Source organism: Benincasa hispida, chromosome 8 (assembly GCF_027475165.1).
Source record: "Benincasa hispida cultivar pf3 chromosome 8, pf3_genome.v1.1, whole genome shotgun sequence".
In the NCBI taxonomy this organism is placed as follows: Eukaryota; Viridiplantae; Streptophyta; class Magnoliopsida; order Cucurbitales; family Cucurbitaceae; genus Benincasa; species Benincasa hispida.
In genome coordinates this window covers 24,630,538-24,695,065 of record NC_143485.1, presented here as the reverse complement: position 1 = coordinate 24,695,065, position 64,528 = coordinate 24,630,538, and the positions used below count along the sequence as shown (strand labels likewise).

At 32.1% G+C, this 64,528-nt stretch overlaps 1 protein-coding gene, 3 long non-coding RNA genes and 1 pseudogene across 8 annotated transcripts; 2 read left to right on the top strand and 3 right to left on the bottom strand.

Annotated features, from left to right (window-relative positions):
* Positions 1-8,107: 8,107 nt before the first annotated feature.
* On the top strand, positions 8,108-11,238 carry LOC150034447 (uncharacterized). Its single transcript, XR_016531264.1, has 3 exons — positions 8,108-8,673; positions 8,756-8,817; positions 8,908-11,238. It is a non-coding gene; the product is annotated as an uncharacterized LOC150034447 (long non-coding RNA).
* Positions 11,239-22,071: 10,833 nt separating this feature from the next.
* Positions 22,072-34,649, bottom strand: AACT1 (Thiolase family protein). Of its 4 annotated transcripts, none has more exons than XM_039038861.2 (15): positions 34,479-34,649; positions 34,302-34,371; positions 34,055-34,153; positions 33,799-33,972; positions 33,590-33,695; positions 32,409-32,547; positions 31,719-31,796; positions 31,571-31,636; positions 25,593-25,678; positions 25,136-25,235; positions 24,949-25,059; positions 24,818-24,859; positions 23,517-23,603; positions 23,181-23,266; positions 22,072-22,348 (listed from the first exon to the last, which is right to left on the bottom strand). In XM_039038861.2, exons 2-15 carry the CDS (start codon positions 34,336-34,338, stop codon positions 22,315-22,317), a joined length of 1,245 nt encoding a protein of 414 aa, XP_038894789.1. In that variant the 5' UTR covers positions 34,339-34,371; positions 34,479-34,649; the 3' UTR covers positions 22,072-22,314. The 4 variants fall into 4 exon arrangements, with proteins under 4 accessions (XP_038894789.1, XP_090172414.1, XP_038894788.1 ...); XM_039038860.2 differs by lacking the exon at positions 22,072-22,348 and adding an exon at positions 22,753-22,894 and having other exon boundaries at positions 34,479-34,612; XM_090316288.1 differs by lacking the exon at positions 34,479-34,649 and having other exon boundaries at positions 34,302-34,376.
* Positions 34,650-38,521: 3,872 nt separating this feature from the next.
* On the bottom strand, positions 38,522-39,471 carry LOC120083460 (protein C2-DOMAIN ABA-RELATED 11-like; annotated as a pseudogene). Its single transcript, XR_016531149.1, has 2 exons — positions 39,338-39,471; positions 38,522-39,233 (listed from the first exon to the last, which is right to left on the bottom strand). The product of XR_016531149.1 is annotated as a protein C2-DOMAIN ABA-RELATED 11-like (transcript).
* Positions 39,012-39,330, top strand: LOC150034446 (uncharacterized). Its single transcript, XR_016531150.1, has 2 exons — positions 39,012-39,150; positions 39,242-39,330. It is a non-coding gene; the product is annotated as an uncharacterized LOC150034446 (long non-coding RNA).
* A 17,794-nt stretch (positions 39,472-57,265) lies between the features above and the next one.
* On the bottom strand, positions 57,266-60,235 carry LOC120083625 (uncharacterized). The gene is made up of 3 exons (XR_016531087.1): positions 59,867-60,235; positions 59,727-59,787; positions 57,266-59,579 (listed from the first exon to the last, which is right to left on the bottom strand). It is a non-coding gene; the product is annotated as an uncharacterized LOC120083625 (long non-coding RNA).
* Positions 60,236-64,528: the final 4,293 nt, after the last annotated feature.

Here is a 64,528-nt window from a genome sequence, read left to right as displayed (position 1 = left end):
TGTTGTTGACTACTTTGGATAACACTTCTTGGATGGTAAGAGATGGGTTGATTTATTTTTCTATTATCAGAGCTGAATTCTATTATTGATTGTATTTTGTGTGTCATTTATTTTAGGTTAAATGACAAATCTGCTGATAATATTTACAAGTAATAGAAAAATATCAGAGTCTATATGCGCTAGATCACGATGGACCACTATCTGACAAATACTGGTCTATCACGATCTAACATAGATAGACAGTGAAATTTTGCTATATTCGTAAATACTTTGGTTGGTTTTTGTATATTTGAAAACAAAATTAATTATATTTATTTTTTAAAATCAAATGTAGAATTATGCTGAAAATATTAACAAATAATAGCAAAATATCACCGTCTATCTGTGATAGATCGCGATAGACTATTATCTGACAGATATTAGTGTATCGCGGTCTATCGCAGATAGACAGTGAAAATTTGTTATATTTGTAAATATTTTGTTTCTTTTTTCTATATTTGAAAACGCCATTTATTTTATTTATGTTTTAAATCAAATGTAGATTTTCTTTATAATTTGGGGTGAAAAAGTTATACCTTCTTTTTCTCTATCTATTTTGTGACGGTTTTAGTTCCCTCGTATTTGGTACATTAGATTTTGACGACTGCTTGTCCTATATGTTTTCTTTTTTCTTCGGTGTTTTGATTTTGTTTGACAGATTGTAGATTATTTTTCTGTCTTTAGTTCTAGTTTTGTTTTTTTGTGGTTTTTATTTTCCTTTTTTTATTTTATTTATTTATTTTGTTATATTTTAGAATTAATTTTTCTTTTTAATGGATGGTTCAATTATTTCTTCATCCTCTGCAGTCTAATTTAATTTGATTTTTACTTATTTTTTATTTTATAGGATTTATTTTGGTAAATTGTTTTTCTACTTCTGCACCATGGGTTTTTGTTTTTTTAGCTTATTTTTTTCTTTTCAATGAAATGTTCAATTTTTTCTTCTAGAATTTATTTTTATACATTGTTCTTCCTCTATTTGCACTATGGGTTCTAATTTTGTGACCCTTTCTCTATTAAATTCCACAAAAGTGTCAAAAATGATTATACTTATTTGGTCCTATTTTATTTCTTTTTGCACCAAATGTTGAATTATTTTCACGGTGGTTGGTTTAATTTGTTCTTTGTGAGACATTCTTTTAGTTTTATTTTATTTTGTACCCATTGTTAATTTTATTGCGCTCTCTCTCTTTATTGTCCCTCTTTTATCGACATTTATGTGATGTTGTTTTAGTTTATTTTGTTCGTTGTAGGTACATTACTTTTCTAATGTTGTGTGATTTGTTCATGTTTTATGTATTTTTTTCTCTTTTCTATTTCATCGACTTTATGTCTCTTTTAATTTATTACTCTTTAGTTTTAGTTTTTGTATATTATTTTTGTAAACAATATTAATTTGTTAGTTTTGTAGGGAATATTTAATGCATTTCTTGGTTGACTACTTTGGATAACACTTTTTGTAGGGTAAGAGAAGGGTGGTTATTTTGATTGTGTTACTGTTACATATGAGTTGGCACTTCTTTTTTCTGTATTCTGATCACACTATAGCACATTTCAATATGTGTGATAGATTGAAGTTTCATTAACATTTGGCCTTTCATATGATTATATAAATGTGGTTATGGTTATAATATTAATTTTTCTCCTTAGATCAGAGTCTGCCTAAGGTTAAATTCTTAATCTCAGGCACATTACTTGTTAAGTTGAAGTTAAATTCTAAATCTTTCCAATTCTCCTGTAGTTGCTGGATGAGCTGAAGAAGAAGAATCCTGAGAATGAAGTCCATCTCAACAACGTATATTACATCTCTTAATCTCTCAAACCCTCCCAAATTTGTAGACAAATAAAATTGTGTTGCCCTAACACGGAAGATTCTGTTGCCCTTGTAAAATCATAATCTTTGTATTACTTGTAATTTTTGTTTTCAAGGCTTGAATTATTGTACGCCTTTTAAATTATAATTCTATAGTAGAATTTATGGATTAAATGTCATAGCCATATTGTTCGATGATGATGTGTCATGTTATACTTTTTTACCCAAAAAATGGATTTGGCAAGGGAACTTTTAAAAAACGGACAATAATTGATAAAACGGATAGATTTGGGCTTCAATGTCAGAAGAGTGCTTCATGTTAAAGAATTCTCATGGAGTTGTTGGTGCATTACCTCCTCCATGCCGCTCTGAAAGATGATATCTTTCGCCACTTTATGGAGTCAAAAAACCCTTTGCATTTGGGTACCCGACATCACATAGATAATAATACCATATTGAATGTCCAATCGTTTTAAACCTTATATTAAAAATCTAATGAATAGGGGGAGATAGTATGTGTAGCTAGTTACCCTTCGAAACCTTCAGTCTATTAGGTCTGCATCTCTGAAACCTTAATGTCGGTTGCAACCGACAAGCTTTAATCACTAAAAACCTTTAATGTTGGTTGCAAATGACATTAAAGGTCTTTAATGTCGGTGGCAACCGACATTGGAGGCTATGTTATTGGTGTTATTGAAGTCCTTTAATGTCGGTTTAAAACCGACATTAAAGGAACCTGACATTAAAGGGCTCTAATAACACTATCTTTAATGTCGGTTGCCAATCGACATTAAAGCCCGAATTTCTTCTAGTGTATTATTATAAACTTTGTTTATGTAAACAGAATATGAGTTAACAACAACAACAACCACAAGAAGAAGTAATTATTATTATATAAATATAATTATATAATATATTCATTGGGGCGGGACAGGAAACCGGGGTGGGAACGAGGTCGGGGACGAGGACGAGGAATATCCCATCCCCGTCCCCGTTTAACCAACGGAAAAAAAATTATCCCATTCCCCGTCTAATCGGGGATTTTTCGTCCCGTTCAAGGCGAGGGCCCCACAGGGTAAATGGATATCCCTAAGGAAGAGCATTGAAAAATTCAAAATTTACTTCAAATTATCACGTTGAACTTTAAATTTCAAAGTCTTAAGTATGCATGTCGTAGCGGTCAGATCATAATGTGTAAGGATCCGGTCGTTACAAGGGGTGTTCAAAAAACTCGATGACCTGAAAAAACTGATCGACCCAACCCAACCCATGCGGTTTAGGTTGGGTTAGCAACTCATTTGGGTTAGGTTGGATTCAAATAAATGAAAATTTTATGGGTTGGGTTAGTTCATGATTTCACCTAATATAACCTAAACCAACCCGAATTTATTATTAATTGTAAAATATATTTTTTATTACTTATAACACAATTATTTATACATATATTGATTTTATTTTTATTTCATTCCAATATTTTTTTTAATAATTTGGTCTCTATGTTTTGGGTCTAGTTTCTATTTGGTTTCCATGTTTCAAAATGTTCCACATTTAGTCCTAAAAGTTTTGGGTCTGGTTTCAATTTAGTCTCTACGTTTCAAAATATAACAATTTTACCCTTGACATTTGATTTTGTTTCAATTTGGTTCCTAGATTTCAAGATTTTTACTTTTAACCTCGATCTTTTACTAAATACTCATTTTTTTTTTATCTATAATGTCTGTGTATAAAATAAATTTAAAACAGTTAATATAATTATTAATTAAGTTTCACTATTTTTCATCATATTTAAAATTTCACTTCATAGTTATTTCAAATTAATTAAGAGGAAGTGACCAATGATTGAGAGTGAGTATTTAATGAAATATTGAAATTGAACGTGTAAAAGCTTGAGAGCTAGGGACCAAATTGAAATAAAACTCAAATCTTAAGGGTAAAATTGTAACATTTTGACACGGATTAAATTGAAAGTAAATTCAAAATTTAAGAATTAAATATGTAACATTTTTAAACTTGAGAATCAAATAGAAATTAGATCCATAGGGACCAAAAAGATATTTTTTCCCAAATTTAAAAAAAAAAAGTTATTTCACTTCAATTTTTTCCTTTCAAAATCTCAAATTTAAAATATTATTCATCTTCGTTTATTTCTCTTTTTAAAATAAACATTCATAAACTATTTTAAAATAAACATTCATTATAAAGATAATACTATGTGTAAAAATATAGTTTATTCCTATAATTTCTAAAAGTTAAAATTTAAATATTATAATATCATAGTCAAACTTTTCATTTAAATACTACAACATTTATGGCTTAAGATAGAAAGTCTTAAATGTTAAAACAATTTAGAAATGTATTAAAGTACGAAAAGGTTGAAATGTTAGAAAATAACTAACTTTTAATACCAGAATTTTTGTAAAAACTATATAGATAAAATAATAATAATAATAACTAGTATAATATTTATAATAATAATTATTATTATAAACTCTATTTATGTAAACAGAATATGAGTTAACAACAACAAGAAGAAGAAGAAGTAATTATTATTATATAAATATAATTATATAATATATTCATTGGGATGGGGCAGGAAACCGGGGTGGGAACGAGGTCGGGGACGAGGACGGGGAATATCCCATCCCCGTCTCCGTTTAGCCAATGGGGAAATAATTATCCCATTCCTCATCTAATCGGGATTTTCCATCCCGTTCAGGGCGTGGACCTCGCGGGGTAAATGGACATCCCTAAGGAAGAGCATTGAAAAATTCAAAATTTATTCCAAATTATCACGTTGAACTTTAAATTTCATTAAGTTAGACTCATACGATATTTACCAAATCGTGATAAAATTTCATTGATGAATTAATTGTAATGAGTATGAATAGCAAATGTAATTGCATTTTTTTTTTATCTTGTTACTGTTATGGTTAGCTCTGAAGGTCAAACGGTAATGGTATCAGTAAAAGTGTCAAAATTCATATTTTTTCCTCTGGGACAATAATCATAACGATACAACATAATTTCTAGACACAATTGAATTGAGCACACTCCATTTGTAAATCAGTTTGCATTTTTTATTACAGATTTGAAAGTAGGCCCCATGTGTGAGTATAGATGCTTAACACAAGTAAACAAACACCAAAAGATCAAAATTTTACATTATCATTGATTTATTATCTTTTCTCTTAGTTAGACATGAACTAAGTTGTAATTAATTTATATAATTTATTTGTTGTTATTTCGTGTTCGTTACTAATTAAAAAGTTGTTAGGGTTTTTGAGGTGTCACATCCCATTACTTTCATTAAATTAGACCTAGTTTCTTAGGTTGTCCAATATTTGTACCATGTCTGCGGCATCTTTTCATTTCTTTTTTTTAATATCAATTTACCCATTATTTATTTATTTATTTCTTGATTTCCAGTTAAAAACATAATGCTCTTTTGATCTCATTTTCTATTTTTTTTTTCAATTCTTCTTTTTAATTGCATTTTAGTTTGTCAAAGTATTTGTATAATATTAAATTTACTTTTAAGAATTTGAACTTTTGGATCCATCGATGATTATTTAAAATGATATCAAAATAGAAAGTCATGTATTCAAACTCTTTAAATGTTATTTCCTCCCAAATTAATATTCAAATTTCTAGGAAGTGTTAACGTATTTTTATATTAAAATTAGTTTTACCTAGGAGCTTAAGCTTTTAGGTCAATCGGTCATCTAATAAAATTTTTCTTTTTACTTAATTTTTTAATATACATTTGCCTATTATTTTCATTTTAATTTTTTATAAAAATTAGGTAAATATATAATTTTAATTTTTTTTTTTTTATTTTTCCAGCACATATTTTTATATATTATTTTAATTTTTTGAAATTTGCTATATATATGTTCCATCTTTTACACACTTATCGTTTTGCCAATTGGCTAATGTTTGCCCTTACGTCATCATTCTTTGTTTGTATTCAATTTTAGGGTTTTTCCATGTATAATCTATAAGATCGTGGCCAAATTCAACGCATAATTCGCGCTTCTGTCCAAATCTCGCTCACTCTGCTCTTAAAATCTTGCTCTCTCCCGTTTTCTCGCTAGGAATTTACTCTGGAGCTTTTCTTGCTGAAAATCCCGCTCTCTCCACTCTCGCTCTCAAATTTTCTCTTCCGTCTCGCTCTCTCCAGCTCTCTCCAGCTTTCTCGCTCTCGCTCCCGCTCCCGCTCCCTCGCTCGCTCCCGCCCGCGCTCTCGCTCGCTCTCTCCCGCTCTCGCTCGGTCTCTCGCTCTCTCCCGCTCTAGCTCGCTCTCTCGCTCTCTCCCGCTCTCGCTAGCTCTCTCGCTCGCTCCCGCTCTCTCCCGCTCTCTTCCGCTCTCGCTCGCTCTCTCCCGCTCTCGCTCGCTCCCACTCTCGCTCTCTCCCGCTCTCTCCCGCTCTCGCTCGCTCCCGCTCCCGCTTCCGCTCTTTCCTACTGTCTCGCTAAGAATAGCTCTCTTTACTCTCGCTCTCTCCAGGGATCTCGCTCTCTCTACTCTCGCCAGCCTCAATCTCGCTAGCATCGCTCGCTGGGTTTCTCGCTCTCCGATTCTTTCTTCGATCGCGCAGCTCTCTTCTCATAATCTCGTTTTCTCCCGTTTTCTCGCTGGTGTGGCTCTCGCTCTCTCCCACTTTCTCGCTCCCGCTGGATAATGAATAAATTTCCAATTTCAAATTTATTTATTTATTATTATTATTTATGAAAGCTTAGAGATCAAATTGAACAAACTAAAAAATTTAAAGACTAAAATAAATATTTTGACTGTACATAGACCAAAATATTGTAAACTTGAAAAGTGACGAGGCTATTGTAAGGGAAATTTTTCATATTATTATTGATTTGAAAAGAAGTTTTGAAAACGGAACTGAAAAAAGAACAAGTTTTTGACCAAAGTCAATAATAATTAAAATTACTTGACCACCCGTTTTATTGGATCAAATTATTATTATTACATCACCACAGCACTACAGAAGAGTGCAACGGATATATGGCCGGCTTTATAAAAGGCAGAGAAGTTCCTCTTCTTCCTTCTTCGATTAAAGCAGGTAGCCGCCGACTCTTCTTCTTCTTCTTCTCCTCTTCTTCCTTCTTCAATTAAAGCAGGTAACCGACTCTTCTTCTTCTTCTTCTTCCCCTGGTTAATTTTCTTTTTTCTTGTGATTTAGGGTTTTTTCATATCATCATCTAATGTTGAACTAATTCTCTAATTAGGTATGCTTTCTCTTCTGTCCCTTTCCCTTTTTCAGAGATGAAATTTTCCTCTGTTTGGGGATTAGAAATTATCGAGAATGTGAAATAGTAGGGTTTTAAATTACGAACCCTAGTGTTTTCCCTTTCGGTCTTTTCTGAAATTAAATTTCCCCTATGCGTTCTGTTTCTAAGCTTTACACACCAGGATGATTTTCGCCTGAATGAAATAGTAGGGGTTTTTGTTCTGTGTTTGATTGAATGACAGATAACCGAGAAGAAACCCGGCCCCTACATGGGCCATATGCAGGTAGTGGTGGGTGGGTGGGGTTATGTTGAAGTTTCTTCCCACATTACAAACCATGTCGTAGGGATCTTAGTGAAATGGAAGTGTGTAACATGGGCCATATGCAGAGTGGAGCAGACATGCGATGACTTTAAGCCAATAATTAAAAAACAGTTTAATCAACTTGGAAGAGAGGTTTAGCAGTTGAAGAAGCCAAATCCCCCACATGACCATCGAGGTAGGCGGAAAAGTTTTCCACATGGTGTCATGATGTAAGGTTTGTGTCATAATACACAAATAACTTATAAATTCTTCAGTCATAACAGAGCACACAAAGCATGATGTAAGGTTGTTTATTTGTACCTTTACTTTTCTCCTTTTCTTTCTTTTTGATGGTTGGTTGAGTCTTTGGTTTTGAATATTAAGAATGTATGTAAAAGAATTAACAACTTGAGCCTTTTCAATTTAGTATTTACTGCTAGCTTAACATGGAATAATGTAGAAAATGTCATGTAAAGGATCAAACCAAATCAAATAGATAGGAAAAGTGGATGTTGTTGCTAACCTGGACAATTGATTCACTTTTGCTGATTTTGGATCTGAGGTTTAATGGGCAAAACAGATAGTAAGATGAAGCTTATTGCATGATCATTGGGCTTCCTACTTCCATTCTAAACTTTCTGACTTTGTTTTACCTGGGATTGAGATATAAAGATAGAGGGGGGTACCTAAGTTAATATGGCGAAAAGAATGCTATTAATTTGTTCTTTGTGAGACATTCTTTTAGTTTTATTTTATTTTGTACCCATTGTTAATTTTATTGCGCTCTCTCTCTTTATTGTCCCTCTTTTATCGACATTTATGTGATGTTGTTTTAGTTTATTTTGTTCGTTGTAGGTACATTACTTTTCTAATGTTGTGTTGTTTGTTCAAGTTTTATGTATTTTTTTCTCTTTTCTATTTCATCGACTTTATGTCTCTTTTAATTTATTACTCTTTAGTTTTAGTTTTTGTATATTATTTTTGTAAACAATATTAATTTGTTAGTTTTGTAGAGAATATTTAATGCATTTCTTGGTTGACTACTTTGGATAACACTTTTTGTATGGTAAGAGAAGGTGGTAATAGGTACCTAAGTTTTCTTATTCTTCTTCTTCTTCTTCTTCGTCAGTGTTAATTAATCGCTTTAATTACCTTCTTCTTCTTTGTTAATCTTCTGGTTAGTTTTATTCTTCCTTGTGGTTTAGGGTTTTTTCTATTGGCCTTTTTTACATCTGCATGATCATCATCTAGAAGCTAGCAATTTGAGTGAGAAATGGTTAGTTATTAATTTTATTCCTCAATTACTTTTTAATTATGGACTAATTAGTTTTCTAATGTCGAACTAATTCTCTAATTAGGCATACTTTGTGGAAGCCAAATTGCAGAACAAATTAAGGAACATCACATATATCTAATCTAGGTTTGTGTGAAGTGTGCCTAATTATGTGCACGAAATTACTAGACCTTGTTTATTATGATTCTAATTACTTTTAGGGTTTTCTAATTTCAGATTAAATATTATTGGGCTTTTTGGACCAAGGTGGGATTCATGCACAAACAAACCCCAATTCTCAACTTCTGCTACATCAGGTTTTTTTCTATTTCATTCTTCTTTTTTCAATATATTCTGGAATTTGCTCAAGTTTTGCAAGTTTTGTAAAAACTCTTAGTCAAAATATTTTCTCAAGTTTTGGAAGAAGTTGTTTCTTTAAAAGTTTCAAAATTTTCTTACCAAAACATTTTCTCAAACGTTTTTCTTCCTTTTATTTCAAAAAGTCCCCTTCAAATTATCTTTTCAAACTTTTTTCTCAAACCTTTTTCTCTTTAACTTCTCGTGTTAAAAAATTCTGCTAAAAATTTTAGGAAAAATATTCTTTTGGTCTCTATGTGTTGGGTCTAGTTTCTATTTGGTCCCCATGTTTCAAAATGTTCCACATTTCGTCATAAAGTTTTGGGTTTGGTTTCAATTGTGTCTCTAGGTTTCTAAATATAACAATTTTACCCTTGACATTTGAGTTTGTTTCGATTTGGTTTCTATATTTCAAGATCTTTACTTTTAACCACGATCTTTTACTAAATACTCATTTTGTTGTCCATAGTGTCTTTGTATAACATAAATTTAAAATTATTAATATAATTATAATCAATTAAGCTTCACTATTTTTCACCATATTTAAAATTTCACTCCATAGTTATTTCAAATTAATTAAGAGACAGTGACCAATGATTGGGAGTATTTAATGAAATATTGAAATTGAACGTGTAAAAGCTTGAGAGCTGGGGACCAAATTGAAATAAAGTTCAAACCTTACGGGTAAAATTGTAACATTTTGACACGGGATTAAATTGAAAATAAATTCAAAATTTAAGAATTAAATGTGTAACATCTTTTAAACTTGAGAGTCGAATAGAAATTAGATCCATAGGGACCAAAAAGATATTTTTCCCAAAATTTTAAAAAAAGTTATTTTCACTTCAATTTTTTCTTTCAAGATGCAAAATTTAAAATATTATTCCTCTTCGTTTATTTCTCATTTTAAAGAAAAAATTCCTCAACTATTTTCAAAATATTTTCTGACAAGTCTCTTCAAATTTGTTTTCAAAATATTTTGTTTCAAGATCACTTTCAATTCTTTTTTGTTTCGAGGGATTTTCAAAATGACGAGAGTGATTTTGAAAATGACGAAAGTGATTTGGACAATTTTAATCACTCCCTACTCTCTCTTAATCATCTCAGGTATGGATCAGTTTGCTAGTTTTGCACATAAATATTTAACACATTTCTTGTTCACTACTTTTCTTTTAGGGAAAAAAAAAAAAGTTGTAGATAACTTCCTCAACGTATGTTATGATATTTGATCCTATTATTATTTGGTACATGTTATATTCTAATGAACTATGGATTGTGTGTCATTCTTTAATTTCACTTTATACGATATATCGGTTTGTTACTTTTTTTTTTTTATACACTAACGTCATTTTTAGGTGAATGCTTTTATATATTGTCTTACATGTTTTATTTTTTTCTTTTGTACGTTTGATTTGATTTGATTAGCCTTCTGTCTTTGTTGTCTCTCTTTCATCGACATTTATGTGAAGTTGTTTTAGTTTATTTTGCTTTTTGTATGTTAGTTTTGTACAAAATATTTAATGCATTTCTTGTTGTTGACTACTTTGGATAACACTTCTTGGATGGTAAGAGATGGGTTGATTTATTTTTCTATTATCAGAGCTGAATTCTATTATTGATTGTATTTTGTGTGTCATTTATTTTAGGGTTAAATGACAAATCTGCTGATAATATTTACAAGTAATAGCAAAATATCAGAGTCTATATGCGCTAGATCACGATAGACCACTATGTGACAAATACTGGTCTATCACGATCTAACATAGATAGACAGTGAAATTTTGCTATATTCGTAAATACTTCGGTTCGTTTTTGTATATTTGAAAACAAAATTTATTTTATTTATTTTTTTAAATCAAATGTAGAATTATGCTGAAAGTATTAACAAATAATAGCAAAATATCATCGTCTATCTGTGATAGATCGTGATAGACTATTATCTGACAAATATTAGTTTATCGCGATCTATCGCGGTCTATCGCAGATAGACAGTGAAAATTTGTTATATTTGTAAATATTTTGTTTCATTTTTCTATATTTGAAAACGCCATTTATTTTATTTATGTTTTAAATCAAATGTAGATTTTCTTTATAATTTGGGGTGAAAAAGTTATACCTTCTTTTTCTCTATCTATTTTGTGACGGTTTTAGTTCCATCGTATTTGGTACATTAGATTTTGACGACTGCTTGTCCTATATGTTTTCTTTTTTCTTCGGTGTTTTGATTTTATTTGACAGATCGTAGATTGTTTTTCTGTCTTTAGTTCTAGTTTTGTTTTTTTGTGGTTTTTATTTTCCTTTTTTTATTTTATTTATTTATTTGGTTATATTTTAGAATTAATTTTTCTTTTTAGTGGATGGTTCAATTATTTCTTCATCCTCTGCAGTCTAATTTAATTTGATTTTTACTTATTTTTTATTTTATAGGATTTATTTTGGTAAATTGTTTTTCTACTTTTGCACCATGGGTTTTTGTTTTTTTAGCTTATTTTTTTCTTTTCAATGAAATGTTCAATTTTTTCTTCTAGAATTTATTTTGATACATTGTTCTTCCTCTATTTGCACTATGGGTTCTAATTTTGTGACCCTTTCTCTATTAAATTCCACAAAAGTGTCAAAAATGATTATACTTATTTGGTCCTATTTTATTTATTTTTGCACCAAATGTTGAATTATTTTCACGGTGGTTGGTTTAATTTGTTCTTTGTGAGACATTCTTTTAGTTTTATTTTATTTTGTACCCATTGTTAATTTTATTGCGCTCTCTCTCTTTATTGTCCCTCTTTTATCGACATTTATGTGATGTTGTTTTAGTTTATTTTGTTCGTTGTAGGTACATTACTTTTCTAATGTTGTGTTGTTTGTTCAAGTTTTATGTATTTTTTTCTCTTTTCTATTTCATCGACTTTATGTCTCTTTTAATTTATTACTCTTTAGTTTTAGTTTTTGTATATTATTTTTGTAAACAATATTAATTTGTTAGTTTTGTAGGGAATATTTAATGCATTTCTTGGTTGACTACTTTGGATAACACTTTTTGTATGGTAAGAGAAGGGTGGTAATAGGTAACCAAGTTTTCTTCTTCTTCTTCTTCTTCTTCTTCGTCAGTGTTAATTAATCGCTTTAATTACCTTCTTCTTCTTTGTTAATCTTCTGGTTAGTTTTATTCTTCCTTGTGGTTTAGGGTTTTTTCTATTGGCCTTTTTTACATCTCATGATCATCATCTAGAAGCTAGCAATTTGAGTGAGAAATGGTTAGTTTTTAATTTTATTCCTCAATTACTTTTTAATTATGGACTAATTAGTTTTCTAATGTTGAACTAATTCTCTAATTAGGCATACTTTGTGGAAGCCAAATTGCAGAACAAATTAAGGAACATCACATATATCTAATCTAGGTTTGTATGAAGTGTGCCTAATTATGTGCACGAAATTACTAGACCTTGTTTATTATGATTCTAATTACTTTTAGGGTTTTCTAATTTCAGATTAAATATTATTGGGCTTTTTGGACCAAGGTGGGATTCATGCACAAACAAACCCCAATTCTCAACTTCTGCTACATCAGGTTTTTTTCTATTTCATTCTTCTTTTTTCAATATATTCTGGAATTTGCTCAAGTTTTGCAAGTTTTGTAAAAACTCTTAGTCAAAATATTTTCTCAAGTTTTGGAAGAAGTTGTTTCTTTAAAAGTTTCAAAATTTTCTTACCAAAACATTTTCTCAAACGTTTTTCTTCCTTTTATTTCAAAAAGTCCCCTTCAAATTATCTTTTCAAACTTTTTTCTCAAACCTTTTTCTCTTTAACTTCTCGTGTTAAAAAATTCTGCTAAAAATTTTAGGAAAAATATTCTTTTGGTCTCTATGTGTTGGGTCTAGTTTCTATTTGGTCCCCATGTTTCAAAATGTTCCACATTTCGTCATAAAGTTTTGGGTTTGGTTTCAATTGTGTCTCTAGGTTTCTAAATATAACAATTTTACCATTGACATTTGAGTTTGTTTCGATTTGGTTTCTATATTTCAAGATTTTTACTTTTAACCATGATCTTTTACTAAATACTCATTTTGTTGTCCATAGTGTCTTTGCATAACATAAATTTAAAATTATTAATATAATTATAATTAATTAAGCTTCACTATTTTTCACCATATTTAAAATTTCACTTCATAGTTATTTCAAATTAATTAAGAGACAGTGACCAATGATTGGGAGTGAGTATTTAATGAAATATTGAAATTGAACGTGTAAAAGCTTGAGAGCTCGGGACCAAATTGAAATAAAGTTCAAACAAAACTCTTCACCTAATTGACCAAACTACATAGGTATTTATACTAATTGAAAAGACAACTTGAAAGGATACAACTTTTCACCTAATTGACTAGGTTCAACAAAACTCTTCAACTACATACATGAACCTTAATAAATGTAAATACATTGAAATAAATTAATACATCAAGCATTAAACATGGGGATGAATCTGAATTTCCAGATTCATTAGGACTTTTGGGTGCCCAAGTGACTCTTGGAGCTTGAAGGGTTGCAACTCTTCATGATGGGCTAAAATTTTAGCTTGGAAACAAGCATTTCATCCATCTTCAAGTCTTTTAGTTCTAGCTCTTTTCATTGGTCCTTGAGGCATAATGATTGCCTCATGATTGGATTGACTTGGAAAGTTCTCCCATGGATGTTTAGCTTGAGATCCAATTAAGCTAGTTTGAGCTTGGTGAGCTTCATTTTCCTTTTCATTTGAGTTGGTTCAATCTTGCTGAGCTTCTCGGTTGGTCAGTTCCTTATCATTCTCCCCCTCTTCATAAGGATTCGTCCTCGAATCACAATTATCTACATCAAACAAGGATAAGTCAGCAACATTAAATGTAGCACTCACTTGATACTTACCCGGAAGATCAATTTTGTATGCATTATCATTCATCTTTTCTAAAACTTGGAATGGTCCATCTCCCCTTGGATGTAACTTGGACTTTCTTTGGTTTGGAAAATGCTCCCTTCGAAAATGAACCCAGACCCAATCTCCTGGTTTCAGAATAAGTGGTCTCCTTCCCTGATTCACTCTTTTGGCAACCTTTTCATTATGCTTCTCAACTCTTTCTTTCACTTGCTTATGCAGCTTCTTGAAAAATTCAGCTTTTGACTTGGTATCAAGATGAACAAACTGGTTAGTTGGCAAAGGTACTAAATCAAGAGGTGTCTTAGGGTTAAATCCATAAACTATTTCAAAAGGTGAACATTTAGTTGTGCTATAGACAACCATATTATAAGTAAACTCAACAAACGGCAAAATTTCCTCCCACATACGAAGATTCTTCTCAAGAATTTCCCTAAGCAACATTATTAACGTCTTATTGACAACCTCAATTTGACCGTCTGTTTGTGGGTGACATGTGGTAGAAAACAACAACTTAGTTCCTAATTTTTCCCACAAAACTTTCCAAAAATGACTTAAGAACTTGACATCTCTATCGCTAACAATTGAATTAAAAATGCCATGCAACCTCACAACTTCCTTAAAGAACAAATCAGCAATGTTCTTGGCATCATCAATTTTACGACAAGCAATAAAATGTGACATTTTGCTAAAATGATCAACAACAACAAATATGTTATCATGCCCTCTCCTAGTTCGAGGTAGACCCAGAATAAAATCCATAGACAAGTCACTCCAAGGTGCATTAGGAACAGGTAAAGGTGTGTACAAGCCATGTGGCCTAGACTTAGATTTAGCTTCTCGACAAGTAATGCATGTACTACAAACTTTGTGAACATCGTGTTGCATGTGTGGCCAATAAAAATGACGCTTGAGTTCATCATATTTTTAAATTCAGAAAAATAACCCATCAGACCACCCCCCATGTGCTTCCTTAACAAACAATTATCTATATGAACCCTTCGGAATGCAAAGTTTATCTTTCTTAAACAAGAATCCATCAAAAACATAAAAATTATTTACTGTCATTCCATTCACACATTGGGAAAATAAATTACCAAAATCATCATTGTTTCCATACATTTCTTTCAAAAACTCAAATCCTATTAATTTAGAAGATAAAGTTGATAGCAAACTATATCTCCTAGATAATGCATCAGCCACAATATTTTCCTTGCCACTCTTGTACCTTATAACATATGGAAATGATTCAATGAATTCAACCCATTCAGCATGATGACGATTTAGCTTATCTTGTCCCTTGAGATGCTTCTAACTTTCATGATCAGTATGGATGATAAATTCCTTTGGCCATAGGTAATGTTGACAAGTTTGTAATGCTCTTACCAAAGCATACAACTCTTTATCATAAGTTGGATAGTTTAAAGCAGCACCATTCAATTTCTCGCTAAAGTACATAATGAGTTTTTGTTTCTGCATTAAAATGACTCCAATCTCTATTCCACTAGCATTACACTCAATTTCAAATGTATTTTCAAAGTTAGGCAAAGAAAACAAAGGTGTAAAGCTTCATTTTTCTTTCAAAACTAATGCCCTTTCTTGAGATTCTCCCCATTTGAAAACAATATTCTTTTTATTAACCATCTCATTCAATGGTGCAGCAATGGTATTAAAGTCCTTGATGAACCTCCCATGAAAAGATCTAACTTCACTAGCATTTTTAGGTTGTGGCCATTCTTGGATAGTTTTAACTTTCTCATTATCAACTTCAATACCATTTGCAAAAATAACAAATTCAAGAAAGTTAATCTTATCTAGACAAGACAAAATGCACACTTTTTTAGATTGGCAAACAACTGAGCTTTTCTTAATGCAAGTAAAACCTTCCTAACATGCTCCACATGCTCTTCTAAAGACGTGGAATAAATCAGAATATCATCAAAGTAAACTACCACATATTTTCCTATGTATTCACGCAAAACATGATTCATGAGACACATAAAAGTACTAGGAGCATTGGTAAGATCAAAAGGCATAACTAACCACTCATACAATCAATGCTTAGTCTTAAATGCAGTTTTCTATTCATAGCCAACTTTCATCCTAATTTGATGGTATCCAGACTTAAGATCAATTTTAGTAAATAAAACAGATCCATGCAATTCATCTAACATATCATCAAGTCTGGGTATAGGATGACGATACTTTACCGTAAATTTGTTGATGGCTCTACAATCCACACACATTCTCCAAGCTCCATCTTTCTTTAGAACCAAGATGACAAGAACATAATAAGGACTGAGACTTTCTCTCACATATCCTTTGGCAAGCAACTCATCAACTTGCTTTTGAATTTCTTTTGTCTCGGTGGGTTAGCTCGATAAGTTGGTCTATTTGGAATGATTGCTCCTAGAAGGAAGTCAATTTGATGTTCAATCCCCCTTAGTGATGGCAACCCACTTGGTAGATCTTCAGGAAAAATGTCCTTAAATTCCTGCAACAATCTAAGAAAAACACTAGGCAAAGAAGTTTTTGAGTCACTAGTTAGAAAACATGGCCTTTGCACAAAAGTACAAAGATTGGTTTAGTAGAAACCAAAGCTTTTCTAACCTCACTATTTCTAGCTATCAGACTCTCTGTTCTTTTTTTCTCTCTTTGGGATGTTTTTCTTTCTTTCCACTCCTTTCTTTTTCTTCACAATTATTTTTCTCACTCTCATCAGGAATTTTCTCTTTTTCTTTCAAATTATTTTCTTTTTTTCTTTTGCCATTCAATGAATTTTTTTTCCTCTTTCTCATGTTTTTCAACTTCCACTCTCATTTTCTCTAACTTGCATTGCTCATCATACACATCTCTGGTTGACAAAGGAAGAAGAATGGTTTTCCTTCCATCTTTAGTGAATTTGTAGCGATTAAGATAGTCATCATGAATTGCTTTTCTATCAAATTGCCATGGCCTTCCCAATAAAATCTCTCCAGCATGCATAGTTGCAACATCACATAAGATACTATCATTGTATCTTCCAATAGAAAAAGACACAAGACATTGTCTATTGACTCTCACTTCCCCACTATTGTTCAACCACTGAAGTTTGTATGGTCTAGGATGTGGTATCGTGGTTAAACCCAATCTTTTGACAAGTAATGTACTAACAACATTAGTACAACTCCCACCGTCAATGATTACACAACATGCCTTTCCATTTACATGACATCAAGTATGAAACATTGTTTCCCTTTGCGCCTCCACTAGATCTTCTTTGACTTGAGCACTTAAAGCTCTTCTAGTAAAAAACACATCGCCTACAATTGGTTCTTCATAACTTCCATTACTAGTCTCTCCTTCTTCAGTTATTTCTTCCTTATCCTCCTCATTTTCACTTCCCTCTCCCTCAGTTACTACCTCACCATTATGGATGATCATTGTCCTTTTGTTTGGACAATCTCTACTGACATGCCCTAACCCTTGACCTCTCTAGCACTTAATATCTCTATTTCTCTCTTTATGCTCTTCTAATTTAGTCTTCCCTTTCATAGAAGACTCGTCTTTTTCTTTAGAATTTTCTTTCACAAATTTATCTCTACTTCTAAAATCACTTCTATTCTCCTTTTTCCATGATGAGTTGAAAGAAGAAGAAGGTTTAGAAGAAGTGTACCTTGTTCTTTTGGTACTCAATTGTTTTTCCACTTTGATGGCAAGATGCAACATCTCCTCTATGTCAAAGTATGGCTACAAATCAACCTTGTCAACAATCTCCTTGTTGAGGCCTTTCAAAAATCGTGCCATGAGAGTCTCCAAGTCCTCATCAAGATCCGATCCATCAAAGTGTCCATCTCTTTGTTCTTCCACAGACTTGTTCCCTTGCCTCAATGCTTGAAGCCTTTGTGCCATATCCCTTTGGAAATGATTTGGAACAAAGTGTTTCCTCATGGACTCTTTGAATATCATGAAATAATTGGTGCTTCAAGATTTCTTCTCCTTCCTGTCATTAACTTGTCCCACCAAGTTTAAGCGTAATCCTTAAATTTAGCAACACAAAATTTAACCTTCTGCTCGTCACTAAAATTATGGCAAGCAAACACATTCTCCACCTCTTTTTCCCATTTAATGTAATCCTTTGGATCAGTTTTTCCAAAGAACTTTGGAATTTTAAATTTGATTCCCCCCATATTATGATCAATCGGAGCTACTTCTTGTTAAGCTCGCCTTTGAAAGTTTTGATATCCTCTCTCTCGACCTCTTCTTCTAACCACTTCTTGCTCAACACGTCTTTCTCCTTTTAATACCTCAAGTAATGTAACTTGGTCACCATCCAACGCGTCAGAACCATCACCCTCATATTGGTCATCATTATGGTGAATTACCACAGGTTGTGGTGGAGGAGGCAACACTCTTTCCCTTGCCCAATGCTCAATCTCCAACCTATCCAAATGATCTGTCAATGCTTCCATAGTACGAATCATTCGCACCATAACTCCTTGTTGTGCCTCTCTCAAACATACTTCATTAACTTCAACATCATCTTGATTGGCCATCCTGCAAAAGAAAAAAAAAGTAAAAGAAAAAATGGACCTCACTAGCACTCCCTCACGTGATTACTCTCTAGAAGATGAAAAAGTCACTCGTGTTTGCACTCAATATATATATAGAATTACTCCTAAGACTAGAAATATCTCAAACTTCAGCAAGTCTTATAGTATTCTTATGAGAATCATGCAAGAACAATATCAATTTAGCTAGAAGGTGGAAAGTCACAAAAATCTCAAATTTAGAAACATAAGTGTGACGTACTGGAATGAACTTTTAAGAAGCAAATCTATAGGAGCTAAAAGAAAATGAAGACAAAGAAATTTGGTAAAGGATCACAAAAATATATCAGAATGAGCAAAAGGTGTGAATGAAAAGATGGAAATGACAAAAGGATGTAGATATGATTCTTTTTTTCTTTTCTTTTTTTTTTTGGACTCCTTTCGAATACTCACAATGCTTTAAAACTTGCTTGAGATTTTTTTTTAAAAGCATAAAACAAGTGAAGTAGAATATGAAAAGTCAAAGAAGATGATAAGTCACTTTTAACCATTCCTTTTTCTTTTTCTTTTTCTTTTTTTTTTTTTTTTTTTTTTTTTTTTTTTTTTTTTTTTTTTTTTTGCAGCAAGCACAATAACGTATGAAACAAGAAAAAAAATGAGAAGATGAAGAGTCACAAGAAATATGAAAATAGATGAACAAAGAAAGATGATATAGAAAAGAAACAAGTAAGGATATAATCTCTTTAGAGCCAAAGCTCTTATACCAAATGATAAAGGGAACTACCTCAATCACGTTTGAGAACTCCCCCCTAAGCAAGGTAAACCCCGACAACAGTAATAAGAATAATCTCGATTAACTATTTAGTAAGCAACCCCAAGAAAGCTAAACAGATTTGGCTTGGAAGATTGATTGATGATCAAGAAGAAAGGAGAACTTGTTCCTAACTTCAAGATTTCGAACTCTCCACAATCTAATTGATCAAACTAGATTGAAAGTTCTAATACATGCATTCTAAACACAAGAATACAAAGAAAAAGCATAAAGCTTGAGAGAATAAACTCTAATGAAATTTCATTCAAATTCAAAGTGTGTTCCAATGACCAAACTACATAGGTATTTATACTAATTGAAAAGACAACTTGAAAGGATACAACTTTTCACCTAATTGACTAGGTTCAACAAAACTCTTCAACTACATACATGAACCTTAATAAATGTAAATACATTGAAATAAATTAATACATCAAGCATTAAATATGGGGATGAATCTGAATTTCCAGATTCATTAGGACTTTTGGGTGCCCAAGTGACTCTTGGAGCTTGAAGGATTGCAACTCTTCATGATGGGCTGAAAATTTAGCTTGGAAACAAGCATTTAATCCATCTTCAAGTCTTTTAGCTCTAGCTCTTTTCATTGGTCCTTGAGGCATAATGATTGCCTCATGATTGGATTGACTTGGAAAGTTCTCCCATGGATGTTTAGCTTGAGATCCAATTAAACTAGTTTGAGCTTGGTGAGCTTCATTTTCCTCTTCATTTGAGTTGGTTTGATCTTGCTGAGCTTCTCGGTTGGTCAGCTTCTTATCAACTTCTATCACCTTGAGGTTTAAGAGGTCTTTAATATTTTCTAAGGAAGCAATGTTTGCTTCATATCTCTTAGGTAATGAAACTAGAATCTTCTGAACCAATATATTGTCAGATAAATCAGTTCTTAATGCTCTTGCCTTGTTAGTAGTCCCAATCAACTTATCTGAGTACTCTTTAATAGACTCAAAATCCTTCATTTGCATTCTCTTGAATTCTCGCACTAAGTTCAACACCTTCATGCCTTTAATCATCTCATCACCTTCATACTCACTTTTGAGGAACTCCCATATCTCCTTCACTAACTTCAAGGCCATAATTCTATTGAATATGGCGAGAGACACAGCTTCATATAGGCAAGCTCGAGCCTTTTGCCTTCCTGGTGACCCTCTCCTTATAAGTCTTGATCTGATGTATTATTGGGTTATTAGGAAGTGGAGCAATCTCATAGTCTTGCTCAATTGCTTCCCAATAATCATAACCCTCTATGTAACCTTGTATTCTGATAGCCCAGCTTGGTAATTCTCGCCATCAAACACAAGTGGGGCTAATGAAGAAAGATTACTTGGTCCTTACTCCATCTCACTCAATAAACAAGTGTATCACTCGGTTTCTCTTAGGGATATCTCACTCTCACTCTCACTCACAAGTCCCTTAAGAATTCAGCTCTAATATCAATGTAGTTCTAACTATTAAGAGAGAAATGAGAAAATGGAAAGTATATTCATTTCATTCTAAAATGCTCCATATAAATACACATTTTAAGTCTAAAAATAGATTCCACAATGTTAGTAACGAATCTCACTAACTCCATAAGAAACTTAGACTCGACTACAACTAAAAATAACCTCTAACTATTTCCTAGAAACCAGGAATTGACTAAACCAACACAAAACTAGTTTGCAGTTTTGAGTTAGTAACGTATATACTGTGTTAAAATATAATATTATGCCTAAGATAAATTGTGATATATACGAATAAGCTATATATAATAGTAATAATATATTCATAAAATTCTTAATCATATATGTTGCGTATATGTACGGAATATGAATATATGGCCTGTGAATATCGATTTAAATTAATAGCATAAAACTTACAGACTGAATTTGCAAAATAAAAAGGATGGAAAGACGATGAATATTGTTCTGAACTTGGACGAAGTTTTGAAAGTAGATAATTATATATTAATAAGGGAATGAAAAAAATGAAAGCAAAGAAATGGAGAAGACAATAAATCAATGCTTACTTAAGTGAGCTTATTACTGTGAAGTATCCCGTTACTGTGGATGTCACCAATATTATGAAACAAACGACGTGAAGAATGAAAAACGAAGAAAATGGCTAATACCAAAAATGATAAATTTAGAAAAGAAATTGTATATGGCTAAAATAAAGGAAATTAAAAATAAATTTATATAAAATTGAATCTGCATCAAATACTTTTGTTTAAATTTAATAAAATCGTGGAGAAGTACTAAATTTATGGAAGGAAATAGTTGAGAAAAAGTTTCATAAATGAATCTCATACGTTGGTCAAGAGGATAAATTCTCCATATTTTCATTTAAAATCTAAACATGAAAATGTTAAGAAAAAAATTTGTGGACATTTATGAAATTGTGTAATATGACCTCTTTACCTAAATATTCATTTTAGAAAAAAAGATTACTATAGTAAAATAAATCTAACTTATTTACAAATATAACAATATAACAAAATGTTACTATCTTATCTATTCATATATCTTGTTGATAATTTTGAAAGACTAAAAACTCTCTTTTTTTAATTTCTTTCTAAATAATAGCTGGGATAATGTCGTGATTCTTGCCATCTTCTAAAAACGTATCTAGATTGCTTTTTTCATTGTTATTTCTTTCTAAATAATAGGATAATTTATAAATGAGCTTCAAACAATGGATTTCTAACTGCAGCCATCAGACAAGAGTGTAAATCTAGATCTATTTGGTCTCTAATAAGACATAGTTACCCCTTTCTATACCTGCAAATTAGAAAATTGCTTGCTATATTTGCAATTAATTTACTTCTGCTCTATTTCCCAAGCACTGCATAATTTAATAATCTCTTGCCTCTTGAACTTGATGATGGGACTTTTTTAACACTAAATAGAAGCAATGTCGCAAAAAGAAGATGAAAGAAACCTTTTATTACATGCCTAATTTTGCTGTATTACATATGATACACTGAATCATTAGTCCTCTTTCTTTGAATGTAGAACCCAACTAATGCCTTTTGAGAAGACCAATTTGGATCACAGCTTGGAATGTCGAACTCGAGCCGCATGCCTGCAACACCTTAACTCAACTCAGGATATATTGAAACTTAATCTTTCCCTAAGAAATATAATGACCATCAAAAGTAGTAAAAGGAAGTCGAATTATGAAGCATCTGGTAAATAATATCTCTACAGCGTTGCAATCAGGACTTTCACAAGGAACAAGGCACATGAACAAGCTACAAAAGAAATTAATCCCATGTGTTAACTATTGCTTAAACTTAAGAACCAGTTCTAAAAACGTCCCGTCATATTGAAAACAACGTTATCGGCTAAACATGATGTTTCTAAAAATGTTTTAAACATGACCATATCTAACTTAAGTATAATGCCAAATATGATATGCCAACTTAAGAATCAGTTTTTTCATAGACAAAAAAAGGTCTCCAATCCAAAAGAAAATGGAATCTCAAAAACATTTCAGCTCATTACCTTCGAAGAAATGCTTAAAAATTTTCAATGTCAAGCATAGTAGGCTACTCGGTAGTTTCTACAGATAAATAGCCCAGTCATTCTTATAAAGAAGAAGAAAAGGACACCAACTCCCATAAGCAATCTACATAGGATAGATTAGCAATGCAATGAAGTTCACTGTTGTTTAAGTTCATACATGATGAAATTCAAACTTGTAACTTCCTAGTTGATGATATATTATATGCAAGGTCGATGATATATATATGCCTACACCAATTAAGCTATGCTCAAGTTGCTATGAAGTTCAATGGTTATTGACAATGATTTTCATTTGATTTGCTTAGTGAAATCGTATTCTATAAAACATCAGGAACTAGCTAATATAATCTATAAACGGAATATTTCCTTCCAAGTTTAAAGGAGCTTACATGAGTTCAACCACAAGAGCAGATGCTCCTCCACCACCATTGCAGACAGCACCAACCCCATACTTGCCATTTCTCTGTCTTAGTACCTGTATCAAAGATGCTTCTTCAATAAGAATGCAACCGTAAGATAAGGCAGAGAACAGCAGTGAATATTGGTCAAATATACTTCCGCCTTATCAGCAGTCGTCCTAGTCTCTCAACTATTATAGTTATTAAAGGAAACGTGACAGGAAATATGGAAGAGAGACAAAGAAAAGGAGACATCAAGAGATTTATCTTTAAAAATTTAACCAACTCTCCACTACTGCCCAATCTGCGGGAAGTAACAAAAATTACCCCTAACAATGTGACCAAAATCCGAGCTCCACTACAGCCCAATGGGTGTCCCAAAGATACAGCTCCCCCATGAGCATTAACTCTATCCTGCATCCAACCACATGCACCAAAATAAGAAATCACAAAGGAATTTCATTTCCTTTCTGTGTATCTACTATCTATATAAAACAAGACAAAAGCTCATAGCTGGAAACGTAAAAACATTCAAAATATTGATCCCCCATGTGTAACAAGCCAAAGATCTTCGTTTTCTTCTGTTTTTCCCCTTTCCCAGCTTAGCAAGGGGGTCCCAACAATAAGGACAGATTTAATATGGGCCCGGGGGACTTGAGTACCCCTCAACTTTATGCTCTTTATATAATTATATATATATATAAAGAAAAAAAACTGGCATAGTATTAAAACCACTAGCTAGCTCAACAGTAAAACTGCCTTATCGCCATTTAGACCCAGGTTTGAGCCTCATTCTTTACATTTATTTTTACTAAATAATATAAAGTCCCGGCAACAAAATTTCTGGATCCGCACTGCCCAACACCAGGGGAGGAAACTAAGCATTTCAGAAAAGAATTACAAGAGAAAAATCTGTACCCAAGATTCCACAACCAACAAGTAACAACTGTTTTAGCCCAGAAGGAAGCAGAAATTTGAAATAATGGACAAAAGAACGAAGAATCAGACAGGAAAAAAAAAAGACAGAAGACAATCTTTTGCATCCAACAGTCCACCCAGAATGGAATAAAATTCACATCCCCCAACTACTACCATGAACTTCTCAGATAAAAAATATATATATATTTAGAATAAAAGATGTCGGCAAGGGAACTTTCCGATTCAATTTCTTTTTCCATCAAAGTTTCTTTTTGAAACTAAGGGTCACTTAAGAGACCTATGTGGATATAAAAGAAAAATGGAACCTCCTTCAACCATTTAAAGTGTAAAAGAACGTATTATTTGAATTGAGCTACCCAGTAACCAACCCTCCGAGGAATAAGATCTAGACACCATCTACGTATCAATTTGATACAACCTGCCCATTCTCATCACACCTCATGAAAATTCTTCACCAAAGCCCCTTCTTTCTTCCTGGCACCAAAATAAGGAGTTCCTGAAGTGGACAGAAAAATGCAAACGAATAGTAGCAAAAACACTACGGAGTGAGCCTTCTACCATGGGACAAACGACATGTCCAACAACCAACTTTATGCATCAATAACCATATTGCTAACCAGTACATAATTAGTTGAACCCTGAAGAATACCAAATGTGTGATAAATTTAATAAATGACAAGAAAACTCACAGGATCAAGACCAAGCAGCTTCTGATTGGCAAGAGCCACGACCTGAAGAGAAAAATTATAACAAGTTAACAAAAAAATCGTGCATGATGTAAAAAAATGCAATTGCAGTAAATGAGAGGACAAGTTCTTACGGAAAAGGCTTCATTAATTTCATAATAATCAATTTGAGAAGCATGTAAACCAGCATTTGAGATAGCTTTTGGGATAGCTAGGGCAGGAGCCGTTGTAAATAATTCAGGAGCCTGGTAGTCATTTTTCTTCTGTAAGCCACATGATCTTACTCCAAGAAGAGGATAATAACATCAAGAACTTAATTACCTGAGCTGCATCAGCATATCCTTTAATTACAGCAATTACTTCTAAACCAAGTTCAAGCGCCTTCTTCCCACTCACCAGCACTAAAGCAGCAGCACCATCACTGTCCAAGATCAAATTATCAAATATAATCCAGCTGCCTACAACTCCTCTCTATGGCATCAACGGAAGAATGGAAAGTAAATTTTCAAGGTACTTCACAAATCAGTGGCTGAAGAAAGTAAACCCACTGATAACCAAATCTTTCCAAAACTTATGAATTTAAGCAAGTTTCTTGTGTGCTTTGAAAATAAAATTAACATGATACCAAATAAATAACCGAATAACATTGATGGCTATGCATTTCTGCATTCAGTTCTGCTCAAGAATCACCTCAGGACCATAAGTGATCTCTTCAAGACAACACATACAAATTTAATTAACAGCAAATATGCAAATACAATTTACAAGAGAGAGAAACCTTATGATAGAAGCATTGCCAGCAGTAACAGTACCACCATCCTTTTTAAAACTTGGCCTGAGCTTTCTTAGTTTTGCAGCATCGAACTAGCAAGACACAAGAAAATTGGTTGAATCAAGGTAGAATGTAGCTTCAAAAGTCCATATTCAGCAAAATGGAAATTCTCAATATTTCAGAAAACTAGTAACCTCCCAGAAAAAAAATATTTTCAAAAGTAGAGAGAAGAACCCTAACCACACAAAATGAATAACCCCCATTCTATTTATACACTTCATTTTAATCTTATTTCCATCCTATCCTGCCTCTCACATCAAACTATAAGGCTACAACAGAGCAACAGAATCCCTTTTTACCCCTACGAAACAGAAATCTTTTGTTAAGGTCAAAACATAAAGTAGATTAGTGAAAAACAACTCCAATGTAGATTAAAGGAATAGGTAGTGTGATTAAAAAAAAAAAAAAAAAAAAAAAAAAAAGATAAAAAAAATAGCTAGAAGCACTCAAAGTTGAGGTTTTAACTTGTACCAAAAAAAAAAAAAACATCAAGATTTCTGTACGTATTATTAATCTTCTTGTTGTTCTACCATGGCAGCCAAAGAAGAACATCCATTGACTTGAGACTCTAGAGCTCTACCCTTGAAAAAAGAAATTCCACTCTTTGGCAGCAAAATCAAAGTGAATAAACAGATTATCCATATGAGGATCTTTCTTTCGCACGTTAACCTGTATTAAGACTCTTAGGAGCTGTTTGGGACGCAAAATTGAGATAGAATGTCTGAAGTTCATATGTATGTGGAGTTCATATATCTGTATTTGGAGTGCAGAGTTATTTGGTCTGAGTTCATATGTATCTATGTTTGGAGTGTAGAGTTGAGTTCATATATCTGGATATCTGATGCAGTTTTTTAAACTCTAAATAATATGCTTTTATGATTACTATTTTTGTTTTGAAACTTTTTATTCAATAATTCTACCCATCTTTGTTTGAATAAAATATGGATTGCAATTTTTTTCTTTTAATTTTTAAAACTTTTCTTTCTTTCTTTCTTTCTTTCTTTCCCTTCTTTTTTGGACAATGAATAACAATTAATCCATTACATTTCTTGTAGAAATATGGTTAAATAAAATGAGAAACTAAACCGAAATCAAAACTTTTGATTCTAGCTCATTTTTCTCCATAAATTTCATTATCTTCTTTTTCTTCTTCTTCCTACTGTTGCTCTATATTTTTACTATATCATGATTTTTTTAATTAAATCTCCCCCATCATCTAACAACCAATGGAATGTCACCACATTTCTTCAATAGTCTCACTTTCATTTCCTCTAAATTTTGGAGGGTCTTTAGAAAACAAATCTTTATTGTTCACTAATTCTTGTTAGAAAATGTGATAGACCCCGAGTAAAGAAAGTATATGAACAATAAAGGAAGACCAAGGAGAGGCTAGGTAATGAGAAAGATAAAGTGTAATAAAAATAGATGTGGACCCTAGGAATATTGTTAGTTGAGGGGGGAGGGGGGGACGTCCACAAGAGAGGAGGAGAGTATTTGTAAGGCCATTGAGGCCATGGGAAAGGTAGGAATGATTTTGTGAGTAGCAATCTCTCTTATGAGATTTAGAGGAGAAGTAGGGAGCTCTCGAATACTCCCTTGCTGTTGATAAATAAAGGCAACTTGACTTAGGCCTATCAACATGTTCCAAATTTTTTTTCCATTTTGTGGGGGTTTTTTTTTTTTTTGGTTATATGTTACATACATACTTTTCGTCTAAATATTCTTAACACTTATTTGATATGTGAATTCATTACGTATAAATATTGCACTTAACGTACGCAAAATAATATTTTTTATATAATCAACAACCTTACAACATACTTTAACAGTCATCAGTCTTATAGTAGTCGGAAGTGGTTGTCGAAGTGGATTATCGAAAATGATTTTTTGTTAGAGTTTATAGTCGGAGGTGGTTGGTAGAGCCTGAAGTCGATCACATGAACGTGTATTGGAGTTGGTTGTCGAAGTTTGTCATCGGATGTGATTTTCAAATCCGGAGTTGGTCGGGCGAAAGTGGTCATCAAAGTTGATCATCGAAGATGATTTTTGCTGGAGATTATAGTCGGAGGTGACTGTCGGAGCCCAAAGTTAGTCGCATGAAGGTGGTATTAGAGTTGGTTGTCGGAGTTTGTCGTCAAGGATGGTTGTTGAAGCCTCGAGTTGGCCGTCGGAGTTGCTTGCTCAAAGGTGATCAGAGGTGATTTTCATCAAAGTTTGTAATCGAAGGTGGTTGTCAGAGCCTACAAAGGTGATTTTCAAAGTTGGTTATCGAAGTTTGTTGTCGGAGCCAATTGGTCGTCGGAGTTGGTAGCACGAAGGTGGTCATCGGAATTGGGTCACCGGAAGGTCCACAAGAGAGGAGGAGAGTATTTGTAAGGCCATTGAGGCCATGGGAAAGATAGGAATTGTGAGTAGCAATCTCTCTTATGAGATTTAGAGGAGAGGTAAGGAGCTCTCGAATACTCCCTTGCTGTTGATAAATAAAGGCAACTTGACTTAGGCCTATCAAAATGTTCCAAATTTTTTTTCCATTTTATGGTTTTTTTTTTTTTTTTTTTGTTATATGTTACATACATTTCAACTATATACATATTTTTCGTCTAAATATTCTTAACACTTATTTGATATGTGAATTCATTACGTATTAATATTGTACTTAACATACGCAAAATAATATTTTTTATATAATCAACAACCTTACAACATACTTTAACAGTCATCAGTCTTATAGTAGTCGGAAGTGGTTGTCGAAGTGGATTATCGAAGATGATTTTTGTTGGAGTTTATAGTCAGAGGTGGTTGGCAGAGCCTGAAGTCGATCATGAACGTGTATTGGAGTTGGTTGTCGAAGTTTGTCATCGGAGGTGGTTTTCAAATCCCGGAGTTGGTCGGGCAAAAGTGGTCATCAAAATTAATCATCGAAGATGATTTTTGTTGGAGATTGTAGTCGGAGGTGTCTGTCGGAGCCCGAAGTTAGTCGCATGAAGGTGGTATTAGAGTTGGTTGTCGGAGTTTGTCATTGAAGGTGGTTCTTGAAGCCTCGAGTTGGCCGTCGGAATTGCTTGCTCAAAGGTGATCATCGGAGGTGATTTTCATCAAAGTTTGTAGTCGAAGGTGGTTGCAGAGCCTACAAAGATGGTTTTCGGAGTTGGTTATCGAAGTTTGTTGTCGGAGCCAATTGGTCGTCGAGTTGGTAGCACGAAGATGGTCATCGGAATTGGGTCACTGGAGGATCCACAAGAGAGGAGGAGAGTATTTGTAAGGCCATTGAGACCATGGGAAAGATAGGAATGATTTTGTGAGTAGTAATCTCTCTTATGAGATTTAGAGGAGAGGTAGGGAGCTCTCGAATACTCCCTTGTTGATAAATAAAGGCAACTTGACTTAGGCCTATCAAAATGTTCCAAATTTTTTTTTCCATTTTATGATTTTTTTCTTTTCTTTTTTTTTTTATTATATGTTACATACATTTCAACTACATATATACTTTTCGTTTAAATATTCTTAACAATTATTTGATATGTGAATTCATTACATACAAATATTGCACTTAACGTACGCAAAATAATATTTTTTATATAATCAACAACTCTACAACATACTTTAACAGTCATCAGTCTTATAGTAGTCGGAAGTGGTTGTCGAAGTGGATTATCGAAAATGATTTTTGTTGGAGTTTATAGTCGGAGGTGGTTGGCAGAGCCTGAAGTCGATCACATGAACATGTATTGGAGTTGGTTGTCGAAGTTTTTCATTGGAGGTGGTTTTCAAATCCTGGAGTTGGTCAGGTGAAAGTGGTCATCAAAGTTGATCATCGAAGATGATTTTTGCTGGAGATTGTAGTCGGAGGTGACCGTCGGAGCCCGAAGTTAGTTGCATGAAGGTGGTATTAGAGTTGGTTATCGGAGTTTGTCGTCAAAGGTGGTTGTTGAAGCCTCGAGTTGGCTGTCAGAGTTGTTTGCTCAAAGGTGATCATCAGAGGTGATTTTCATCAAAGTTTGTAGCCGAAGGTGGTTGTCAGAGCCTACAAAGGTGGTTTTCGGAGTTGATTATCGGAGTTTGTTGTCGGAGCCAATTCGTCGTCGGAGTTGGTAACACGAAGGTTGTCGGAGGCTAGAAATTCGTTGTCGGAGTTGATCGCGCGAAGGTTGTCGGAGTTCAGAGTTGGTCGTCGGAGCTGTCATCAGAGGTAGTTGTCAGAATCCGAATTTCGTCTCTAGAATTGTCATCGGAGGTGGTTGTCAGAACCCGGAGTTGGTCGTTGGAGTTATCATCAGAGGTGATTGCCGGAGCTTAGAGTTAGTTCTCAAAGTGTGACAGTGGCGATGGGTGGAACCACTGAAAATGTGGGAAGAAGGGTGAGTTGGTAAAATATATCAACTCAATTCCACCAACATTTAAAGTTGTTGGGTCAAACAATGAGCTAGTATATTATACCAACTCAACTCAACTCATGTTGGTGAGCCAAACACCCCCTTTATAGCTATTAGATAGATAAATATGGGGTTCCATATCAAAACCAACCGACAATGAGAAGAGTAACTCAGGTAGATTATAAATCTTCATTTTTTCAATATGGGATTTTCAATATGCCCCATCAAGATGGTGTCTCTTTCAATTGAATTCCACTAGTTTTTTTTTTTTTTTTTTTTGGGGGGGGGGGGGGGGGGGGGGTGGGACTGAATACCATATTAAATTATATGGAGTTCTATCTCAATTGATTTTGAGACTGAGTAACCCATGCACCTTTATAAAGATTTTGAGGTCTCCCATCTTTTCTAATGTGGGACTCTCAACATGCCCCTCACAATGGTGCCTTTTTGGGCTTGGGTCAGATCTTTTTTTCCTTCTTTGAACCAAAGACTCATTTGAGTTTTATGGGCTCTCTAATATAATATTAGATAAACATGGCATTCGATCTTAAAACCAATTGGCAATGAAAGGAGTAACTCATGTACCTTATAAGGATTGTGAGGTCTTTTCATCTTTCAAATGTGAAATCATCCACAATAGCAACAACCAAGGAAAAACTTGGTTTTCTTTGAATTTCTCCTTCCTAGACCAGGTCGTTTGTAGGTTTTTCCAGTTTACTATCACCTGTATTAAGGAGAAATTTTAAGGATTTGCAAGAAAACGCACCCTTCAGACATGCATGAACTTTGACTGATTCTTACAGTAAAGAGACTCCCCCTAATTTTTAATTGAATCTATAGCCCATTCCTGAATTTCACTATTCAAAAAAAATTCTTTTCAATTGAAGATCTCGAGTAACATAACTCACTAATAGTCTTCTCTCAACACAATAGTACACCCATGTAGATAAGCGTCTGCATCTTGATCTCTCCTGCAGAACTATTACTTTGCACATTATTATGGAATTGTTGTTGAAACTTGTTCTGGATTTGCTAGGCTTGCAAGAGAAAATTTTGTTTCCCCACGAAGGAGCTTCTTTTAAATCCTCCCTTCCAGTATAAGTGTAAAGTCCTTTGGTATGTTTTTCTTTTCTTTCCCCCCATTTTGTGAGAAATTTCGCTTGAGAGGAATTATTGTTGCCTACAAAGAAATGAGAGGGGGAACAACCCATTTCCAATTATCCATATGATTTCGAGTTCCAACAACCATACTATGCCCCTACCTGGAAAGTCTTTAAGAACTTTTTCCAGAACTTACTAATGTTAGCAGGAACCTGAAGTCAGTTCCTAACTTGAAGCAACAAACTCATAATTTTCCTTATAAATGCTTCATTCTAGGCTCAAACAACATCTCTCCTAATCAACTAAGAACCATTTTGATGCCAATTCCCCTGGTTCTCTATGGTACCCTAGCTACATTTTCTTAAGCATGTATACAATACCAAGTGTTTGTTAATTGCGTGAATAAAATGAATATTGCAGTGTTTTTTACTATAATTAGTGACACCCTACCTGTCTTAGGCTTTCGTCCTTGTCAAAAATTGAAGATGGCTTCCCTCTTCCGGAAGGAACCTTGACCTAAAAAATTCAAGCCATTAGTTGGGTTTGATTTATAATAGAGAATTCTGAATGCATTCTTATAACGGAATAGAAACCTTACCGGAGCTATTTCCCAGGATAATAGACCATTATTTTGTGCAGCAAGTCCTCGCTCAAAGCTCTTAATAGCATATGCATCCTATTGAGGATAAATAAGAAACATAAAAGAGAGTACCTTACAGAAGGGTTATTAAATTGTGTAAAATTACTGATGAAACCAAAAGTGTAAGCTTATAGATTTTGAAAATTTTAATATTTATGTTCAAATTCTAACACTCGGCTCACAGTTGGAAATTAGTATAAGGTCCAACAAGTGAATATTAGTATTAATTGAGGAGGAAATGACATTTCCAAGAGTTTGAAACAAGACATTTAATAGCCTGCCAAATTGCCACTAAACTAAAAAGCTTACCCTCATGGGTTATGTTTACGATAAATTTGAACTTTTATTAATACTTTAACATACTGTTATAAAGATGGATCATTTCTCAAAAACATATAGCCATAAGAAGAAACATTTCCCAGAAAATCAGAGTATTTCAAGCTAAGTGTTTCTAACTGGCTTGTCCTATCACAAAAAAGTTCCGTTTGATGGCATTAAAAAGTTTGAGGCTCACAAATCGAATTTTGAACAAAATTAATTAAGATCTTAAAACTTGCGAGGGAACTAAATTACCTGCTCAAATTGAACTAGTAAAACTTATTAATAGTACTAACTACTAAGCGAGGCTCCCCATCTGATAAAGTCTACCTGCTCTTCTCTTGTAATGGAATACTGGCTGGCACATATCTCAGCACAAACACCCATGGCAAAGTCGTTGTAAGCATCCCAAAGACCATCTTTAAGCATACCATCTACAACAGTATCATTTCCAAATCGAGACCCTTTTCTGTTCATAACTTTGAGTCAGGATGAAAAGTAGATATTCCTCTTTGAAAACAAGAGCGATAAAGTCTTTCGTTCTTCTCAATGAAAGCTAAGTTCCATTGAAAGTGGAGAATCAAATCAACAATTTAGGTGCAATAACAAGTTTATGGCATTGAAAGTGGAGAATCAAATCAACAATCAACAATCAAATCCCAGATTTTATAAAGTGTCTACTAAGTCTCTGAATTTTCAATTTTTTTAATAGGTGCTTGATCTTTAAGGATTTTCTAGGTTCTTAAAATGTGTCCAATTGGTCTTTTAATTTTCAATTTTGTGTCTAATAGGTCCCTGACCTATTCAACATTCTTTTAAAATCCAAAAACTACTATACACAAAATTGAGAGTTTAAAGTCTCATTAGATATAAAATTCAATTATATATCTATTAGATGAATTATTTTAAAAAAAACATTTGAATATTACAAAGTTCTGTTTAATACAAAATTGAAATTTCAAAGACCTATCAATCGAAATTGAAAGTTTAAGGACTTATTAGATAGTTTTAAAATTGAGAGACCAAATAGATACAAATTTGAAAGTTTGTTTAACCTTATTTTTAAAGGATGAATGAAGAGTAAAGAAAATATTTCAACAACCATAAAGATAGTAGCTCAAGGAGAAAACAGCAAGCCATATACCAAAACAGAACATAATCAAAATTTCGACTCCATGAATAGGAAAACTCTGAGTTTGAATTCTCCAAATAAAGTTTTGTTTTCTTGTAAAGGGGGGGAACACTGTGTTTGACAATTCACCCTGTTCTAGCAATTTCATATTTGCATTTGTTCATAATAATCTATAGTCAATCAGATAACCAATTTTTTTACATTGAAGCAAACGTGTTTTATTGAACTATATCCTTGGATTAAAGTTCATGAGAGCAGCAACAAGAAGAAAGGAATGTCAGCAACCATGGGAACTTCATGATGTTTTTCTAATTCAATCTATCAAGTGATTAATATAAAATAGAACAATTTAAAAATGGGGAGAGGAGAAAAGGCCAACCTTACTTCTTGGAGATATTTGGGCGCATTAGACATACTTTCCATACCACCAGAAACAACAACATCATTTATTCCTAACTGGATCGTGTGCGCTGCAATCATTGTAGCTGTGCCAACAAAAAAGAAACAGAAAAAGGAGCGTTACATTTTCAGAATCCAGTACTCATATTCTATAACAATCACAATTTTGATGGATGAAGAAACAAACACCTTTCATGCCGGATGCACAGACTTTATTAATAGTGGTGCAAATAACAGAGTTTGGTATACCAGCACCCAAAGCAGCTTGCCTAGCAGGAGCTTGCCCTAAATTTGCACTGAGAACATTTCCAAAGAATACCTCTTGCACAAGAGACGGATCAACATTTGCCCTCTTAAGGGCACCTATAAACATCTTTCCACTTCAAAATAGGGTAATCCATTCAGGAGAAAACATTGAAGTTCAATTAATACGATAAAAACTTACATTCAATCGCTATAGAACCGAGTTGGGTAGCCGAGAAAGATGAAAGTGAACCAAGGAAGCCACCCATTGGCGTACGAGCAACACCCACGATACAAATATCTGTGCCAACATAAATAAGCACCGCAAATTACTATCAACTGTAAAAAGAAGAATATAGAGGCGATCCCAGTTCATGATTTCATCCATGGAAAAGGAAAGACAGTTCAATCAAAACAATTATTGTTTAAATAGAGGTGAATTAGAGAACCTCGGGGGTTGATAGAATCGCAGGAAAGAGGAGCCATGGGAGAGGTAGGAAGAGAAATCAGAAAGAAAACCTGTACAAATAAAAAGGAGAAGAGAGGGTGAAATTAGGCGGTTAACAGAGAGAGCATACTAGTAGTAGTTGGATTAAAAATGGAGAATTGGAGAAGAACATGATCACCTGTGAAAATGATTTCGAGAGAGAGACAGAGAGAGAGAGAGAGAGAGCGAGAGAGCGAGGCAAAATAAAAGTTAGAAAGACGTATGTAGAAGTTGGAACTTGAAGACGTCTTTATCCATGGAGATGCGTGCCCATTGAAAATGTCAAGTATTGAATTATCTTTCCGACTTTGTAATTAAAAGTGTTGATGTGAATATGAAATGAGAAATGTGAGTTGATGGGAATAATGAAGTAACAAATCTCTTTAATAATTGGTAAATTAAACGATTGATAGATTTTTTTGTATAAAAAAAATGTTAAATTATTTACAGAGATGATATATACTTATAAACCGACGATTAATAATAAATTTCTATCAATGATAGCTATTAATAGACTTTTATATTAAAATTTTGTTAGTTTCTTCTATTTTTCTATTTTGGAAAATTCCTCTAAATGATTTCAATCACAAATTTTTTTATCATTAATGTCTCGTTTGCTAACCATTTTGATTTTGATTTTGGGTTGTTGAAAATTAAGTTTATTTCCTTCTTATTTCTTATATTGATTTGCATCTTACAATTGTTGAATTCTAAGCAAAATTTCAAAAATAAAGACAAATTTTGAAAAACTACTTTTTTGGTTTTCAAAATTTGGATTTGTGTTTTAAACTATTGACAAAAAATAGATAACAAACTAAGAATTCTGGGAGTGTAAGTAGTGTCTAAAGCCTTAATTTTTAAAAATAAAAATAAAAACAAAAAACAAAATAATTACAAAATGGACTCAAATATATTCTTATACTATGGTAGACTCAATTCGACATTCATCACTCTACTAAACAAAAGTCAGAAATTTTTTTTCTTTTATTCTTCCTTAGGACAATTACCTTGGGAGCCGTTTAGTTTGTTTAGTAGATACTTAGAAAAAAAATGGTATTTGAGAATAAAAGATTTATGTATGTATATTTGATGAAAGAATCATTTTTATTGAATAATTACTAATAAGTATTATTAAAAATTAAACACATTAAATTGAGTTAGATGTTCAATTGAACTATACCCATTTAAGCAGGAAGACTTATATTAAAATTAACTAATTAATTTTTTTAAATATTCTTGGTTACACTGATTTAGTATATTTTTATTAATAAAATAATTAAATAAGTATATGTTATTTATTTATTACAATCTAATTATTTAATTTTAGTCAATTAGATTTTAACATCATTAATTACAAAATTTATTTGCATCCATTAATTTTTAATTACATATAAAAATATATTTTAATCATCAATGTACAAAAAAATTAATGTAAGAAAAAAAGAGAACAAAATATGATACGTTAATAATGAAAGTATATAACTACTAGAAAAATACTTTAAAACAATTGCATGATGGATTAATAATGAAGTATCTACTTATAATAGCTCTCAATAAATAATTGATTGATTAAAAAAAAAATAGGTAGTCGGTTATAATTATTGAAAAATGAATTTTTGTACAAATTTAATTTATGCCTATGCCAGTGTGAAATGGTGGAAGCCATGTTGAAACTGGGGATTTCATCTTTTCGGATTGACAGTATTAAGGATTGTATTTCCACATTGAATTTCTTGGTCCTAGTCAATGGAAACCATATAAGAAGTTCTTCCCCCAAAGAGGAATCAGGCAAGATGACATATTGTCCTTTTATTTGTTCATCCTTTGTGTTGAGAGCATATCCTCGATCTCTAAAGGGAGTCCAACCAATGAAGCAAACACCCCTTTAGAGATCGAGGATAGGCTCCTAAGCCCAACCTTTGTTTGGGGCTATGGTTTAGGATGTCAGATTTTTTATACTCTTCTCTATGGGTTTGAATAGTAATGTTATTCAAATCCATGGATTACACTTTTTTCTATTTTTTTTCTAATTCAATCTTGGAAGTTTGTCGACCAACTTCCAAACCCCATCTTTAGTAATTGTCATCGGCCAATTTCGACTGCCACCTCCGACGACCGTCGCCAGCCAACCTCCAATCACCACTTTCGTTGACCGCCATCAAAGAACTTCCGGCCACCATCGGCCGGAAGGAACGATGAAGTTCCATTGCGAAAACGGGGATCGACCGAATTTTTAACTTTCATAGAACAATAAAACTACAAAGAACATTATGCATTATCACATAAAAATACAACACACATAAAAGAGGAGGAAAAGAGAAATAAGGGTTTGGAAAATCTTACCGTTGAAGAACCATCTCCGCAAATTTCCTCCTCTGATCATAAACAATCACGATCCAAGATGACCACCACCACAAAATCTTCCTCTATATTCTCTTTAGAGGAAGAGAATCACATGAGGTCTGTCAAATGAGAGAAAAGAGGGAAGGGATCCCACCAAAATTAAATTCAAAATTTTAATTTTTAACAAATCTAATAAAAATTAATATATACATTTAAAGTTGGTATAGAGGTAAATGTATAATTATATTTAAGTTTAACTTTGGTAAGTTTTATATTGAGTTTGAGATTGACGTATGTAAATTTGAGTTGGTTTGTTTCAATTCATTAATGTTCTTAGTTGAGTTTTAAGTTCTATCTTCATTTTGAGATTGGTATAAGGTATATTGAACATTAAACTTATTTAAATTTGTATTTTGTAGGTACCTTAAGATTTATGTTGAAGATGCATCTCTCGACAAGCTAAGCTAGGTTGTAAAATTATGTTTTATAGGTAATTTGTGGATATTATGTAATTTTATTTCATAGTTAATAATTTGTGGATGTTATGTTATATTTAAGACAAATAGTATTAGTAGTTGTTTATTTGAAAATTTCTTAAGATTCAAATATCTTTTCTAGATATTATTTAATATTGTAGACATCTAATTAATTTTAGTAATTTTTATTTTAGTTTATTGGATATTTGTAAGATTCAAATAGGTATGAAATTTGTTTAAAAAAACAAATATAAAATTTAGTAAATAAAGAAAAAGATATTTCCAATGCCTAAATATGTAATTCTGACGATACAGTGATCGGAAAAAATGTAATTTTACCGATGGTTGATTCATAGTTTAAGCATTGGAATAAGTAACCATCTCCCGATACCAGTTGGAACAGTCAACATAAGTTGACTTCTCCCAACGACAGAAAATTATTCTTACCGTTGGGAGAAATAACTTTTCCCGATGGTATCATTTAGGGTCGGCAAAAGTCTCAATCTTTATTCTGTTAATATATCTGTTTTTCCCTATGACAAGGCTTTTTCCAGTCGGGGAAGGTTTTCCTGACGACGTTGTCCTGACAATACTGTCAACGATTGGATTACCATCGGAATAGGTTTCTCCAACGGCTTTTTAAACTTTTTTCAATGGTCGCCATCGTCGGCAAAAGTCCGAATTCTTGTAGTGTTTCTCACACACACCTCCATGTCCATATGTTGTCATACACATACCTTCTTTTCCTATCGTCTTTACTTGTGAAAAAAAAAAAATCATTCCACCTACAATTTTGATACTCTAAACTTCTCGTACTATATTAATTTTAACCTTAAATTTCATCAACTTGTACCTCAAACTTAAGCGAGTTGAATTTTTAACTTGAAAGAAGAAAATGTTATAATTTTTATTTAATACAAGTTGTTGCTTGAAAAATAATTAAAAAAGAATAACTCTCATATAATTTCAATGAATTATAAAATTTATATGACAAGTACGGACGAATTGGTTCATTTATGCAAATTAAGCTTGGGATTATTGAAATTAATGATTTATATTACATTACATTTTGTTAATTGAACTGAAAATATCAACATAGGATTTAATTATATAAAATTGAAAGTTTATTGTAAAATATGATGTAACATAACAAGTTTATTGGATAAATTTCAAATAAATGGAGAAGTTTCATTATTATTATTTTTTATTTTTTTATTTTTTTTGCCAATATATATAGTGAGACTTTTGGCACCTTGGATATTCCAATTATCTTACGCTCTACATTGGTTATGTTAAAATAAAGAGTAACTTACGGTTGATCATCCTTTGTTCATATTTTACTACTTTATCAAATATTTGAACATATATGTCAACAAGAACGTAGTTCAATTGGCATGGTATTTATACTATCGACTTCGATGTTCGAGATTCGATTCCTCCATTTCACACTTTAATTACAATATCTTTTAAAAAAAAATTGAACATAATTGAATTCGAGTCCAATAAATACGGGGTGGACGAATCAAAGTCTTAACCTAGAAAAATGTGATTAGAACCTATCCTAAGTTAAAAATTGTTCCTTTCAAATTTCCCCCTTTACAATTTGTAACCCTAATTTCTACTCTTCTACGTACTTCATTCTCACTTGAATCTCTCCGGACTCCACTCCGCTGAGGCGCAACCAAACATCTTGCACCACCTCGCCGTTGATACACCGTATGGAGTATTCTTCTGCCACGCAGTCGTCTTTTCCCGGAACCACCTTCCTCAGCGTCGTCTCGCCGACCGACATTCTCAGAATCTTACTTAATCGACTTGCAGACTGCATTGGTTGAAGGTTAATCGATGCTCGTCCCATCTTGTCGTCTCGCTTGAACAAATCTTTGTCGAACACTTCCTGCGCAAGAAGAATCAATCCTGATGAGATTTGGAAAGAAAAATAGAGAGATTAATCTCGAGATTGCAGAATCACTTACGAAGTTTAAAAGTCTGGTAGGTTCAGAGCCGATTGTGAAATTGAGTTCTTCATTCCATATTGGATTTAAGTTACTTTTAATTACTTTGGTCTTTGCTTTCTGTGTAGATTAGAAATAGAGAATGGTTAATCGATTGCGATTGTAAATTGCATAATGAGATTTTGGAAGAATAATTGAGATTGATAATTGAGAATCAGAATCACCTGTTTCCCCAATTTCACGACGACGTACGGATCGCTACTTCTGAAATCTCGAATTACGAGATTTTTCCCTTGGACTATGATCACTTTCAGCCGCCCCGATCTCGAAGCCTCCATCGCCATTACTGAAATTTTGAATCGCTCTTCAAAAGTGGAGTTGAGAAAGCTTGTGTTGAGGATGGATGAACAAGACAGAAAAGATTTATGGCTTCAAAGATGAAGAAATTCTAGATTTTAATACACAGAGCCAAATCCATAAAGGTAAATCTCATCTTGAATCTAATTTTCCTTTTAATTGCAAACGCAATTGGAAATCCACTTAACAAAGTGACAAAATTCCGCTTATTAGTAACAAAGAAACAAATTAGATGCAGAAATGCTAAATTTTGGTTCATTGCTATGGATCATAAAAGTTTAGAGAACTACTAATCCTAAAAGTGGTTTTTAACCGATGATTCGTGTCCCTAACCTTAGATTTCTGTTCATCATTCTAAACTAATTTTAATTTAACTACTTTTTTTTTTTGCATTATTATTATTATTTATTCCATGGGTTTGTACTTTGTAGTGGATACTTTTGGTCGAATTCCAACTTAGATTATGTAACTTTAATGTTGGAGTAATTTTTAATTTATTTAAATTATGGTTGTTTAGTTTTATCGTTTAATACGCGTGGACAGAATTTTGCATAATACACTATTATTGATGCAAATTGGATGAGGTCAACGGACTTAGAGAGCAGATTTTTTTTTTTTTTAATTTTTTTTAATTTTTTAATTTATTTTATTTATTTTTTACTTTCTCTTGGAAAGTTGTAAAAAAAAAAACCGTAATGCAAAAATGTTACTCTCTTAGTTCTATTACGATTTTTTTTTCTCCTTCCGTTTTTACCCGACACATTATATAAATCTTTATACAATTATTCACCTATAATAAAAAAAACCATTCAATCAATTATTACAAAATAATTTTATAAATATTTGAAAATATTTCTATATTTCTATATATACGTAAGAAAAAAATGGACTAAATTTTAAAATTTAAATAAATTTAAATAATTCAGGTATGTATATATTTATATATATTGAGAAATTATAAATATGAATATGTTCAAAATAGAAATAAAAAATGTGCCACCTTGTATTGAACCATTATCCTTAAATTAATCCAACTACATAGCCATGTGCCTTCTAAACACTAAAGCACGGTCCAATCTTTTGTACCTCACAGTTGAGGGGCACGTGCCCCCTATTCCTTAACAGATCCACTCCTATTCGTAATTAGGATTAAAAAAAAAAAACTTTTAATGACCTGTTTGGTTCATGAGAATAAGAGATGGGAATAGAAAATAATATTTTATCACTATGTTTGTTTCAAGTTTTTTAACCGTGGGAATGAGAATATCTTATTCCAAAATATTTTATACTCTCATATAGAGGTTTTGCATAACTATCCAAAAAAGGTGGTTTTCTCCAATTCCAATAGGTTCTCTCTCTCTAACTTTTCATTTTATTTGTTTTTTTTTCTTTCTTGATAGTTGATATTGTATAATTGATTTAATAATTATAAATATGTTTAAATTAAATTTATAATTAACATATGTAATTAATTTTATTAATAACAATGCTAATATAATAGTTTATTTTATTACTATGAACTAATATGAATAAAAATAATTATATTTGTTTAAATCTCTTTTTATTGGCAATATATATTAACATCATAAATTATTTATTAAAATTATTAATTGGTCTTTTAAAAAATATTATTTAATTAATTAATAATAAAATAAGTTAATTTTTTAATTAAATAATCTTGTACACTTATACTACTTTTTAATTTATAATTATAGTTGTTTTTTAATTAAAAACATTGCTCTCTGATTTAAAATTAATTAGTCTATATCAACTTGTTTTGTATATATATAGAAGGGTTATAATTGACATTAATCTATTAGTTAGTTAATTCTTTAATTAACACAGCTACAGAAAAGAAGGAAAAAAAATGGATAAATTAATTGCCAATATTATTTTCATTAAAAAAATTGATGATATAAATGTGTAACATAAAAAATTTAATTGATAATAAATATATTATAATTACATAGTTATTTTTGTAATTCATCTGTAGTAGTACTAATAGTAATAATAATAATAGTAATAATAATAATAATAATAATTGTTTGTTTAAAAAATATTTAACTAATTTTAATTGATAAGTAATTCTGATAACATTTCTACATAAAATTAAACACAGGAATTCTTGATTCCCAGACATTCTTAATTCCAGGACATACACAAAATCTTAAACCAAACGGCCTTAAAGGTGTATTTGGCTCAAGGAGTTGTGAAGTGTTGGAAAGTAAGAGTTACGAACTTCACTTCTTATTTGGCCCGAGGAGTTGGTAGGTCCCATTGCTAAAAACATCGATTTTATATCTTATCAAATCCTGGAAATCCAGGATTTTTAGGATTTCCAGCTTCCTAAATTTCATTACTCCTTACTTTTCAACATTTCACTCCTTATCCCAAACACCCCTAAAATTTAAAAAAATTAAATAATATCCTTAAACTTTCAAAAAAAGTTAAAAAAAAATACTTGAACTTCATAAAAGAGTTCAAAAAATACTTTTACAGTTAGTTTTGGATGAAAAGTCTTATGAGCCCTTTGGTTTAAGGTTTCATAGATGTTAAGACTAAAAATGCTTGGGAATAGGATACTTGACAATATAGGAATCAAAGATTGATGTATTTGGTCTTGCATAAGAAATGCTATTAGAATTTGATGAACAAAAAATTTGTTTTTTTTATGAAATTAAGCATTATAATCTTATAAAAATTTAATATGTTAATTAATTATACAATAAATGTCATTCAATATATTGATAGAAATTAATTAATTAAGAATCAATAATAATTTTAGTTATAAATATTTGCAGAATTGAATAATCTATCATTAAATTAATCAATTAATATATTTAATAAATGTCGTATTAATAATCATTTTTAATGAATTAAGTTCAACGTCAGTAATTTTAAATTTAATTAAATAATATAAACATATATTTAAATAAACAATATATTATATATAAAAGTGAAAATGAGATAAAATATGATATGCTAATAAAGATATCATTTTTTTTTATAAATATGATATGTTAATAATGAATGAAGTAACAAAAATTAATCATAATAAATAATTAACCGATTATAAATAATCAATAAGATCATATGTTCACAATGAAAGATCAATTAAAATTAATCTCAATAAATAATTGTTTGATTATGAAAAAAATCCAATAAGCAAGCAATTATATTTGTTGAAAAATAATTTTTTTTTATCTAAATTTAAATAATCTCAATTTATTAATTAAATGTATAAGATATCGTTAGTTAATTAATTAATAATTTATATAAATAAGTAATTGCATTCATTTAATATATTTTTATCGTAACAATAAAGTAAGTAAATATTTTAATACATTATTATTTACTTATTAAAACAAATATTTATATTAATTTTGTTAAACTAATACTAATTAATTAACTATATTCAAAATAAAATTATATATAAAATCAAGAATAGAAGAATAGGGAAAAAAAAACCTGCAATTTTAGAAGGAAAAGAAAATCGTGTGGAAACCATGTATGTGAATTGCTTATTCCTAAGCAAAGTATTGAAAACTAGGAACAAACATGGATTTGGGATGTCTATGTCAATTACCATCCAAAACCCCCTTAAACCAAACAGTCACTTAAGGGGTATTTGGTGCACGATAAAAGCAAATAGTTGAGTTGAGTTGGTAATTATTATCTGGAAAGTTAAATTATCTAGAGAGTAGAGAGTTATATTGTTTGTGTTTGGTTTACAGAGTTGAGTTGAGTTGGTAATTATTGTCTGTGTTTAGGGGCAGGGTTAAGTTATGTTGACTTGGGGTATTTGATGCTATTTTTCTAAATAAAATTGATTTTGTTTTTTTTTTTCTTTTCTACTATTATTGATTTTAATTTTCAAATATACACATATTTTCCTAATCTTTCCAAGATAAAAACAAAAAAACTTCGAATTCTTTTTCATTCTCAAAATATAAGAAATTCTCTACGAAGTAGTCATATACAAAACACAATTTTAAATTCAACCTTTTAAACACTCAAATAGGATTATTCCATTCAAAAACCTAACTTAATCATTAATTACCATAAAAGTTTTTTTTTTTAAAAAGGGGAAGGATTAGTGCCATCAAATGAAATTATTGGCATTGTTTTAGATAGAAAGGATGACACTTGACCAATTTGTACAATATGGATTTACCTTTTTCTAAAACCATTGAAAAGATTTTAGAAATATTGATGTCTATTTTTTCAACTATTATGTTGTATTAGTGTACAAATTATCTTTTTTTTTAAAAAAAAAAAAAAAAAAAAAACTTGAACCATAATTTTAAATTTCAATATTTCATTAGAATTATGTAATATTTGAAAACATCAAGGGATAGGTTGTTTAAAACATATGGTAGTTTTGTTTAGTGAAACAATAATAAGACGTCATATGTAATATTTTTTAGATCTAAGAAAAAAATGAAATATAAGAAGAATAATTTTTTTTCGAATAGGTAGTATTATTATACAACAAAAAAGGGATCCTACAGCCAAGGCACCACAAAAAAAAAAAAAAAAAAAAAAACCCTATAAAAACAGTGCACAGACGGAACAAGTAGAACAACCCAAAAGAACGAAACACTATAACAAACCAAAGTCTGAAAACAAACAAACCAACCAGAAGAAGAAAACAAAAACAAATAAAATCCACAAACCGGGGACAACACAAAAACCATAGAAACCAAAAGGAAGCTAAAGACAACGAAAACAAATAAGATAGAGAAGGTCATGAAGATCAATCCACCAAGAAGCAGCACGCGCACGAACCATAAAGACAATAAGCTAAAACAAAGTAGACGTCGTTCTTGGACGCCCGCCATACAACCGACAATTCCTCTCTGGCCAAATATAGTATATTGATGCAAACTAGGAGACTCGAAATAACTTACTCCGAACACCCTTACCAGACCCCATCCGACACACCCAACTCAACTCCATATCCCACCCAGAAACTCGATGAGACGAACTCAACAGACGCACCACACCCTCCCAAACCTCACCCCTAAACACACAGTCAAAAAATAAACGATTATGAGATTCTATCCCACCCACACAAAGCAAACATGACTCATCCACCAACTGATCCAACCTCCTCAACCAATCCCGAGTACCTAATCTATCATTCATCGCCAACCAGGCACAAAAGAAATGCCTCGGAATATTACTCCATACCAAACTAGACATGCCCAAGACATCCTAGGACGCTTAGGACACAAACTCTCCCAAGCACTAGCAATAGCAAAATGACCATTACCACTCGGAACCCAAACCCAACTATCATCAACACTCACCTTCAGCACCACATCTTGAACCAGTCCCCACAATTCAAGAAGTTCCCAAGTAGTCATAGGCCAAAACCAACAACCATCAACAGATAAGAAATCTGACAGTCTAGTCTCACGACGGGTGTCAGTATCATAAATCACACACTCTTCATAATTTTCCAGGATAGACCCCCTAAGCAACCACAGATCCCACCAAACAAAACATCTCCTCCCATTACCAATATGCATTCTGACAAATGGTTTAAGCCTATCACGATAGCGCAAAATTGCCCTCAAACACTACGATCACCCCACCTCAGTACGAATCGTCCACAACGACTGGCCCCAAAGCACATACACCTCCATCTATGCAACCTACAAGGAACCAAACTGCACCAGCTATAACCATAACAATTTCAAAATAGCCGCCACATTCTAGGAAGTAGTGTGATGGATACCCAAACCCTTTTCAGATTTCGGCAAACAAATCTCATCCTAAGAAACACGCACACCCCCTACCATCAACCCGCCCTCTCTACAAGTAAGCCCGTAAAATACGATCAACCTCATGGCCAATAGAAATAGGCAGCACAGACACACTAGACCAATATAATTGGAAACTCCGCAACACCGACCAGACCAACTGTAGACGACCCACAAAAGAAAGGGATCTCGTAGCCCAACTCTTTACTCGAGTAGTAATCTTCTGAATCAGAGGTAGTAGAAGAAGAATAATTAGATCTAAAAGAATAACCATATAAAGAAAATAAAAAAAGAGAAAGAAAAGGGAAAATAAAACCCATACAAGCCAGACAGAGAAAGAAGAGAGAAAATGAGAAAGATGAACCAAAAGGCGGAAAAAGAGAGAAGATGAGTAAATATTAAGAGACGCATAATAGATAGAAATGACAAAGTAATTGAGGGAATTAGGAAAGTAATGAAAATGTATGGGAAAATAGGTGAAATAAGAGTGATGAAATGGTGGATAATTAAACCCACCGCTTTATTTTTATCAGTGGTCATTGAAATTGGGCAAACGGAGGTGGTAGTTGGAGTATGTCGCCGAAGTTGCTTGTGCGAAGGTAGTCGTTGGAGTTAGTTGCTAGAGTTATTGTCGGAGGTAGTTGGTGGAGTCCAGAGTTCTTCGTCGAAGTTGGTCATGTGAATGTGGAAGTCAGAGTTGTTTTGTACCAAGGTGGTTGCTGGAATTGGTTGTCGGAGTGTCGTCAGAGGTGGTTGTTGGAGCTCGGAGTTAGTCATTGGAGTTAGCCATCGAAGGTGGTCATTAGAGTATGTCGCCGGAGTGTGGTGGCGGTAATCGCCAACGGAGACCGATGGGTGGAACCATTAAAAACATTAGAGGGAGAGAGAATTGGGGAGAGTTAGGGTGAGTTGGTAAAGAACCAACTCAACCCCACCAACATTTAAAATTGGTTGTCAAACGTTGAGTTGGTAAAAAATACCAACTCAACGCAACTCTCCTTGGGTTGTCAAACACCGTCTTAGTGTTTTGTTTTAAAAATACCTAAAACTTTCAAAAGTTTCAAAAATATCATTAAACTTAAAAAAATATCATAAACATTCTTATGATTAGTATATAAAGAAATCATTAATACCTCATTAACCTCATTAAAAAAGTAATGCTAAACTTTACAAATTTACATTGTTACTCTAAACCTTTAAAAACTAAATTAAAATACTCTCATAGATCGTATAGTGATCAATTGTTTGAAGTTTTATTGAGTTCTAAAATAACTAATCTTAAAGAAAATTATATAGATATTCTTGTTTTTCCGTATAGACACTCTCATTTTTTTCTATTTATCTAATTCTTACCTCAATTTTTTCAAGAATCAAATATAAACCATAACTTTAAGTTAAAACATAAAACTCAATAAAATCTTACAAAATCTCACAAAATTTCAAAGTCAAAATCTTCTCTTAATATTTACCAAAACAACAAATTAATGTTCAATTTTTTCTAATAGTTGAGAGAATTCAACCTTTAAATTCAAAAACAATAATATAAGACTATAAGTTTTATATCACTAAAACTATGCTTATCTTGACAAAATTAAAAGAAAAATTATAAATTAATTGTAAATTAATGCCCATTGACACGATCATATATGTTTGCTTATGCAAAATTTCTCAACTTCTTACAATGAATTAATGGAAGATGTATGAGATAAATATGAGATGCAAATTTTTAGATTCATCTCATATAATGGAGGATGTATCTAAAAATTATGTCAACTTCTTACGATGAATTAGATCTTTTTTAAATAAAAGAGTTGATTTTTTAGCTAAATTCGAAAAGGTAAGAATTATTTTTTTAAAACTATTTTTTTAATATTAAAAATTTAGTTTGGTTTTTAAAAAATTAGACAAAAAAATGTTAACAAAATAAGATATTAAAAGGTAAAAGAGTGCTACCGACTTATTTTAAAATTAAAAACTAAAAACCAAATTATTCTAGAATAAGATCTTAAAAATCAGATTTGTTCGAACTTTCAAAATATATATATATATATTAGGGAGCATTGTTTTGGAGAATTGAAGTCGGAATTGAAAATCATCACCTTCTTTTTGACATACACAATGTGTAAAATATGTATAAAGAAATTCGACTACGTACTTTTTTGATCGTGAACTAATAAATATATCCTATAATGTATGATACGAGAGTGTAGTTGATGACCAGGGTGATACAAATGCCTATAACCAATGTACTTTTATCTTCTTCTACATTTAAGTACTATCTTTTTATTTCTAAAAAAAGGTACTATCTTTTATATATATTACAAAAATAGATGTCTAATGAAGTGTTCTAAAAGCCATTTGTCACTCTTCTGTCTCCCCATGTGTCATTTCTCATGTTGTCCATATCTATGTTGTCCATGTATTTTGTAATTATACATTCTTAGTATTCATGTAATTCTAGTACTTGTCAAATTGCCTATTTATAGTGAGATCTTGCCACTTCATAATTCCACTCTAAATTTCCACATTATCTTATTTATCTCTTTTCTAAATTTTAGTTATTTATTTGATATATTTAATATTATATCTAAAGATTAATGAGATTTCAATAAACGATGTCATGACAAGAAAAAGATAGAAGCGAACTAATGTAGTTATTGACAACATTTTTATGTATAATGTTACACTTGATATTATATATGAAAATGAGGATTATAAACCTTAGTCTGTTGAAGAATGTCAATATAGAAAAGATTGGCTCCAGTGGAAAGAATGAATCAAATTCACTTTCAAAACATCAGGTTTTTCGACTAGTAGGGTGAACACCAAAAGGTGTCAAACTTGTGGGATACAATTGAGTATTGATTATGAGGAGACGCGTATCCTCCAGTGGTGGATGCAATTAGATTAAGATATTTAATTGGTCTAACTGTGTATGAAAGCCTGGACATGGATTTTATGAATGTTGTCACAACATGTTTATATGAATCTCTTGATAATAACATTTTTATGAAAATCCCAAAAAGATTTAAGATACCTGAAACATATAAATCAATTTCTTGAGAATTGTATTCAATAAAATTTATAGATCATTATACGGATTGAAATAATCATGACAAATGTGGTACAATCATCTGAGTGGATATTTGTTGAAAGAAGGATATCAAAACAATCCAATATGTCCATGTGTTTTTATAAAGAAATCATAGCTAGAAATTGCTATTATAACTGTATAGATTGATGACTTAAATATAATTGGGACCCTTGAAGAGGCTTCAAAAGTAATAGAATATCTTAAAAAAGAATTTAAGATGAAAAATATCAGAAAAACATAATTTTGTCTTGGCTTGCAAATTGAACATTTAGCAAATGAGATATTCGTTCATCAATCAACTTATACAGGAAAAATCTTAAAAAGATTCTATATGGACAAAGTACATCCATTAAACATTCCAATGGATATTTGTTAACTAGACATGAAGAACTTCTTGGTCTTGAAACATCATATCTTAGTGAAATTGACACATTTATGTATCTTGCTAATAATACAAGACCAGATATTACATTTTTAGTAAATTTATTAGTTAGATATAATTATTCTCTAACAAAAAGACATTAGAATGAAATTAAGCATACACTATGTTATCTCCGATGAGCGATTGATATGAGTTTGTTTTATTCAAACAAATTAAAATTTGATATAGTTGGTTATGCAGATTCTGGATATTTATCTAATCCACACACAACTAAATCTCAAACATGTTATTTATTCATATGTGGAGGAACTGCTATATACTGGCGATCAGTGAAACAAATCATAACGATCACTTCCTCAAAGCATGCTAAAATTCTTGCAATTCACGAGGCTAGTCAAGAATGTGTATGACTAAGATCAATGACTTAGCACATTCGTGAAACATGTGACTTGTCTTCTAGTAAAAATCGAAGACAACACAATATGTATAACCAAAATCAAAGGAGGATATATTAAAGGAGATAAAACAAAACATATTTCACCAAAGTTTTTCTACACCCATGATCTCGAAGAAAATGGTCTCACTGTACAATAAATTTGTTCGAAGGATAACCTAGTCACTTATTTACAAAAGCATTACCTACCACAACCTTTGAAAAATTATTCAACAAAATTGGAATGCGGCGATTCAGATATTTCAAGTGATGTTTCCACGAGGGGGAGAAAATATATTGTATTCTTTTAGGATTATTAAATTATATGAAATATTTATACTTTTTTCCTTCCCTGGGATTTTTTTTCCATTGGGTTTTTTTTCTAGTAAGGTTTTAAACGAGACATATTTCATATATAATGGACATCTAAAGAAGAGTATTATATATATTACAAAAATAGATGCTCAATATTCAGTGTCCTAAAAGCCATTTGTCACTCTTCCATTTGCCCATGAGTCATTCTTCATGTTGCGTGTGTCTTGTAATTATACATCTTTAGTATCCATGTAGTTCCACTACCTACTTACCAAATTGTCTATAAACAATGGCATTATGTAGATATTGAAAGTATACACATTAGTGAGAAAATTCACTTGATTATTCCACTTTGAATTTTTGTATTATCTTATTTATTTCTTTTCTAATTTTTAGTTATTTATTTTATATATTTAAAATTATATTATATTTGTTTTCGTGAATCTATTGTGCATCGTTTCACACCTCAATTTCACAACACTATCTTAGATCTTTATTTTATTTTTATTTATTTTCTTTTTTCTTCTCTCTTTAATCACTAAGACATCTCCGATCAATTTCTGGCCTTATTTTTTTTTTTTTAGAACATCCAAAATTATCAATCTCTTCCCACATCATTTCTCATGAACTATATATACTTTATACAAATTCTAATTTCTTTTTAAGTTTTCGTAATGATTCTCTTTCTTATTGTTTTTTGCAGGAAGAACTCCAAACAAGTCCTCTTTCTCCGCATTTATTTATTTTTGAAAAATTACTTATCACCTTTTCTTTTATATTTTTTGTATCGTTTATGAACATTATATAACTTGCAAATGTAGTATTTCGTTATGCGTTCTTTAGATAACTGTTATTTATGGTCTCCAAATATCTTTAATTAATGCTTCTAACATTTTAAAGGCTTAAATGAAACTGGTCACTTGATCATGAAAATATTAAATCTGCTCAGAAAGATTTATCTAAGAATGCTATAGGTTGGTCTCTCTACTGAAAAGGGAGTTATTTCTCTAGTATCTATACGATGGGATAAATAGAGTTTATTTAAACTAATTAAAACTTTTTAACAACGTGAACCCAATTTAAACAAATGGATATATTTTATGCTAGCAAAGTAATTTAAACAAGAAATTCATGTAAATAAATTCAATCCAAAATAGCCAAGTAATTAAAACTAACACTTTTAACTTTTAAGCATCTAATTTAATTTTAGTAAAAAGATTGAAATGAGGTATGTAAAGATAAATTCAACCAATCTAAATAGACAACTAGGATAAATTATAGCAATTAATTTCATGCAAATAAATAATAATAATAAATTAATTGCAAAACTAAATAAATTGACACCATGATTTTAATAGTGGTTCTACCCAACCTTTCTACATCCACTTTCCAAGCTTTTCTTGGGTATGTCACTACTAACTTGACTCTTTCCACGGCTTAAGAGTCGAACCGTGTTATGTTCTTTTTTCAGGTGCAAGAACAAACTCGATCCTTCCACGGTTGAGGACCAAACCGTTACTCTTTTTCTAGGATCAAGAGAAATTCTTACAATAGTTTACCAAAAAAATAAAAATAAAGAACACACTTTTAACTCTCTCAATAGAGTGATTTAAAAGTTGTAATACACAATAAATTAATCCTCACAACTTAAAATATCTCTCTCAAGAAAAAGATAAAAAGAAGAAAATTGAAACTTGGAGAGAACAACAATGGAGGCTATGTGTTTTTGGAGAGGATTGAAAATTAATGAAAAATTGTTGTGTATAGATAAGAAGATGAGTTTAAAAAGAGAGAGAAGAGGAGAAAATCAAATTCAATTTGGGCCTTTAGATCTTGATTAAAAAGAAAAATCAATGATGGAGATTTTTTTTCTTTTTGAAATAGACATAAACAAAAAATGATATTAAATTTATTTTCTTTTTAAAAACCCAACAAAAAGCAAAAGTCCATCATGTGTCCAAAATTAACCGTTAGACACAAAACATAAAATAATATTAAATTCATTTTCTTTTTAAAAGCAATCAAAAATCAAAAGGTCATCATGTGTCGCTTCTCTGTTACTACAAGTGGCATCTTTCAATTGGTCCACTTTGATGAGAAAACCACGATATCAGCTCGAGATTTTTTCATTAAACTTGTTTTGGTTATATCTTCTTTGTTTGAACTCGATTTGAGTGATTCAAGTTGCATTAGAATCGTTGTTCCGAGCTCTATGCAATGGACACTTTGAAACACCTAAATTCTTAAAAAATAAAAGTAGATTTGTTATCATCAAAACGTTAATTAATTAATTAATTGAAATTATGTGTGATTAAGGGCCAAAAAACTAACAGATTCCTCACACCTCTACTAAGAGAAAAACTTTTAGCCCCTAATACTCCACAACACTGCTTGCCATATCCATATCAAGATTGTCTTCCAACCTGGTACAACTTGCATAAATTATGAAATTTGGAGGGAGAGAGAGCCAAATGTCCAATATTTTTATATTTTTGGCAACCCTTGCTACATTTTTGTAGATAGGGAACTTAGAAGAAAGTGGGACCCGAAGAGCAATGAAGGTTCTTGGGGTACTCTACAAAGAACAAAGCATATAAGGTATTTAATAAACGTATTTAGTGTTTTATGTAGTTAATAATAAGTGATGAAGATGATTAGCTGGTTCTTCCTAATGTCGCAAAAGATGTTCACACCATGCCTACGGACAACAATGTGAGCGATGGTTATGAAAATGAGGCCTCTGATTCTGAAGAGGATCACAAAAACAAAAGCCTCTAATTTTGTTGCACATTACAACAGATATAATATTAGTTCTAAACTATCATCGTAGATTACAATAATAATGACTATCAAACGTCATCTAAACAAAACAACTTGGAATAGAATCAATGTCGGTTTACAACTGTCATCTAATATGCATACAATTTTGGGATACAATATAACATCATAACAAACCATCATCGTATATATATGGTAACATGAGTATGATGTTGGTTACCAACTAACTGTGGGGATTTATGTCCTAAATCTTGTAGTCTGTAAATCTTTGTAAACAAATTATTAATAAATAGATTATTATCTATTTTCAAATAAGTGTTATTTGTTATTTACATAACTCAAAATCTAATAAACTAAGATCCAAGGTCATTTATTGTAACTTGAACAATATGTAGAGTGAATTGTGCTTAAGAAATAACCTAAAAGGTCTATAGTATATGGATAAGGTTTGATGCCTTGTCCGGGTAAACTTATATATATGACCCAAGTTGTAAATATTACAAATGTTATAAGTGTTACAAATGATTTGATCCAAATCATTTATGTCAAGACATGTTAGTGGGGGTATCCTATACAATGAGTTTGTATAAGACCAGACCATGAAATATATAATTTCTCTTTATAACACCATTAATTAAAGAGATTTATATTTCAAACGATAACCAAGTAACTCGATCTCAATCCTGAGTGAGTTATGAACTCCTGCTCATGAGCATCGTTCTTTGATTTGTATAGGTGAGAACAGTCTTAGCTGAGTGAGTTATTATTCCATCAATCTTAAAGAGATGTTTCATTGAAGTAAGTAGATTTAGTTTAGATTAGGTTTAATTCTTGATTTTCTTAGTTTGAGGCATGAACTTTCAAAGTCAATGCTTGATTTTCTTGGTTTAAGGCTTGAACTTTCAAAGTTAGGGCTTAATCTCTCATGTATATTCTTGAATCTACATGTGATATTATAACTTTCAAAGTTATTGACATTGTATTATGGTGCATGTGGCAGGACATGCTGATTTAGCTGAGAAGTTTGATTTGAAGACACTATGTGCTATTGGTATGTTGCATTTCTTCCATTTTTCATTACCTCTAGTCATACATTTTGTCTAGAAAGTCGCACATTTAAATATGGCTTGATTACCATTTCAAAAGTTTATTACCTTCTTGGTTTAAATCCGCTTGATTACCATTTCAAAAGTTTATTATCTTCTTAGTTTAAATACAACTTTGGCTGAGGACCTCTCTAAAATTAGTAGGAGCAGGGGAAAAAGGAAAAAAAAAAAGGTAAAATGGAGATTTTTTGCTTGCATATTTTTAAATTATTATTTTGATATTTCTTGCTTTATTTGAAGTCATTTGCACTTTCTCTTTTGTATTGTAGTTGGGCAATGACTTGCAAATGTATTTTTTTTTATTTTTTCAATTTTTATAGAAATAAACTTCTTCCTATGTCGAAAGTCATTCTTTTTGTGGTAACTTGTTACGTAGTTACATTTATGTTGAAATATGTTGAATTAGCCCTAAGGGCATTTTTGTAGTTTACTCTATATTTGCTAAATTAGGGTTTCACCTCATCCTATTTATATCTGAGCTTGGGGTCTCTTGGATGTATGACATTAAAATAATAAGACATTTTCTATCGTGGTTTTTCTTCCCTGAATTAGGGTATTCCACGTAAATTGTTGTGTCGTTTCTTTCTTTTCTATTTCAATATGGTATCAGAGCAAGGTGATGAAACCCTAGCCCTGATAGAAGAAACTCAGTCATCAAACTTGATAGGTGAAGGTACACTGGCAGACACAGCTAATGTGGCTGTGATTCAAGCAGCAGTTGATCGATATCTCCAAACCATCTTAAACCTAGCGCAACTCGACCCATCTGGAGCCCCACGACCAGATTTCAATAACCCAGTCGGCGCCACCTTGAACAGCTTCAATCGTCGAGCATCATCAACCTAGTCAGCGCGTATCTCGGACCTCAAACTCGGCTTGAATTGCGTTCGATACAGGGCTCTGGTGGATTCGCTCCAGCCGGCACGCCGAACAGCTCCCAGACGCAGCAAACGCAGCGTACCAGCCCGTTCCAGCTGAACATCGTTAATGAGGGTCCTTCGACTTCGCACACGATCAGTCTTGACTTCGCACATGATCGGGTTTGCTCCAGACAGCCGTGGGTTTGTTCCAGCTGCCGGATCGGGTCAGATCGGCGCGTTTTCTTCAACCTCACAGCCGATCGCCGAGCCCTCTGTCCGATACCCACTGTTGCAGCCGTCTGGAAGCAACGTTGATCACCGGTCGCCGTATTTTGCCGCCGATGGGATTCCGACAGTAGCCTCTTCACAGTACCATGGTGGACAACCTCTTCCTCATGTGTACCAATTCAACCTCAGTTTTGAATGGACAATTCCGTTGAAGAAAATCCCATGACCTATGGACAGAAACACTCCAGATCTGAATCTCATGGGGAACTCCAACAATAATTGGTTAGTCTCCAATAACAAATGGCCGCCCTTGGAGCCAGATTGAATGACCATGATTCTTCCTTGATTTATTCAGAAAATCTGGTATCAATGTTTCCTACTCTTCCTACTGCTAATCTTTTATCTGGGACTATAGGAAACTCTGCAGGAATGATCACAGGAGAGAAGCTGAATGGACAAAATTACTTCTCTTAATCCCAAACAATTAAAATAGTTCTTGAGGGACGCCATAAGTTTGGATATTTGACTGGAGAGATACCACGACCGAATCCTAGAGATCCTCAAGAGCGTGTCTGGAAGGCAGAGGATACTTTGCTCCGCTTGATGTTGATCAGTAGCATGGAACCACAAATTGGGAAACATTTACTCTATTCAGCCACTGCCTGAGATATTTGGGATGCAGTCCGACGGTTATATTCGAGGCGTCAGAATGCATCCTGCCTGTATACTTTACGTAAACAGGTTCATGAATGCAAACAAGGGAGCATGGATGTAACGTCATACTTCAACAAGATGTCTTTGTTATGGCAAGAAATGGATCTATATTAGGAGATCATCTGGAATTGCCCACAAGATGGAATTCAATAATCGAAGATAGAAGAGGTTGAGCGTGTGTATGATTTTCTTGCAGGGTTGTACCCCAAATTTGATACAGTTCGGAGTCGAATACTAGGGCAAAAACTAATACCGTCTCTCATGGAGGTCTGTTCAGAGGTTAAATTGGAAGAAGATAGATCAAGTGCAATGAATGGGTCGGGTGTTACCACTGTAGAGTCAGCTGCCTTTGGGGTGAAATCCGCTGGATCTGATGGTGACAAGCAGAATAGTAAAACACCCCCAGTTCGTGAGCATTGCAAAAAACAGTGGCACAAGAAGGATCAGTGCTGGAAACTGCATGGTCGCCCTCCGAATGGTAAATGTCGCCCTCCAAATGACAAGTCGAAATCTGGTCGTGCTCTAGTGAGTGAATCGGTTGAGAGGGCCACAAAACCTTAGACACAGCCTCTAGTGACCAACCCTGGTGATTCAGGTACCATAGGGATCGGAACAGATGCTCAATCAGGTAACCCTCAATTTTTTAGTTTCCTTGTTGAAGGGAATGAGTTATAGATTCTAGATCCAAGAGCGACCGATCACTTGATTGGCTCATCCGATCGATTTCTCTCGTACTATCAAAGCGCTGGAAATGAGAGGATTCGAATTATGGATGGATCCTTTGCTCCTGTTTCTGGAAAAGGCAAACTGTCACCATTTCAGGGATTAACTCTACAAAATGTCCTACATGTGCCCAAAATTTCTTACAACTTGTTATCATAATAACAAAAAAATTGAACTGTAGAGTTGTCTTTTCACCAGATGCTGCTTTGTTTCAGGACTATAGGGTCTTGCGATGACCAACTTTCCCCTTGATTCCCTACGGGTGCCTCATTATTATTATCCATGATTCTTCTCTGCTTAATTCGGCCCTGATGTGCTCTTGTGCGAAAAATACACCTGATCTCTGGGTCAGCTTAGAATTTCTGGACGCTCAAGTACTCATAAACCGTCAGACTGCTCTCCGCGATAAACAGCCAGTACAAAGAGATCTGTCATGCAAAATATCACAAACGTATTCAATACTAATCGTTACCAATCCCCGGCAACGGCGCCATAAACTTGTAAACTCAAAATTTATTCTCTAAGTATATATAAGCATATATGGATATGGACGATGATGAATGAAGATGGAGGTGGAATGTGGATGCTGTGTTATGCTTATTTACATTTCATGCGATACTACTTCTAGATGTATGCGTTATTAATGGAATACTTATAGTATGCTATGCGTTGTCACAAGTTTCCTTGCGCTGAAACCAAGTATACTTCCAACACAAGTTTCCCAGAGTAATCCAAGGTCGAACATAGGGATTGTTGTCGTTAATGCGTTACGTTCGTGATATATGCGACCTGTTTTACAATTAATAAAAGAGTGTGTTCGTACAGGAAAGTAAATTGCGAGAAACATAAATTGCAATAATAAAGTAAAAGTGCGATAAAAGTAAACCTAAACTATTATGATACAAGATACATGATACTGAGTTCGAGACTGACTGTGAAGTTTATACAAAGGATCATGGTATGCGGTGATAAGTCTTTATGTATGAATCAAAAATAGAAAGAATAACTAATAAAACATCGCAAGTTATTAATTGCGTTAAAGATATAACTAAGGTTCCACTTTCCCTTGGCGTACACCTCTTGGTGATCGACCGCGTTCCCACATCTCTGTGCTGAAACAGGGATGAACGTAATGAATGCAAAGTTGCTTCCATCTCTGGAAGTACGTCTCACTTTAGTTAACGCATTCTTCCAACCTTCTCTTGACAGGCAGAAGGACATCTTCATTTCTGCTCTCACAGGTGAAGATGTCGTCTAACATGTTTTTAGCTAAACAAAACTATTTCTTTAGCACAGATTAATTTCCTTGCTTAATTCTTACTAATTACCAGGGGATTAAGAAAACATCATGAAGAAAGCGATTCATGGAAAAACAAAAATAAACAGAGAGATGATAATGGAAATGGTCAATACAATTAGTACTAAGATTAAGTGTCTGATACATGATGTGAATGATAGAGATTAAGAAGATGAGTACAAGTGATGAAAAGAGATAGAAACAAATACAAAAGAGTGCCAACGTCTTGACACAGATCTAGACGGTGGATTTGCTTGCCTCTTAGACTTGCTCGTCTGATAGAAGTGACCTTGGTACAGAGCTTCAACGGCGGGGATTGAAATGATTTGCCCTGAGACTCACCTCTCGGCCTTGTCTCTTAATTCTTCCTGGATCTACTCCGATCAGCACTCAGACCAGTCTCTCTCTCAATATACAAATATCAAAATATTCCCGTATCTAAGTATATTTTTGCAATGGAATTGCAGAGGCTATTTATAGGCTAAGCTTTGACTCTTTGCAATGTGGTCCCCACTTTATTGTTAAGGCATTTCCTGAAATGGTGAAGTGAATATTCCTTCTGTTACGCAATCAATCTCGTCAGAAATGCATAACAGTTAGCGGTACACGCGTCAGAATCCTCCGCAATTGTGTTGCTATTTTGCATCTCCGATTGTTTGCTTGCATGCGGTGTTTTTTTTTTTTATTACCGCATGCGATTGAAGTTAAGCTCTAGATCGACGGTTGCATGCACCGTCATTGCGTTGATCGTCTCTTCATTATTGATTGACGGGCGCAATGTGACGGAAATGCGTTGTTCATTTTATCTTTGAGCCATGAACGCATGCGATGACTTGATTTCCTGCAAAACAAAATGGAAACATCCTTTTCTACCATCGCAATGGTGTTAGTGGGTGTATTTACCACAATTTATAATTCTTGCATTTCTTAGCTAATTTTCATACATTCGACGTAACTTTTCTCTCTTTTAGCCGCAATATCTAAATAAAACAGTATAGATAACTTGTATTTCTACAAGTTATCAACTCCACACTTAGCTAAATTTTACTAAATAAGGCTTAGCTCCAAAACTAAAGAAAAATCCATTCAACACTTAGAAATTTCCTTCTCTTCAACATAGGATTTAACTTGTACTTAGTTAATTCCTTTAATCATCTGCTTAAGTAGGGAAAATGGAAATTTGGGTTTCATAGTTACACTCTCCACAATTCAATGATCCATATCTATGTCTTTTATTGTTCTTCAAATCATGTACAAATCTATAATGCCAAAAAGATGAACATTAGTTTCAAATACTAGATACTTCCATATGGCTACTATCTCATACCGTCATACAACAATTTTCTAATTTTCATCCTACCCCTTGGCTTCAGTTTATCCTAGTACTAAGTTTATGACTTTCAAATGGTTCCAGCTGTATTAAGGATTGCAAATGAGAATCCATCCCTTGAAAATTTACAGTATAGTCATAATTGTCAAAAACACCTCTAGACTCGGTGGTGGTATCTAATAACTAGTGGTAGCAACTCTAAATGTCAACTATAACTAAATAATTGGTTGAAACATCAATATTAGAAAACAACAATTTGACAGGAATCCCATTTTGTTTAAATTCAGTTTCGGTATGGATAAAAGATCTTCCTATGTTAGAAAGCCTTTTTAGAAATCAAATGGATTTGGTCTTATACATACATGAGGAAGGTAATCAAGAAAGGAAAGAAGAATACTTCTATATGAAGAATACTACTATCACTTAGTTCATCCACAATACACTTAGTTTATCCATAATCTTTAGCACTGTCACCCCATTAATAACGATAAAGGATACTATAAAACATCCTAAAACTCTTAAGCTTTTCAACATAATGGAAGTCATTAAGAAATTATTCTTGAAACTTCACTCTCTTAGGGGAGAATTTACAAAAAAAAACCCTAGCTAAAACAGTACAACTACATAACCATTCTCTATGCTTCGTACATATTCTTTTCATGTTCAAGAGAAGCTAACCCAATAATATTAAACAGCAGGTTGACAAAACAATATTGAATTTGCACCCATACTTCAATCAAAAAAGGACCAAAATGGCTCATTAAATTCATCCAAAAAAATAAAATAAAATAAAAAAGAAGCAAAGCTAGTGAACATGAACAATAACTGAAGATCAAAATTATGAGTGAGGGTTCGAATGAAAATGAACATTGAATTAGTAAAGCTCATTGTGTATGGGCAAACTGGAAATATGGGATGCTGATAGTGAGAAAAACTTACAACAAGGGTGCTAACAGTGATAAACTCTCATTGAAATATCAGAACCCCAACCAAATTCACTCTCCCAATTTCTCTCCTTTCTTTAATTCCACATTGTGTATGGGCAAACTGGAAATATTGGTGGAATTTGGTGTGAATGCTTCTTCAAATGGATGTGAAGTACATAAATGAAAAAAATAGAGAAGTGTAAATTGAAACTCAAACCAAAATAGCTATTAAAATCACCAGTATTGAACTTGCCCGAAACAACCTTAAACTAGTTTTGGAAAGGAATTTAGAGCGTTCTTACCCACTGAAATTGCCCAAAACAACCCAAACCCTTGCTGATCGGTGATCGAATTCGCTTAATCCTAGAAATTCGGAGCCATAAAGTAATGGGTGTTTCAAATCCAACGTCAAAATTAAATGGGCAAGTGTGTCGAACCTTACCGAAAGGGAGGAAAATGCCGCTCCATGCTACCGAAAGTGATGAAATCGTGGGTCTACACTAATGAATGCCGGAACAGGGGAAAATCGGGCTGCCGGACACACGGATCTTGACGACGACAGTGACGACTGGCGGTGCATGGCTGGAGGGAATGAGACGCGGTTGGCTGGCAGGGCGACTAAGCGGATCGACTGGGCGGCAATCTGTAGGACGGCTTCGATCGACGGTGCGAGGGACGGCGACAAAAGGCTGCCGATCGGAGTTTGATGCAGGCGGCTGTGAAAGAGGGGCGGGGGGGTTCCACGTGAAAGAGAGGAAGAGAAGGAGAGATTTGGTGCTAGGATTCCCTTTTTTCCCTAATCACATCCCTCAAATCAAATCAATATTTTTTTTTCAATATCAAACTTTCCACCTTTTTAATCCCTGTTTCATATCCTTCTTTCAACAATGCTAGATTGAAGAGCTATCTTAGAGGATATTTGTTGTAGTGAAATACTTTACGAGGTTGTAATATTGAAAAGGTTAAAGAAATGAAGTTTTTATAAAGATATATAGGTGGAAATTTGGTTGATATATAACTTCAATGCGTGTATTGTTTATTTGATTGGTGAATGTATATCATATATATATCTAATGTGGTTGTTGGATTAAATTACAAGAGCAATTATAAGTAAAAACGTCAACATTAATTTTGCTAAAAAAGTCACAAGCAAATTTCTTGACTTTTTTCCTAATCAAGATTATAGATATACTTGACATGTTTTAACAGGTTAAAAACCCTCATATTCCTGACATTTCTAACATGTCAAGTGTCATGATGTTTTTATATCAAGTGTCACTTTTCTTGATGTTTTTAAAACATTAAGAAAATCGCCATTTTTAACATTGGTTTCCTTGATGTTTTTTAAAATGTCAAGAATAAACGTAAAAAAAAAGTGATTTTTGATATTTAAAAAAATCAATAAACATTATTTTTGTAGTTGTGTTAGGTTGGGAATGACTCTGAATCTTTAATCTACAATAAATGGAGGGAGAGAAACGTGGGAGTCAACAAGTTTTTTTTATATGTATATTGAGTTTAATGAAAGCGAATATAATCAGATCAAATCTTCAACCTTACTTCATTAATTAATCATGTTCAAATTAACTGCAAATTGCATTGAACCATATGTGTCAAATTTCAAATTGATTATTTATCAATAGAATTTTATTTGGAATTTGTCGGTAGGATTTAGTATAATGAAAAAGTGTAAGGGTTGAGTTATATGAAAAAAGATACAACCGTATAGTTATATGTATACACATGTAGGATGTATTAATTTTATTATCTTTTAAAGATTTTCAATTTTAACCTCAAAATTTTATTAGATAGAGCTCAAGTGAGATAGACAGTAATATTTTTTTTTTTTTTTAGAAATGGATTAAATAGAACGTAATTACAATTACATTTTTGAAGAATACATAATCAATTTGGAACAATTTCGTCTTTAATAGGTTGTAAAAAAAATTTAAAAAAAACGATTAACAAATCAATTAGACATGGAAATTTATGACTAATAGAAGGTTGAACTTACAATATTAGTTTAATAAATAATCCACATACCATTGGTTAGGGCAAACCTTTTTTTTTTTAACCATTTGTTTTTATTTTTTCTTTTCTTTTTTTTCCCCCCCTAAAAATTAAGTTTATTTGGTTGTTTTCAATTACAAAAAAAATGAATAAAAATATTTACAAAATATAGCAAATTTTTAAAACTGTCAATGATATCTTGGATACTGATAGAATTTTATCAGTATCAATCAATATACACTGATAGACATTAATAGAAGTCTAAACGTCTATCATTGATAATTCTAAAGTTTTGCTATATCTTGTAAATACTTTTCGGTTTTACCATTTGAAATAATTTTCCACTAATTTCACAAGTTTCTTTTTTTATGCCATCAACTATTTACCAACATTTAAAAAATCAAGTCAAAGTTAGTAATTTTCCAGAATTTTTTTTAATTATTTTTAAATTTTAACAACAATTTAAATGTTTCTTCTAGAAATGTGAAAAGGAAAAAAACCCCAAATTTTAAAAATAGAAAACTATGGCTCCATTTAATAATAATTTCATTTTTTTGTTATCGATTTATGAAAAATTAAGCACATCTCCTCCAAATTTAGTTTTTATTTTAACATAACAAAACATAATCAAACCAACGATTAATTAAAATTTTCAATCTAGATTAATTATTTCATGTTGTTGAAAATGTTTTTATAAAAGGCAACGGCTACTTAGTGGAGCGTGGTTGAGAGTTTCAAAATAATAATTCTGGGCGGCAACCAACGGCTAATTTGGAGAGGAGCGTGGTTGGTGAAGGCTGAAAGAAGGGTTATAAAAGGCAGATGATTAATTAAAATTAGGGTTTAGGGCTTTCATATTTTTTCAACCAGATTGAGGTTAATAATAATTACCTATTTTCAAATTTCTCTTCCTCCTTAATTAATTACTTTCTTTCCTTAATCTTTTTCTTCTTCTTTCTTCCTTTCGTTCAATTGCCCTAATTTTCATCTTTACGATCAACATCTGGACTGAATGAAGCATAGCCTCTAATTAACCAACTCTTATTTTATTAATTGATTACTTACATTTTTATTTTGTTCTATCTAATTTCAGATTGATCATGAAAGAAAACGGGATTTAAATTAATGCATACGCTCTCCTCTCAGGTTTTTCTAACTTCATTCATTTTTTTTTAATTAATTCTCTGGCATTTTTCTAGTGTTTTAAGGATATATATATATATATATATATATATATATATATATATATATATATATATATACACTGTATTTTCGTCTTCTTCATTTTCGAAAAGTGTTCTTATAACATCTTCTTTTCTTCCTATATTTTTTAAAATCCTTCCCCCAATTACTTTCTCAATTTCAACTTTTGTTTCACTTAATATTTTGTTTTTGCAAAAACCTTCAAAAAGTTTTTATCAAAATATTTCCTCCAATTTTTTTTTCTTCCTTAATATTTTGTTTTTGAAAAATATTTTCTCAAACTCTCTTTATTTCAATTTAGATTTTAAAAACTCTTTTTCAAAACGTTTTCTCAAATTCTCTTTATTTCAATTTTTTTTTTTTAAAAAAAGAACTATTTTTTCAAAATGCTCTCAAAAACTCTTTTTATTTTTTGTTTTTTTAAAGAAAAACTTGTTCAAACGGTTTTCTCAAACTCTTTTTATTTCAAAATTTGTTTTTAAATTTTTTAAAAAAGTTTTTTCAAACTCTTTTTAATTTCGAATTTTGTTTGTTTTAAAAAAACTCTTTACAAGAGTTTTCTCAAACTCTTTACAAGAGTTTTCTCAAACTCTTTTTCTTTTAAATTTTTTATTTTTAAAAACTCATTTTCAAATTTTTTTTAACAACTCTTTCCAAAATGTTTTGCCGAACTCTTTTTATTTCAAATTTTGTTTTTAAAAAAATCCGTTTCAAAATATTTTCTCAAACTCTTTTTCAATCTTTTTAAAAATAATTATATTTCAAAATGTTTTCTCAAAATCTTTTTATTTCAAATTTTGTTTTTAAAATCTCTTTTTTTAAAAAAGGTTTTCTCAAACTCTTTTTATTTCAATTTTTTAAATTATTTTTCAAAATGTTTTCTCAAACTCTTCTTATTTCAAATTTTGTTTTTAAAACTCTTTTTAAAAAGTTTTCTCAAACTCTTTTTCTTTTAAAATTTTTGTTTTTAAAAACTGTTTTTCAAACTGTTCTCTCAAACTCTTTTTATTTCATATTTTGTTTTAAAAACTCTTTTCAAAATGTTCTCTCAAACTCTTTTTATTTCATATTTTGTTTTAAAAACTCTTTTCAAAATGTTCTCTCAAACTCGCCTCATTTCCAATTTTGTTTTGAGGAAAAGTACATTCTTGGTCCCTAGATTTTGAGTTTACTTTCTATTTAGTCCATAAGTTTCAAAATATTACATATTTAATCTTTAATTTTTTAGTTTGGTTTCAATTTAGTCCATAGTTAAAAAATTATAATTTTACCATTGACATTTGAGTTTCGCCTTAATTTGGTCACTATATATTTTAAGATTTATACTTTTAACCTCGATTAATCACTAAATACTCTTTTCCATCTTTAGTATTAATTTATGTTAAAAAAATTTAAAGATCACTAAATAATTATAATTAATTAATTTTCTCTATTTTCTATCACTTCTTAAATTAAATATAAAATTTCATAAAGATGGTAAAATGAGTATTTAGTAAAAAATTGAGGTTAGAAATGTAAAATCTTAAAAATTAGGGACCAAATTGAAACACAAATGTCATGGATAAAATTGTAATTTTCTGATACCCATGGAACTAAATTAAAATCAAACTCAAAATTTAAGAACTAAATGTGTAATATTTTGAAACTAAGGACTAAATAGAAAATAGACCTAAAACCTAGGGACCAAAACGTATTTTCCATCCAAACAAAATTGGAAATAAGAAGACTTTGAGAAAACCTTTTGAAAAGAGTTTTTAAAATAAAATTTGAAATAAAAGAGTTTGAGCAAACCGTTTGAAAAAGAGTTTCTAAAAACAAAAAATTTGAAATAAAAAAGAGTTTGAGAAAGCAGTTTAAAAAAGAGTTTCTGAAAACAAAAAAAATTGAAATA

Excerpts from the sequence above, each read along its gene's own strand:
- AACT1 (XM_039038860.2), bottom strand. The coding sequence starts at position 34,338 with ATGGCTCCTCTTTCCTGCGATTCTATCAACCCCCGAG. Across the intron at positions 32,548-33,589 it reads AAATATCTCCAAGAAGTAAG|AAAAGGGTCTCGATTTGGAA; the intron begins GTTGGCCTTTTC and ends AGTTATGAACAG. Across the intron at positions 25,060-25,135 it reads GATATGCTGATGCAGCTCAG|GCTCCTGAATTATTTACAAC; the intron begins GTAATTAAGTTC and ends AATGACTACCAG.